Here is a 70,251-nt window from a genome sequence, read left to right on the forward strand (position 1 = left end):
AAGGTTTTGAACCAAGCAATCCAGTCTCTGTTAAGAGGTCAAGAACATACTTTCTTTGACAGATGGTGATTCCAGCAGAGGATCGAGCTACCTCAAGACCAAGAAAGTAACGTAGAGGACCCAAATCACGGAGTTTGAAAGAAGACTTCAAAGCTGTTTTCAGCAACTCCGTAGCTTTGTCACAGCTGCTTGCGATGATTATATCATCAACATACACTAGAACCGCCATGTAAACATCCCCAGAGTTCTTCAAGAACAGAGTGTGGTCACCAGAAGAAGTATGGAATCCCAACTCAAGCAGCGTTGCAGAAAACTTCAGAAACCATTGCCGAGAGGCTTGCTTCAAACCGTAGATTGATTTCTTAAGACGCAAGACTGCATTAGGAGGAAGAGATTCCCCCTGTCTTGTTGCGTATCCAGGTGGTAAAGTCATGTAAATCTCCTCCTCTAGATCCCCATTTAGAAATGCATTGGAGATATCCAGTTGAGAGAGTGACCATCCTTTGGCAGCAGCAACAGCGAGTAGCAGTTTGACAGTGGCTAACTTGGCAACAGGGGAGAAGGTTTCAACATAATCCAGACCTTCTTGCTGAGTATAACCTTTAGCCACAACGCGTGCTTTGTATCTTTCTATGGTGCCATCGGCGTTGAGCTTGATCTTGAAAACCCACTTACATCCCACGGCCTGTTTCCCTTCAGGTAAAGAACAAATTAACCAAGTCCCATTATCTTCAAGTGCCACAATCTCTATGTCCATTGCCTTACACCATTCCCTAAACTTGAGTGCCTGAGCGTAGGTAGTAGGTTCAGGAATGCTGTCAACAGCATTGATAAACATCAGGTAAGGGTCTGATAAGGCATCATAAGAGAGGACGTTGGAGACAGGATGCTCAGTAGAAGAGTTCACTGCGTAGCAATGATAATCTTTGAGATGGCTCGGTGGTTTAGTTGTTCTGCGTGTAGAAGTTGGAGCTGCAGGGACAGGGATTTCAGACGAAGATGCATCACCTGAGACTGTAGCTTCATGGTCATTAGAGGCTAAACCAACAGGAGGGAAGAATACTTCAGCGTCTCTAGTAATTGTGGGTTTATGAAGGGGAAAGATGTCCTCATAAAACACTACATTGCGAGAGATGAAGATAGTATTACTCTCCATATCAAGTAGTTTATATCCTTTATAACCGGAGGGGTAGCCAAGGAAGACGCAGGCTTTAGCTCGTTCTTGGAACTTATGGCGATGCTTAGGTGAAGTACTAGCATAGCACAAACATCCAAAGGTCTTCAAATGAGTGTACTCAGGTTCCTTTTGATGGAGAATCTCGAAAGGGGTCTTGTTGTCAAGAAGAGGTGAAGGCGTTCTGTTGATAAGGAAGACCGCCGTAAGAACACACTCACCCCAAAGAGAGAGAGGAACATGAGACTGAAAGAGAAGAGCCCTTGCAACATTCAAGATATGTTGATGTTTGCGCTCTACCACTGAGTTTTGCTCAGGTGTCTCAGGGCAGGAGTGATAGGAGATGATCCCTTTGCGTTTGTAGAGTTCATCGAACCGCAATTCTGGTGCGTTGTCTGAGCGCACAGACTTGACTTTTGTGTTGAATTGTGTTTCCACCATGGTAATGAAGGAAGGGAACACTTGAAGTACATCACTCTTGTGTTTGAGAAGATAGATCCATGTGACTCTAGAATGATCATCAACTATAGTTAGGAAATAGCGATGACCATCTTGAGTTTCTTCAGAGAATGGACCCCAAACATCGATGTGAAGACGTTCAAAAGGAGTTGTACACATGTTTTGTCGTAAAGGAAAGGATAACTTCTTCTGTTTAGCTCGTTGACAAATATCACAATGCACCAATCCTTTATTCTTTTGTTTAGAAATCCCAAGTACATCGGTAAGAGTATCTAAACGACTGAAAGAAGTGTGACCAAGTCTGCGGTGCCAAACAGCGGCATCAATAACAGAGTTTGTAACAAAAGAAGTAGAAACAGAGTCTTCACAAACTGAGTCTGCACAAACTGAATCTTCTCCATCCAAGATGTACAGGTTCGCAAGTCTTCTACCTCTTCCAATCATCAATCCCTTGGAAAGATCCTGGATCAGACAACACGCAGGATCAAAAATAATCCTAGAACCGAGATCTGTGGTCAAGGAACTGATACTGATAAGGTTCAAGCGGAAAGCAGGAATGAATAAAACATTCTGCAAGGTGATAGCTTTGTTGATAACAACAGAACCGACTCCTCCAACAGCAACTGTTTGACCAGTGGGGAGGTTCACATGACGCTTGATAGAGGTATCAAGCGTAACAAACAGAGATTTGTCATGTGAAACATGGTGAGTTGCACCAGAGTCGATTATCCAAGTTTTCTCAGTTGTCACACATTCAGAGACAGTAAGAAGACCAATGAAACTGAATGTGGAGGGTGAGAATGAAATACCAGAAGGACTAGCGACAGACTGACTAGTGGAAACCGAGGTGCTAGCAGCACTGTAGTTCACAGAAGATGCAGGCTGAAGCTGAGATGAGAAATAGGCTATGAAATCCTGAATCTGATCCTTGCTCAAGTTACCAACGAGGGAATCAAGACCTCCAGTGAACGGCTTGTCTGGAGCACTGACATTGGCTGCTACAGCAGGAGAAGAAGGTGGCTTGCCATGAATGGGTTTGCCTTTCTTCCAACCAACGGGATAACCGTGTAGTTTGTAGCAACGATCGATCACATGTCCTTCAACGCCACAGTGTGAACAAGTAGGTCGATTGTTCTTCTTCTGAAAAGCATTCAGAGAGCCTTGTGAGGCAGCAGACTGAGCTTCTGGAGAACTAGCAGTCTGAGTCTCAGTAGGAGCAGAAGGAGAACTGATGTGGTAAGCAGCAGGAATCACAGGAGAGTTGAACATTCGTTGACTGTCATCTTGGTCAAGAATGTTACAAATCTCAGCCAAGTCAGGAAGGGGCTTTTTCATGATTATCTGGCCACGGATGCTCGAGTACTTGTCGTTCAAGCCAGCAAGGAATTTGATGGTTCGAGAACGATCAACTTTTGCTTGAGCTTGACGTTGTCCAGCGCAGTTGAAACCGTCACAGCAAGCACAAGGATCAGGAACCTCAGAGCTGTCAAGATTATCCCAGAGAGTCTTCAAAGTCGTGTAATAGACAGAGAGATCCATCGAGCCCTGACGTAGATCCTGGATTTGTTGAACAAGCTGAAAGGTTCTGGGTAAGTTGGTTTTGTGAAAACGGTCATGGAGATCCTTCCAAATCTGAGCAGCATCATCAAACGAAAGGATACTACCATAGATTTGTTTGGAAACCGAGTTCAAAAGCCATGATTTAACCATACTGTTGCATCTAGACCAGATCCGAAACAGAGGGTTACCTTCAACCGGACGAGGGAGAGAGTTATCGATGAAAGAGATCTTATTCTTTGCATCCAGTGCTATCTTCATCGCGGAGCTCCATTGACCATAGTTCGATCCATCCAGCTGAACAGAGACGATCAACAGGCCTGGATGGTCGGCGTGATGGAGAAACAACGGAGAGTGAACGCTATCGGGGTTCATCAGTGCAGCGCGAGCAAACTGAGTCTCAGTAATCGGAGTTGTCGCCGGCGAAGAGCCAACGACCTGAGGATTCGAGCTGCCTGCACGAGTGAAACGACCGGTACGGCGGTTGCGACGAAGAGTGACCACCATCGGAGCAGAGAAAGCACCAAACAGAGAAAGGGAAGGTGAAAATAAGATCGATGGAAGCGGAAAAACGAGGAGAGAGCGATGTTGAGCTTGAGCTCAACGCTCTGATACCATATTAGTGAACAAAGGGGTGAACAGAAACCTCTCTGAGCGTAACAATGGCGAGAGAGACGAGAGAGAGAAAAGACAAAATAGGAATACTTTCTGTTTGATTTTATTGAACGTAGTCAAATGACTATATACAGTTGTAACTTCCTAACCGGAACAAACCGGGTATCAATGTACAATTACTAAACCGAATTTACAGAACCGACAATCAATTTATTACATATCAATAATTACGGTTACTGTAAAACCTCCGCTTCAACCTTCTCTGGTAATCGAGAAGAAGCAGTTTGTTTGATTAAAGACGAAGGAGATGGCTAACGTGCCCAGTGTGCGTCTTTTTCCTCATAAAGACGAGCCAAAATGACGGATATACCCTTAAATGGTCAGCGTGCAATTGGGAAAATGTTTGACCGGAGCGTAAGCTTTTTTATTCTTTATTTACTGAGGCGTGTGTGAGTGGCCAGCATTACATTTTTGACATTCGGTTTGTTTTCGTTATAGGAAAACTTATCTTAATTTATTTTTTTCCGTAAAAGGAGTAGAAATTTTATAATTCGAACAAGAAATTTTGACTCAATCATATAGTTTTCTTTAATACTATATTGGTCGTTACGTTTTCAACTGAAACAAGCAAACACAATGGTTTACGTTATGTCGTTATGTATGGAAGTAGCAGTTTAACCGCTCGAACCATTATCCAACCAATGTTTGTCGTTTACAGCAAAGTCTTAACAATTTTGTTTAAAGAATCATCTAAGACCCCTGAAAAATAAATAGAAAACTTGAAAAACAAGACTTTTTCTAAAAGCAAGTTATATTTTATGTTGGACTTGAGCTTCAACCAAAAACACTAATGAGCTTCATCTTGGGCCAAAAGCGAAGAAACAGAAGAAGAGGTGATCACTCTGATAATGCAATGTATGTATTCTGTATTCAGCCTCAGTTAATATATAACAAAATCACTAGTTTATCAAATGATGATTTACAACAACAATCGACTGTACTGCAGTAAATAACATATTTATAAAGCACCCGCTTTTTTCTCCTCTACTACTAGAAAAGCGTTGTAGTTTGTCTCATGAATGTCTCGTGATAAAACAACAAACATTCATGAACATTATTTGGTTGATTCCATTTCCCATCAGGGATCAAAACTGAAATGGTTAGATAACAAGACAAAAGGTTAACAAACAATGCTTAGCAAGCTGAAAAAGATGCAGAGTTTTTTTCTAAGAACCTGAGACAAACTTGAGAAGGGTCATCTACAAGCTTTTAGGAATCATGTATAACACACGATTAGAATCCAGATAAGAGTACCAAAATTACAAACATATATTGCAATTCCAGTCCACATTTCAATATCCATAGCCAGTACTGTCCATAGCCCTACAGCCGCCTGGACTAAAACTGAGAGTTATGGGAGGGAAAGCAAAGACGTGCAGACGTATATGGGCTAATGGGCTTACAAAAAGTAACCGCATATTTCGGACCAAAACAGAGATAATTTTTGAAAAAGGCAAAGAAAAAAAATATCAGAGCTTTTTACTACACTGTACTGAACACTGTTCATGGATCCCACGTGAAGAGACAGCTCAAATTCCAATCTCTCGTTACGACGCCGAATAAAGACAATTTCGGTTTTGTCCCTAATCCCATCTAACTGGGTCCCACGTTTTCCCCTACCAAAAAAATTCCAAAAGCAAAAGCAACAAAAAAAAAAATTAAAATAAAAAAATAAAAAATCGGACAAGATTCGAGCAAGGCAAGCAAAAAAGCAAGTGGGGGGTTCTTCATCTTTTGCTCACAATCACTTTCTTTCTCAATCTCCTTTTCCCTTCCCTTCCCACTTGCTCTCTCTCTCTAACAAGAACCCTAATAACAACATTCATCAATGTAACTTTGATTTTACTTTTACTCTCTCTCTCTCTCTGTTGTATCTGTAAAGTAAACTTGTTCTTGTGTTCACTGTATCAGTCCAAGAAGATGCCATCGAAGAAGAAACCAGATTCGATCCACCAAGAAGACGACGAAGACTGTCTCTTCGCCGTCGAATACGACGGCCCTCCTCTACCTTACGACATCCCACGCGCCGTCCCCATCAACATGGACAGAATCCCCGTCGCCGCCGTCGTCTCCCCCGTCTGCATCTCCGCCTCCATGTCCTTCCCCGTGATCCAGCCCATTCTCTCCAAGCAGGTCTCTCGAGAGAAAATGGTCTCTCCCACGTCCGTGATCGAACACGTCGTCTCCTCCGATTCCGCCGCCGTCTCCCCCACCGAGGAAGAAGAAGTCTCCGGCGAGCTTGAGGAGACGGCGAGGGGTCTAGCTTTCTGCGATAGCTTGGAGAAAGAGAGCTTAGACAACGAGTCGGTTCTGAGTATGGACTACCCTTCCTCTAGGGTTACTGGCGACTGCGTTAGCGAGACAGGTAATAAGAAGCAGCAGGTTGTTACTTTCTTAGGTATCGCTTCCGATGACGACGACCAAGAGGATGGTAATAATGATTGTAACCCCCAGAAGAGGACACGTGTACTCCCTGTTAAGAAACAGCCACAGACCAAAGGGAAGAAAGGTTCTTGCTATAGGTGTTTCAAAGGGAACAGGTTTACTGAAAAGGAAGTGTGTCTTGTCTGCGACGCAAAGTATTGCAGCAGCTGTGTGCTTCGTGCTATGGGCTCTATGCCCGAAGGGAGGAAGTGTGTGACTTGTATCGGTTGTCCTATTGATGAATCCAAGCGTGGGAGTTTAGGGAAGTGTTCCAGGATGCTTAAGAGGCTGCTTAATGATCTGGAGGTTAAGCAGATTATGAAGACTGAGAGGTTCTGTGAGGCTAATCAGTTGCCGGCTGAGTATGTGTATGTGAATGGGCAGCCTTTGTATCCTGAGGAGCTGGTTGCACTTCAGACTTGCGCTAATCCTCCCAAGAAGCTTAAACCTGGGGACTATTGGTATGATAAAGTGTCTGGACTTTGGGGAAAGGTGAGTTTTTAACATTAACTCTTCTTTTTTTTTAGTTTCTGGTTTGTTCTATTTTATATATGTTTTATTTTAACAGGAAGGAGAGAAGCCGTATCAGATCATTAGTCCACATCTTAACGTTGGAGGTCCTATTAGTGCAGAAGCTAGCAACGGAAACACTCAGGTTTTCATAAACGGAAGGGAGATTACGAAAGTGGAGCTACGGATGTTGCAGTTGGCTGGAGTTCAGTGTGCAGGTAACCCTCATTTTTGGGTGAACGAGGATGGATCTTACCAAGAGGAAGGACAGAAGAATACTAAAGGATACATATGGGGAAAGGTTTGTTGGTTACTGTCTGAAAATTTATATATATTCCATATTTTTAAAATGCTTTCTTTGGTAGAAGATTCCAAAACTTGTTGCTGCTTGCTTTTTTCAGGCTGGGACCAAGTTGCTCTGTGCTGTATTGTCACTTCCTGTTCCATCAAAATCTATTTCTAATGCTTCCGGAGACCAACTCCACAGTGCAAACAGCAGAAGCATTTTGGACCATCTTGAGCACAGGACTTTGCAGAAGATTCTTCTGGTTGGAAACAGCGGTTCTGGAACCAGCACAATATTCAAACAGGTAAATGAGCTTCTTCTTCTGATTGATTAAGCGTAACCTCCAAAGTTTATTAACGCGACTGAATTGTTTTCTCGTTCTTCAGGCGAAGATCCTTTATAAGGACATACCGTTCTTGGAGGATGAGCGTGAGAATATAAAGGTGATTATCCAGACCAATGTGTATGGTTACCTCGGTATGCTTCTCGAGGGCCGTGAGCGGTTTGAAGAAGAGGCTCTTAGTGTCATGTCTAGTCCTGCAAATGAAGAAGGTGCATATATTGTTTATGGACAAGAGCAATCATGTATTATTCGCATGTGACATCTTTATTTGATATCGGTTTACTTTACAGGGGATGCTAAATCCAACATCAAAACCTTGTACTCCATTGGCCCAAGGCTTAAAGCATTTTCTGATTGGCTATTAAAGACCATGGCTGCTGGAAACCTTGGTGTCATTTTCCCTGCAGCTTCTCGTGAGTACGCCCCACTGGTTGAAGAGTTATGGAGAGACGCAGCGATCCAAGCAACATACAAGCGAAGAAGTGAGCTTGGTCTCCTTCCCAGTGTCGCTAGTTACTTCTTGGAACGTGTATGTATATATATCCTCTCTTCACTATAGTTTGACTTCCATTGGATTGTCTTCTAAGGAAATGCTTTCTCGTTCTTCAGGCTGTTGACGTATTGACACCAGACTACGAGCCATCAGATTTGGATATACTATATGCAGAGGGAGTAACCTCGTCTAGTGGTCTAGCTTGTCTAGATTTCTCATTTCCACAGACTGCAGCTGAAGAGAATCTTGATCCTTCCGACCACCTTGATTCTTTGCTCAGGTTTGGTCTCCTTTTCATGTGTTTTCATTCACTCGGTTGCAGAATATGTGAAGACATTTTATGTTATCTCTCTCAGGTACCAGTTGATAAGAGTACCTTCACGAGGCCTAGGTGAAAACTGCAAATGGATAGACATGTTCGAAGACGTTGGGATGGTCGTGTTCGCCGTCTCAATGAGCGACTACGACCAGGTCTCGGAAGACGGAACAAACAAGATGTTACTCGCCAGGAAACTCTTCGAGAGCATCATCACTCACCCCATCTTTGAGCACATGGACTTCCTCTTGATACTCAACAAGTACGACCTTCTCGAAGAGAAAGTGGAGCGTGTTCCTCTGACGCGCTGCGAGTGGTTCCAAGACTTTAACCCTGTGGTCAGTCGCCACCGCTCCAACAACAACAACGGTAACCCGACTCTGGGTCAGCTCGCGTTCCATTACATGGCGGTTCAGTTCAAGCGGTTCTACTCTTCCTTGACTGGCAAAAAGCTGTTTGTTTCTTCCAGCAAGAGTTTGGACCCGAACAGCGTCGATGCGTCTCTCAAGTTAGCTATGGAGGTTCTGAAATGGAGTGAGGAGAGAGCGAACATTTGCATGAGTGAGTACTCTATGTACAGCACCGAGCCGAGTTCCTTCTCAAATTGAATGTTTGTCACATTATAAATAAGCAAAAAAGTCTCTCTTAGTGTAGATGTGTATAGATTTTAACAAGCATAAAAATTTACAGACAAATCTCTGTGTAAAAACAGTTTTACTGTTACAATGTGAGTGATTGGTGTTGGTCGAAAATGTATCGAACCTGCTCTTCAGCGCTCAACAAGACGTTCTTCACAACCCAACCTTGTTCTTGCATTTGTTTATACAGTTCGGTGAAATCATCTTGTGCGGCTACATTGCTCTCTCCCGCGAGCAAAGACCAATCTTGTAGCTCAGATGCATCCCTTCTCTCGAATCTATTGGTTACAAAGGCTTTACGTATGTAACATGTCTGAAACAAAAACCACCAGAATGTTTTTTTATCAGTGGACGAACTAATGATGAAACTCAATAAGCTGATGAATCCTTTACCTGTAACAAACTTGTGATAACGTCTGCACTGTTGGCTCCTTCACGCAGACAGATAACGATCCCAGGCTAGATATTTTACCAAGTAGTTAAAGATCAAACCAGAGAGAGAACCATGAGAGAGATATGTTATAAAAAAAAAACTCACTCTTGGTGTTCTTATTCTGAAGCCTTGAGAGGAAAGCTCCAAAGTTATGAAGTAAACGTCATCACTGCAGAGTGATTGCATCGCCATCATTGATAGCTTAGGAATCTGAGCCTTTGGATCTAAGCATCCAATTCTGATTGGCCAAACCCTTTTTCTAGCTACAAACAACATATGAAAACAATTCAGCTTTTACTAACCCTCCATATTGAGAAGAGGGTTCTGTTTTCTTTTTTTTTTTTTCACCTCTGCTCCCTAAAAGATCAACTCCTTCCTCTTTGCTCACTTCAGCAGGGGAAGGTACTTGACGAGTTTGAATCCATCTTTCCAGAATGATTTCAAGCCTATTCTGATAAAGAAGATGAAAGACAAAAAGCTCGTAACTGTTTGGCTCTCTCATCATCACCGAGATAACAAAAAGGCTACTACTACCTTGGTTAACGTTTGGAGATTGATATGCTTGAGACCTTGATAAATGCCAAGGAGATCAATTGTGGAGAAAATCGGATACAGAACAAAAGGTAGACTTGCCTGCAGCCTTAGCACATAACAACAAGCAAAGTCAGGAGGAGATACCTAAAACAATCTCACGAACGAAACAACTCATCTAAACCTTTGGTTGTTTTGGAATAGCATGTTTAGAAGAACCGCCAGTAAGAGACCAAGGTTATCAAAACACACTGTTTGAATCTGAAAATTTCACTAACAAAAAGTCAGATGTGAGAAACAAACGACATAGAAACTTGTTTAGGTTTCTGAAAAAAAGAAAAACCTGTGCCTTTGCAGAGACTTCACCGAGGTTATCCGCTACAGCAAAGCTACGATGCACAGCTGACTGCACACGTGGGAAGCATTATGTTAGAACACCAAAACATATTAAAAAAACTCAAAAGAGGGAAAGTGAACTTACACCGGTTGCTAAGTAGCAAGAGAGGCTAATTTGTTTAGCAATGTTGGCGATGGAAGCAAGCAAAAGGAAGTAGTGTGGGAATACTGGAGTCATTAACTCAACTCCAATGCTCAAGCTGAAGAGTAGAGACGTCGAGAACCTAACTCTCTTGAGATTAGTGTCAAAAGCAGAAGCAAGAGTTGCAGTGTAAATACATCTACTTAAACGTCCAAGCCCATCTTTGAGAATCCAATTAAAAGCAGCAGATGAGGCAAGTGACCGAGATTGACCAATCCCTATGGCTCTAAACATAGCCTTTTAAAAAAAAAACAATGAAAACATTAAAACTCATGTCTGTTCATTCAATTCCAATTGAAAATTCATGAGATGTTCGTTCACTCACCTGAGTGGCAAGAACCTGAAGAGCAGAGCTGAAAACTCTGTGCAAGAACTTCCATTTCACATAACTAATGTAACTATCACTGACTTGTTTCGGTATAAAGAAGTCTTTCGCAGCGGAAGAAGAAAGTTTAATGAGTTTCAAGAACCCAACGCGTGAAAACGACGTCGTATCATATACGAGCTCCAGTGAGTCGTCGTCTCCTTTGAGGAAGTACCTAGAGACTCTGCCTGAGCTTTTGATTAAAATGGGAAGACGAAGAGTTGGCACGACCTCTTGTTTCGAAGCTCCTTCTTGGTGGACATCAATGGAGGTTCTGAGAGACGACTTGTGGGAAGATAATTTTCTGGGGAGAGTGAAGATTGGGTACTGGGTTGAGGTTGATTTAGAAGGGTTGAGAAAAAGACGAGAGCTTGGGTTCGGTTTCAGGGATGAATGCATCGGTGATGGGGTTTAGTTAGGGTTTAACAGCAAGGGCAGGGTGGGAGGAGCTTGATGATGATGGTAAATAGGCGCGTGAGGTTAACTCGTTTGTCTTGTGCGGTTTTGAACCCCACCAATTAGAGATTTTTTTTTTTTTGGCTTTTGATTCGATAATGGGTTCTGAACCAATTGGCACCTTTTTTTTTTTTAACTGAACCAATTGGCACATTTCTAAATTAATTTGAGAGTAATTTGTTTTTCTCCCAATAAATTTTTAAATATTTGTGCATCAATACGGCAAAGCAAATTAACCAAAAAAATAATAAAATTTATCCAACTTTAACTAGAAAAGCAAAAGAAATAAAAAAAATCAGGTTCGATTCGGTAACTTTTTTTTTAAACATTCGAATTAATCAAAAGCAAACTGTATTTTTTTCCAATACGACAAATTTGTTTACTTCCGAATTACAAAAAAGAAAAATCGACCCGAATTAACCGATATAACTTACTCCGCAGACCTGAGATACTTAAGCCGGTTATTTGTTTAGGAAAAAAAAAAGAAAAATTTAAAACCTACGGTTACTGGCTCCTGAAGGAAGGACTGTTGTTTACTGGCTCGTGTACTTTCTTTCTTGTTAAGATAATCAAAGAGCTGACAAAAAAAACCTAAGGTTTCTGCTTGTAAGAACAGAACCAAAAACATAACAAGACAAGATGGCAAAGAAGCTAGAGAGGAGAGAGAGAGAACAAAAGGGCTTTTTTGTTTCTAGAGAGAGATTCAAGGTCTTAAGTTTAGACTCTTAACCAATCATATGAGAATTTTTGATATCCGGATATGTAAATACAAAGACTTGATGAGAGGTTAGTGTCAGAGCTAATGCTTTTAATCTAAACGTGAAAAATCTTTGGACCAAACACTGTTTCTCCCTTTCCAGATTACAAGAATTGTTCCCCTCCCTATCTCACAACTGATAATAAACACATCAAAACGCAACCCAAAAAAGAAAAACACTATATAGCAGCAGCAAATCTCAACCTCACATCTCTCACTTCCATTTCCATAAGCATGCTCTATGACGCAGCCTCTTCTCCGAGTCATATTCAAAAAGTTTTAGGCTTTTTCCCCATCACGTCTCTGACTCTTCTGCTTCTTCATCTTCAACTACAGTCGGGAGCGTTCCCTCTCTGCTGAAACTAGGGTTTAAGAACTTTGCCACAAAAGCCCACAACTTATAAACATCTTCAAAGTTCGTCAAAAAGCTCAGAGATGCCGTCACAACCTCAAATCTCACATACCCTCCTCCTCCTCTCTTACCACCACCTTCTCTCTGCAGATGCAAAGAGCCCTCCTCCTTCATCCTACCTCCTCCTCCCCCACGTTGATGATGGTTTCTCGGCACATCCATCATCCGTATGTGACTCAATATCCCAATACCAAGACACACACCTTCTCTCTCAGCAAGTTTCAGCACAACCTCTGGACTCACAAACCCTTTGCTCTTGTCCTTCACGTTGAAAGCAACCGCCGCTCCTCTCTCGTACTTTATCTTCGGCCCATATATCTGCACAAGACTCCCTGTTTCAGGCACCTTGAGCTGCAGCAAAGAGATCACGAGCCAGTTTATCAGAAACCTGAGCCTAGTTGTGGTTTTACTAAGACCTAACATATTCACATGATCGATATGGCTGCAAACAATCTCAGGCTCCCTTCTCTCCCAATCATCCTCGTTCTGATTCTCACCATCATCACCACTTTCTTCGTTATACAAAGCTTCACCTTGGTCCAGACTATGACTGACACGGTCAACATTAAAAGACACCCTCGTCCCTCTGCTCGGCTGTTCATCTTCAACACCCATAAGCCTCCCTCCTCTTCTTCCAAGTAACCTAAACTCCCCTTCCGTCTCTCGTCTAATAGCATTCTCTTTCATATCAGAGCAGATCTTGGAGCTTGTCCCAAACCCACACTGCTCTTCTTCTTCTTCTTCTTCCTCTTCCTGTATCTCTTGCGTCAGGAGACTACTATTGGAGCTCCTCAGGTGGCTCCGTGACGGCGTTGTCTCCTGAGCAGCCGACATAACCGCAGCATCAAACGAGAGGACATCTTTACCATCATACATAGGACTGCTGTAATAACAACTCTTCGCCGCAGCAGCAGGTCTAGGCGACTGGCGTTTGCTTGTGAACCAGAACGGTGGCAAAGGGGAGGCGATTTTATTATGGTGGTTCATGGGGTCAGAGCCAAGCGGACTATGCCCCAAATCTATCCAAAACGAGTTGTCTGACGACTCGTCTTCACTGAACGCTGGACTTTTCATCAACCCTCCAACCGAAACGCTTTCGTTCTCTTCGAATATTGTGCTGCTAGTAGTCCCATCTCCATCATCCAACAGCTCTGTCTCAAACACATCTCTCACCTGAGCTGAAGTGTATGCACCGGAGAAAGCCGGTTTACGAGAAGCTTCCATAGTTGCAGCTGGTTTATTATAACCATCTTCAAGACCAACCAAACCGTCCAAACCATCTATAGAATCACTGAGATAGAGAGGATACTGAGGTGTGATCTTCACTATCCCTGATCCTGTTTTACCAGACTGGCTCTGGAGGTTACCCATCACCGACTTCTTGATCAACAAACAACCAAACCCTGTGGGATCATGACCAAACACTTTATAGAAAGAAGTGATTATAAACTCCGGTCGGAACAAGGACAAACCAAGCGAGTCCATATCTTTGGGTCCCAAAGAGCCAGCATCAAGCAGGACATGCCAGTTGTTCTGCTGAGCCAAAGCCATCCACTGGTAAGAGTACTTAGAGCCAGTGACTCTAGACTGAGCTGGAAACACAAACAGCCCAACAGCAGAGTCTTTCTTCTTCCTCTTCTTATGAGACAAACGCTTCTTTAAATCAGTGGAACATAGCTTCAACGTCGGCCATTTAAACCACGCGTTGTAAGCTTTAGCTCCTTTCTCTCTAGCCGTCTGTGCCATCCAGTTCACAGACTGGCTCTCGTGATCAAACATCGTCAGAAGCCGCTTGTTGGTTTGAAAAGGGTAGGACTCAGCGAGGAGTTTGAAAGCTGAGCCTCTACTAACGGTGAAGACAAGACCGTACTCACTCTCGGGGATGTTGAGGTAATCCATTATCCTCGTCTTGAGATCATGCTCAACGGTCCCACTCTCGGCACCACCGTAGAGCGCGTGGTTGCTTAAATTAGCAGTGATCTCGGATAGACTAAACGTACAGGAGTCCCAGTAATGAAGCGTCTGGAGATACGAAAACAGACCGAACCCGCAGTAGTCAAGACATACCTTGGAGTCGGATTCCGACAAGTGGGAATACTCGTCAGATCTCAACTGGTCGACTTTCTCTGAGGTCTCGTACTTGGGGTACATTGTCAGGAACTTGGTGAAGGCTTCGAGGAGCTGAGGGATGTCGTCTTCTGATTGGAAGTCACGCTCGGCGGCTAAGGAAGTGGCGCGTAGGAACTCACGCTGCGCGTGGAGACGAGCTAAGGATCTGGACCGGCTCAAGTTCTCGTCTTCCTGAGTCTCTCCTCCTCCTACGTCGATGATGTCTTGGGATTTGTGGAGGGAGCCGTTCTCGGATGCGTCTTCGAGAGCTTCTCTGAGCTTGTCTTCGTAGAGCTTTCGAAGCGTGGAGGCTTTGTCGTTTTCGTCATGTCTCCTCCTGCTCTTGCTCTTGTCTAAGATGAGAGCAGCGCAGTGGTGGATTTGCTTCCACAGAGGGAAATGCATAATCTTTTTTTGTGGTGATTTTAGCAGCAAAAGGAGGGAAGACCCATAAGAAGAAGAAACAGATCAAGAAGGTGTGTGTGGGTGTGCCTCTAAAGACGGAAACTTTCAGTAAACCCAGAAGATAAAGATTAAAAATTTAAAAGATTTTGGGGTTTAATCAAACGAATTTCACGGAGAAATGAACAGAAATTCAAATAAAAATGGAATCCAAGAAACCCTAGAAACAGAACAGAACAGAAGAGAACGAGGAAGAAGAAGAAGATCTTTTTTTTTTTGTCTTTTTTTTTTTGTTTGTGTGTTTGGAAGATTAGATAATAAATGCAAAGCTGAGTCCTTTCACCACCAATCTCTCGTTTCATTTACTACTTCTCTCTCTCTCTCTCTATCTACTGAGTGGGCTTTCTCTCTCTAGCCTTTCTTTTTTTTTTTTTACAGGTCCGGTCAAAAAGGCATTGACTTTTATTTTACACAAAAGCAGAGAGAGAATAGTGGTGGCTCCTCCTCCTCCTGCGTTTAGGGTTTTCAATTTCTGTAATCATCATTTGCCCTCTTTTAATTTAAGAATCTTCTAAGCTCATTTTTAATGCATTTATGACAGACTGTAATCTTTATATACAACTATTTATTTATTACTGAATTGTTTATTTAGATAAGATAAATAAAACAAGATTTGTATTTTTCTGTTATTAAAAATTTGTTTTTGTCGTATATTGTGCCCTCAATAACGTATGAATTAGTCAACTCTGGCAGTAACGAAAATGTGATTCGCTTAAATATAAAGAAATAAAATTACTGTCCACATTTTAGAATTATTCGATCTGTTGATGATATATTTGAAACTCTTTTAAACCTTGAGTTATTTTGTGGCCAGGCCAGTTTAAGAAAGTAAAAAAGTGCTTTGACTAGATATATGTTTGAGGGTGTTGGGTGAACAGACAATATATATATATGCGTATTAAATATGTTAGGTTGAGAACTGTGGGGAGATTCTTGCTCTCTTTAGACTCCACATTTAAGGAAAAGATTTGCCAGAATATTTATTCAAATAGATCAAAAAGAATTCTAGATGACATATTATAGCTTACAAGTATGACGATTATCTTTTACTTAGGAACAAATTGACAATAAAACACTTGATCAACAATTTCCATATACTTTGTTTTATGTTTTGTTTTACTTCCAAAACTAATACTTTTTCTTGATCAAGATAAAAACTAATACTTTTTCTAGCAAGGATTAAATCACATTTTTTATTTTCTTGAAAATAATACATCACCTAATACTTTTTATATAATGTTTTCTGTTTTGTTTTAGGGGTAGGAAAAAAATAAAAATTCAACCCTGATCCAATGAAAATGAATATAAACCGAATATGATATAATCGAATGAATTTTGTTCTAGGGTATTTTGGATTATAGATGTTATAATCTTATACCGAACATGAATCTGAATGAATATCCAAAAAATCAAAGTTCCAAAAAAAACTCATACCAAACCTGAACTTAATCACAAATAAGTACATAAAATACTCTAAAATATTATTGCATGTCTAAAATAAGTATCTATTATATAAACAATTAACTCAATATCATAATTCAATATATATTTTGGTATTTGATCAAAAATAAATAAAATTTTATATTTTGACAATCTTATTTAAAATTCAATTATTAATAAGCTTTCTTCTGAAATTTAAGCATTGTTATTTTCTTTTGAAATTTAAATAATGTTCCTACTTACATACAGAGCAAAAAAAAAATGTTCCTACTTTTATAGAGCTTTTGATAGTTTTAACTTGTTTATATTTTTTCTTTTTAATGACTACTTCTGAATTATTCCACTAAGCTTTTGTTGGTGAAAATTATTTAAAATTGCTTATTTTGTGAATGAGAGTGTGCATTTTTGAATCACACACAAACATCTGGATAACTGAAATTTGATGTAGATTAAAACAGAACCTGAACCAAACTCAATTGGAATTCGAATGCCATGCCTATTTTGTTTTGTTTAAAAAATATAATTTTAACATGGATTAATTCATATTTCTTGTACGATATTCTGTTTCAAAAGTAACTAATTGGTGAAATTTGGAAAATTTACATATAGATATGGGTATCAGATCTTCGGATCGAGTTCGAGAATGTTTTTTTGGATCAATTTTTTGAATTTAGGTCTATAACTAAAATATCCATAAAATATATGTAATTTAAGGTATAAAACCGATCAAAATCAGTTTGAATATCTAAAACCCAAAATACTTAAATTTCATAAAAAATTAGTTAAAATCTGTCATATTTCTCTAAAATTTTCAAAATAACAAAGTATACTATTCATAAATAAAATTAAATCTTTTATACTTTAAATTTGATATTTAAATTTTCATACTACTTGGAAATGTTACAAAAATAACTATGAAAATTACAAACAAAAAGACATTACAGTAAAAGTTATAAATAAATATATCCCCTAGACTATATTTGAGAAGTGATTTTGCCACATGTTCTCTCTACAATCAGTTTCACAAAAAAAAAATATGACATGGCTACTAAAATTGATGACATAGCTTCCGAAAAATATGACATGGATTATTTCATTTAATATTGATTTATATTTTTGGTAAACTTTTTAAAATATGGTAATAACTCATACCTTACATTTAGTATTGATATTTATTTTTGATAAACTTCTTTAAATATGATAATATCACATACACCATCTATAAAATAAATATATTCATAAATAACATTAAAATTTCGAAAATATATTTTATTTTATTTTCTATAATTATACATTTTGTATTACTAAATTTGCTACAATTTTTTTTAAAAATTGATTTCTAATCGTAAAATCATTAGATTCTTATATATCTACAGATTCTATAAATATTGTTAGTTCAAATTTTTAATAATTATACAATATATTTTTAAATAAAAAATCATTTTATCTTAATTTAATATTTAAATAAATAAAATCTATATTTAAATATCGGTAAAAATAATAAAATCTATAATATTTAATAAACTTTCTACAATCAGTTTCACAAAAAAAATATGAAATGGCTACTAAAATTGATGACATGGTTTCCGAAAAATATGACATGAATTATTTCATTTAATGTTGATTTATATTTTTGGTAAACTTTTTAGAATATGGTAATAACTCAGACCTTACATTTAATATTGATATTTATTTCTGGTAAACTTCTTTAAATATGGTAATATCACATACATCATCTATAAAATAAAGAGTTATTCTTGGGTTCACTCCCTAGGGTGAACCTAAAGGTTCATCAACCAATAGAAAATTGTCATTTTAGATTTAGTATCTTTTAATTAAGGAAACAAATAACTTGTCAAATTATATTATCTTTTCAAAATAAAATTTAAAAATAAATAAAAATAGTATATAAAAACGAATTAAAAAAAATAATGTTGTCAGCTAAACCCTAAACTCTAATACTAAACCCTAAACTCTAATCCTAAACCCTAAACCCTTGGGTAAACCCTAAACCCTTGGAAAAATACTAAACATGTTGTCAACAAAACATTAAACCCTAAATTCTAATCCTAACCCTAAACCCTTGGGTAAACCCTAAACCCTTGGGTAAACTCTAACCCTTGGAAAAACAATAAACATTTGGATAAATTCTAAACTATAAATCTTAAACACTAAACTCTAAATCTTATAAATAAATATTTTTTAAAAATAATATTTTTTAGAACTATTGTTATTTTATTTATTTAATCTTTTTATTTATTTTAAAAGCATAACATAATTTGGCAAATTATTTTGTTTCCTTAATTAAAAGATACTAGATTTAAAATGACAACTTCCTAAAATTCTAAAATAAATATATTCATATATAACATTAAAATTTCGAAATTATATTATATTTTATTTTCTATAATTATACAATTTGTATTACTAAATCTTTAAAAATTGCTACAATTTAAAAAAAAAAGATTTCTAATCGTAAAATCATTAGATTCTTATATATCTACAGATTCTATAAATATTGTTAGTTCAAATTTTTGATAATTATACAATATATTTTTAAATAAAAGATCATTTTATCTTAATTTAATATTTAAATAAATAAAATACATATTTAAATATGTGTAAAAATAATAAAATCTATAATATTTAATAAACCTTATTTCAAATATAAATTAAATTTTGAAAACAATTTTACTGCACATGGTGCAGGAAAACACCTAGTAGAAAATAAAACACATAAAATCATAATCTGAGATGTCATGGTTCATGTGACAAAAAAAATGTCAGGTTTTAAGGTCTATAGGTTTTTGTTGGATCGATATTTTTTGGATCCAATAATCTATTCAGATCGATTCTTTTCGGTTGCAATTTCTTTATTTTCGATTTCGGATAAAAAGACCAGGCCATCACCGAATCTTTCTTCCAATAGTGGCAGATACTTGTGAAATTTCAACATTTTAAACACACAAATTCCGAGTTACCTCAACAACTGATAAAATGCTAAAGAGTCTTGTAATGATTTTTTCTCGATCCATTAGAACAAAAGAAGTTAAATTGTCAAAGAGGTTGAACAAGCAACCAGAAAAAACCTAAAAAAGAGTCAGAGTGACATAACAGAGAGAGAAACCAAAGAGGTTAAGTTGTGAAGGAACAACACAACAAAAAAAGACAGGACATAGGGGGGAGATGTGAGCGAGAGAATGAGAGATAGTTTTGTTTCTCTGAAACTTCTTTTCTAAAGGCCACTTTGGCTCCTTCGACGCTGCCTTAGTCTTGCACCAATACTATCTGGATTAGGTTCCAAAGCCGCTTTCCTCTTGCTTCGAGTAATCACACCGCTGCCAATGCTCTCTGAATTAGGTTCGGGAGATGTTCTCTTCTTACTCCTCACCGAGTTACCTATGGTCTTTGGCTCCTCGCTAAGAACCTCAATATCGACCGGAAAGAAGTCCAAACTTGATATTTGTCCTGTCTTTTCATGAGCTTTTGGAACCCATGGAGTCTGATCAGGCAAGCAGAAGCTCAGTGACCTTTTAGCTGAATTCTGATTCTCGTCTGTTGTGTTTCCACCTTCCTCTTTCTTCAAGGAATCACCATTTTGACTTCCCATAATCTGAAGCTGTGGTACCTCATTAGGGAGATCATCATCATCAGCGTTAGGAAGTTGTTTAACTTCTTGGAAGGAAAGCGATCTCTTTGCAGAAGCTTGATTCGGGGTGACATCATCAGTTTGTGCACGTTTGGTTTGAATCAGATAATGTGCTACAGACTTGTAGCCGAGTTTAGCTATCTGGAAACAGTTCCAAGAAAGAAACCTTCAGCTCTTTGATTTTATTCAAAAGTAAACAAACAAAAAAACAAAAGATAAAAGCAAATGAATGATCAAAAGAATACCGCACCCTTCTATAAATTGGACCAGTTGGAACCCATCCTTTATGATTCCGGCACAAACTGCAGTTGCAAATCCCGCGGCAAACAGGGCAAACCCATTCTGGATTCTCAAGAGCTTCCAGAACATGTTCCCCATATCTATTAACCAACAAAATAATACACATTCAATACCAACAGAAAAACCCCATTGCTAGTGATCTTACACAAATGTGTTTTGAGAAGAAAAAAGGAGAGTACCCACCTCATGAACAAGCAATCACCACAGAATTGTCCTTGGACCATGTCGCATACACTGCACTGTGTCCGATGACCGAGCGTTTTCTGCCTGTAAACACACATTTACATTTACACCACTAAAGCATTAAGTAATTCCGTTACGCATATTTTCCTTATGGGTTTGGTTTATTTTTTTTCATCCTGGATTCACATTGCTGTGTAAAGAGTGACTAAAACACACGCACAGACAAGTATCAACATCGTTTCACGGAGTTGTTAGTTGTCGTTTCTAAAAGCATTTAAGAGTAGAGAGAAGAGTAAAAAAAAACCTGCACTGGTGACAAGTTTTACCCTTGAAGGGATCATAAATCCGTTTCCCATCCTTGGCATAGCCATCAACAAAGCAAGTCCAGCTTCGTTCTGTGTTCCCAAGCAGCTTCTCATGCTCCTCTGTGTACACCTCCACCCTTGGGCCTTCACAAATCAACAGTCTCTCTCCCTTTGATTTTTTAGCTTTCACATTGTCTCTCTCGTTGTAGGTAACAGGAGTTGAGTTCTCCAACCTGACAAAATAACAACAAGACCAAGAAAATCAAAAACCCTAATTTCAACAGAGAAACCCAAAACCCTAATTTCAACACACCAATCATAAACCCTAATTTTGACTGAGAAATCATAAACCCTAATTTGGACAGACCAATCATAAACCCTAATTTTGATTGAGGAATCGTAAGCCCTAATCTTTCAATCAGAGAGGGAGACGACGAGGAAGAGATTATACCGGGAAGATCGCCGAGAAGGAGCGGTGGGAGGAGTCGATTTCGGAGCCGGGTTAGAGTTACCGAACGGTCTTTTACCGGGTCGGGTCTCGGATTGGAGTTTTCTCGCGAGATTCATGATGCCGAGATTCTGCATCCGCTGAAGATTCTCTCTGATCCTCTCTTCTCGGCATTGTTCGTAGAGAGAGGCCTTAGTGTTCCCATTATTAGGGTTTGATTTGGGCATTGAAGCTTCCATTGCTGTTCTCATGGCGAGCATGGTTGATGGTTATGGTTCCACTGCTTTTTCAGATTGCACTGATCTCTCTCGTCTCTCGCTGCTCTGAAGAAGTTATATTGTTTTTTTTTTTTTTTTAAAAGATGAGACTGCAACGGTCGGATTTTTTATTTGAAAATGTGCATGAGTTTGGCCGTTTGGGGAAATGTGTTGGAGTGTTTCCTTTCCTACTCTGATTTGATGGGGACTTCAATTTTTTTTAAATAAAATTTGCTACTTTGTAATGCAATACAGCTGGGATAATAGTGGATAATTATTTTATAAAACATAATTATTCTTTTTTCTCAAAAAAAAAACATAATTATTCAACTGTCAAAAAAATGAAAAACATTACCATACCTACTTTCTGCAGATCACAGAAAAAGGAACGATTTCAAAATTTTAGATAATGTCCAAATGAATAATAAAGTTTCAAGTTTTGAGTAAGGTTTTGCAAAAACAAAAATGAGTCTCACCTTCTTGACCAGATAAACACCTAATCTCTTCTTTTTAAGCAACATTTTCTGATTTTTGACAAAATTTCACATATATGATACAAAATAAAACATGATTGTATTTATAAGGTTACTTCAATTTTTGATACAAAGTCTCTTTAAGTTTAACTCATTTTTGTTACAGTTTAGATATACGAATTAAACATAAATTTTATTTTGGTTGTAAAAAGTAATAATAAAATAATTTTAGCAGTAGTTACTTATTGGAAATTGATATTATAATTTATTGTCTATCAGACTTGAACTACTTGGTTGGTTAGTTTCTCAAGCGTTCAGCGAATCAAAGGCCGGGTCGTTATTTTCTCACAGGCAAAAGGAAAAACTAGTCCACATTGATGAACCACCACTAGAAAAATCTTGAATCACAGTCTCACAAGTTTACTTTCAATCCCAAACCTTTCTTTATTATATAAATCTGAAAACACACACCTAAGTTTCTTTAAATCGAGAGATATGTCCACTAGAGCTTCTAGTTCAAGAAGAGAAATGGACCTGTCTGTCTTCTTCTTTTTCTCCTTCCTCTTAACTCTCACTGCTTTTGTGGAAGCCGCTGGCCGTGGGGTTAACAACGATAATAACAAAAATGGAGGATTAGGAGCTTCGTTTATATTTGGAGATTCTCTAGTGGATGCAGGAAACAATAACTATCTACCGACCTTGTCTAGGGCCAATATGAAGCCTAATGGTATCGATTTCAAAGCTTCGGGAGGAAACCCAACCGGTCGGTTTACTAATGGCCGGACCATTGGTGACATCGTTGGTACGTTCATGATATCTATATTCTTTAACGCATATATAGCAAATGGTATGTGGTATACATCATTAGTGTAGATTTGATGTTCATTCAACGTACACACTTACACGTTTATATTAGTCTACACATGTTAATTTTTTATATGAACGGTTTTGATTTTTGAACACGTGTGTATGAACGGTTTGGTTTATGATATTTCAGGGGAAGAACTCGGATCAGCAAACTATGCTATTCCATTCTTAGCACCAAACGCTACCGGAAAAGCTTTACTGGCCGGTGTAAACTACGCGTCTGGAGGAGGAGGAATCATGAATGCAACCGGAAGAATCTTTGTAAGTGTTAATCAATATGGTTTGATAATGTCTTACATTAATTTAAAAGTTCTAGTTTGTGTTTATTGGTGTAAATGTAATAAATATCTGGTAGGTGAACAGGTTAGGCATGGATGTACAAGTAGATTTCTTCAACACCACACGTAAACAATTCGATGAACTACTTGGAAAAGAGAAAGCAAAAGAGTATATAAGCAAGAAATCAATATTCTCCATCACTATCGGAGCCAACGACTTCCTCAACAACTATCTATTCCCTCTTCTCTCCATTGGAACACGGCTCACTCAAACTCCTGATAATTTTATCGACGACATGATCGACCATCTTCGCGACCAACTAACCGTAAGTAACAAAAATGATCTCATCGACCGGTCCGAAGATGTTATAAGCTTACATATAGTTAAATATGGTTTTTTTTTATGGTTATGGTTGCAATGCAGAGGTTGTACCAATTGGATGCGAGAAAGTTTGTGATCGGGAACGTTGGACCTATCGGATGCATACCGTACCAGAAAACGATTAATCAACTAAACGAAAATGAGTGTGTGGACCTTGCTAATAAGCTAGCAAATCAATACAATGTTCGACTTCAGAGTTTATTAGAGGACCTAAACAAGAAGCTTCCTGGAGCAATGTTCGTGCATGCCAATGTCTACGATCTCGTCATGGAACTCATTACTAATTACGAAAAATATGGTAATATTTCCTTTTTCTTCTTCTAAACTTTACATAGACTTGTGCTTTCGGGTATTCTTATAGGAACATATCGATTCAGGGGTGTACCATGGAGAATGTAGACCTATTTAGAATTCAAAAGTGTTTTGGTTTGGTTTCTATCGTTTCCATGTCGGTTCATGTTCCAATTTCCAGGTTCGGTATTCATATATCCAATAATCCAAAACCCAAAAATATATCTTAAATCTTAAGAAAACTAAAGTACCGAAAATATAGAAAATATATTACTAGTATCCGATTGATTTCGAGTAAAAACTAGATATGAACCGACATACAAGAGTCTGCATGATTCAATAAGGTAAAATAATCAATAATCAAACCTGAAATAAACCTTTTCTTGTATATTGCGGTTTGAGTTTACGGGTCTAGCTAAACTGTTTATGCCGAAATTCACACATGCACACGTTTTGAGCCTTGAGCTATTGTGTAGGGTTCAAAACGGCGACAAAAGCTTGTTGCGGTAATGGAGGACAGTTTGCGGGAATAATACCTTGCGGACCGACATCGAGTATGTGCGAGGAAAGGGACAAGTATGTGTTTTGGGATCCTTATCATCCTAGTGAAGCAGCAAATGTAATCATCGCTAAGCAATTCTTGTATGGTGATATTAACGTCATCTCTCCTGTTAATCTTAGCAAGCTTAGGGATATATGATTTGATTGTTTGGAGATTCTACACTTCATTTCTTGCATTTACGTTTCTTATAAGCAAAGTTAAAACCGATGTTTGTATGTATATGTGTTGTGGCTTTTAAGTTTAGTGACAAGATGTGATAAATTTTTTAAAAAATCTCATGCTCTTTTTTGCACATTAACTCCTTACGTTTACGAGTTTGATACATTGTCACACAAAGTTACTGATGAAGGTATCCGATACCCAATATAGTTTACAATGATTTCCCCCTTCTTTCATGTTCACTTCTCCGTATCGCTGACCTTGACAGTTTCTTCGATCTCTTCTAATCCCGAAGCTACGCCCTGCGATCTCTAGAGCTCCAAGGAGAAGCATAGGTTACAGACCACAGCAAACAGAGACGTATTGGCCACATTGGTGTTCTGTTATATTTGTTATGGTGATCATCTAACAGGAATTGTCTCTGGCTGTATAAAGGCTCTGTGTGTTACCAATCAATATAACCATCCTTATGGCTTTGTTAAAGTGGTGGAAGCTGAAGGTGCTATCCAAATTGATGTGACGGCTGCGAATTTTCAAGACACGATCACATAATTCTTGAGGTCATTAACTTCTTTTGTTGGAGAGTTGCTGATACACCCAACGCTGGTTTTCTTCAGGTACTATATTATCAATAACTGTTACGTTCTGGTCGTTCACTGAGTTCAAGAAAATGGTATACTGACTGTTAGTGTTCAACGTTCATGGAGTGAGTTCGTTGACCTACCTATGGAATGAATAAAACCTTAAGAGTTCATAGTTATTTAGAACACACAATCTAGTTTGTTGGTTGATTGTAGGGAAAACGGTCATTTCATACCCAATGCCTAATATATCATGATATGTTCGATTCATACTGGACTTATATGGCCGTACATAATATATTTGAACTTTAAAAAATTTCAAATAACATAACTGATGTTAATTTTTGGCAAATCATACACTAGTCGCCACATTAATTGCTATATCATTTAATTTTGGTGACGTGGGGATATGTCAGCTAATTTTGCTAACGAGAATGCCAAATGTACAATTTTTTTGAAAAACTAAATATTCATTTTGTAAAAAGAACTTTAACAAAAATGTAAAATTTTATAATTTTTATTATTTAGTAAAATTAATAAAAATTAATCAATTAAATTTTAATTTAATATAAGAGATATATTCGTATATATTTCATATCACAATACCATCCTTAAAGGAGGTATATATGTGTTGTAATTATTCAAATTCAGTGCTAGGAGATATATGTCTTGTTAGTCTTTATTAATCATGGCTATGTTATTTACAATAAAGCTTAATAAAACTGCAACACTAGCACTGAATTTGAATAATTACAACACATATATACCTCCTTTAAAGATGGTATTGTGATATGATCGAAACATTTACGGATATATCTCTTATATAAAATTAAAATTTAATTAATTAATTTTGTTAATTTTACTAAATAATAAAAATTCATAAAATTTAACATTTTCTAAAAATTTATTTTTATAAAATGATTGTTTAGTTTTTTCGGAAAAAAATTATACACATGACATTTTCGTCAGCGAAATTAGATGACATGACATCTAATATGGTCACTAAAGGAGGTCTTGGGAATTTAACTATCAGAGCAAAGGAGGCTCATGAGCAGTTATGTGAAAAAGCAGAAAATAACTTTGCTGAATCCATGTGAGGATGCAGCTAAAGATGAAGCTGAGGCATATGAAAAGTGGCTACATGTTGCGAGTTTAGAAGAAGATTTCCTAAAACAGCGTTCCAAACTACACTGGCTGGAGGTTGGGACCAGAGTAATAAAACTTTTTACAATGCTATAAGGACGCGACAAGCTCAGAATCTGATTCGTGAGATTAGATGTGGGGATGGTAGAACTGTCACCAATCACCAGGACATCAAGAGTGAGGCAGAGAGGTTCTTCTCTGATTTGATGAATTTATGCCCAAGTGAGTATAAAGGAGCAACGGTGGAGGAGTTACGAGATATTCTGGAGTTCAGATGCAGTATTGATGATTGTAATATGCTTGAGGCTGAGGTAACAGGGGAAGAGATTCAGAAGGTCCTGTTTGCTATGCAAAGTTATAAATCTCCTGGTCCGGATGGGTTTCCATGTGAGTTCTTCAAGGCAACTTGGTCGATTCTGGGTCATGATTTTGTTGTGGCGGTTCAGTCAGTTTTTAAATATGGTTTTCTTCCTAAAGGAGTGAACTCTACAATCTTGGCTCTGATTCCTAAGAAGATGGATTCCATGGAGATGAAGGACTACAGGCCGATTGCATGCTGCAATGTTCTTTACAAGGTAGTCTCTAAAATCCTAGCAAATAGATTGAAGCAGTTGCTGCCGAGAATAGTAAGTGAGAATCGGTCAGCGTTTATCAAGGGCCGTTTGCTCATGGAGAATGTTCTTTTGGCTTCAGAGATGGTGAAGGATTATCACAAGCCATCAATCTTCCCAAGATGTGTCATGAAGGTTGATATCTCCAAGGCCTTAGACTCAGTTCAGTGGGAATTTGTTCTGAAAGGGTTGGAAGTTTTGGGATTCCCGGTTAAGTTCATCCATTGGATTCGACTGTGCATTACAAGTCCATCCTTATCGGTTCAGGTGAATGGTGATCTTGCAGGATATTTACAGAGTGCTAGAGGCTTGAGGCAAGGATGTTCTCTCTCTCGTTACCTCTTTGTGCTCTGCATGAACATTCTTTCCAAGAAGATTGATAAAGCTGTCATGGAGAAGAAGTTCAAGTATCATCCCTGCTGTCAATCTCTCTCTCTCACTCATCTGTGTTTCGCAGATGATCTGATGGTGTTTGTAGAGGGGTCGAAAGCATCTATTGAGGGCGCTCTGGCAGTATTTGATGACTTTGCAGTTTGGTCGGGTCTAAAAATCAGCATTGAGAAGTCCACCATTTATATGGCAGGTGTTTATGATGTAAAGAGAAGAAGAATTTTGCAGGATTTCCCGTTAGCTGAAGGTACATTACCTGTGAGATATCTTGGCTTACCTCTAATGACTCAAGCGATGAAGAAGCATGACTATCAGCCTTTGGTGGCGAAAATGAGAAATAGAATCAGTACATAGACCAGTAGGTTCTTATCTTATGCAGGTAGGCTGCAATTAATTAAAGCAGTCTTAATGAGCTTTGTTAATTTCTGGTATGCTGCTTTCCGGCTCCCCAGTCAGTGCATTAAAGAAGTTGAGCAGATCTGCTCGGCGTTTCTATGGTCCGGTCCCAATCTAAAGGCCACAGGCGCCAAAGTTGCTTGGAAGGAAGTATGTAAAGAAAGAGATGAGGGAGGGCTAGGTATAAGAGCTTTAAAGGATGTAAATAAAGTGTGTGGTCTGAAGCTAATCTGGAGGCTGTTGACGGGGGACTCGTTATGGAGCAAATGGATTAAGTCAAATCTGTTAAAGAAAAGAAGCTTTTGGGAAGTGAAACAGAACACACAGTGTGGATCCTGGATGTAGAGAAAACTTCTCAAACTAAGAGATGTGGCTAAGAGGTTTTATCGGAAGGAGGTGGGAAATGGTCGTCACACTTCCTTTTGGTTTGATTGTTGGTCTGAGAAGGGTGTTCTTTTTGACTTACTGGGTGAAAGAGGGTTCATTGATATGGGGGTTCGAAGAGAAGCAACTGTGGAGGAAGCTATCACTGGTCGGAGGAGAAGGAGACATCGTTCCCTGGTTTTAAATAATATTGAAGAGGAGTTGGTAAGCCTAGAAGGAAACATTGGTGGTGACCGGAGTGATATCAGTCAGTGGAGGAGAGAGTCTGGATTTAAACAAGATTTCTCAACTTGTGAGACTTGGAAGATGATAAGAGAAGCGCGTGAGAAATGTGATTGGGGAAAATGTATCTGGTTTCCACAAGCTACTCCCAAATATGCTTTCATTATGTGGTTGGCGCAATTGGACAGGTTGGCTACAATGGATAGGATTGCCCGATGGAGTCAAGGTGTTGACACTACATGTGTGTTGTGTAAGAGAGGTCAGGAAAACGGAGACCATCTGTTCTTTGATTGTCTTTACTCTCAGCAGATATGGAAGTGTCTTGCCAAAGGTATCATGGGCAATTCGTTCACGTACTCCTGGTCAAATATTATGCATTTCATCATGATTGGAAGTTTAGACAAGAGGAAGAGCTTCTGTCTTCGATATGCTTTCCAGGAAGCTGTGTATGCTATATGGCGTGTTAGAAACAGAGTGAAACATGGGGAACGGTTACCTCCAATGATGGTTATAAAGAAGTTAGCTGACAAGGAAGTGAGGAATAAGTTGAGTTTACTGAGATCAAAGGGAGTAAAAGGGATGCAAGATACTTTACAAATTTGGTTTTCCACTCAATTGTAAATTGCAAATTTTGGGGGGTTAGTTTCAAAGTCTAAAAATCGTTTATAGGAAGGGTTAAGGTATAAGGACACATTCTTGATGTACAAAGGCTTTTTTGATGAATAAGAATTTAACATTCATTCAAAAAAAAATAATATGGTCACTGTTGTATGATTTCACCAAAAAATAAATATCAAATATGTTATTTGAAATCACCAAAAATAAACATCAATATGTTATTTGAAATTTTCAAAAGTTCATATATGTTTTTGCACGACAATATAAATCAGATATGAATTGAACATATCGTCATATGTTTGGGTATGAAATAACCGTTTCCCGTTGATTGTATGATGGTAGAGGAATGTTTCTAAAATCTGTGAATCGATAGATTAGATAAGTGCATATGTTTTCTTATAAATATTAAGTATCTAGTGAAGTGTTGGGAGTTTGATGCAAGCCACATTGTTTGGGTGTTTTCATCTTGCCTATAGAAATTACTCGACGGTATTGGTTATGGTGATCATCTGTTTATATCAGATATTTTTTCTAGCTAAAGAAGTCTCTTTGTGTTTTAGATAAACAGATACATGCAAGTCCTTTTACAAGAAGCTTATAGTTGTTGCTAAATATTTTCTGCACACTGTAGATATTACACTTACCTCTTTCATAATGCTACAACAAAACTGTTCTTATGAACATTAATACTTGCTTAGTTTTCATACATATAGACAATAATAAGATGTATTCCCATATGGCTTAATTATTCTTGTGGAAGCTGATTTCGGTGACAGTCTCAGGTTTGATTCATGCATACGTATCTGCGATCTTCAAGAAACAAGCACAAAGTTCTCGAGGCTTGGAGTTCATTGGCATATGATCAGCATCTTTGATCTTTACTACTTCTTTTGGTGGAAAGTTCCTGACTATCCAGTGCTGGTATTCCTTAGGTATTATATTATCTTCTTCGCATATAATATAAATACGTGGAATCGATCCATACCCTTTCTCAGTGAAACTTCGTGTCCCTGCCAGATTATTAGTAACTAATGGGTTTACCCTCACCAACATTTGCGCCAATTCAAGATCCTAAACCACGAAAGATTGGCCAAGATTAGTAGCAATCTTTATTTGAGCCTAGAAAAGAGAGGTTTGATTAGGATTGGAGTCTTACTTCAACTGGAGACAGTTGGTCAAATTTCTCGGCCAAGAACTTTGGTCCGAAAAGAATAGTCTGTAGAGGACGCTCACATGTCCCGTAGCTTCGAATCACCGTAGCTTAGTAAAAAACATTTTATGCTGAGACATTTTTATGTACCTTTTCGACAACGTAAGCAGGCGGGTTTTTGGTGTCGGGCATCGACGATGTCAAGAAGACAATAGCAGCGGTCTTACAAGGAAAGATGTCAGCAGCGTGAGCAGCCGGTATACGTCCCACGCTATGAGCGACTAGGACCACCTTTTCTTCAGAGGCAAGCGAGCCCATCATCTCTAGCAATGGCTTGGAATAATCCTCCAACGTCTGAATCTCTACCACTCTGGTCGTGTTGGCACCCGATGCAGACAGATCGATAGCAGAGACACAGTGTCCCGCAGCTTCTAGAAGTGTTTTCACCTTGTACCAACTCCACGCGCCGTGGCATCCCGCATGGACAAGCACAAAGTGTTTCTTACTCTGCTTCTCCATTTGCCTTTTCTTTTCAGCTTTTTTGGTTAAATACTCATACTAGTCCTAGAGAATGGTAAACCAAAACTATGCTGACTGTTAGTTTTAGGTCGTTGTCTTAGAATCGTACACCAACTTGCATTGACTTTTAGTTTTAAGTCTGTACTGTTTATGGAATTAGTTGGTTGACCTCTTCATTGGATTTAATCTTTTTTTTAAACAACTTAATTTCATTAAAATCCTTAACTTGCTTGGTTATAATGATTTAGAGGGAATTATCCATCCTCTTTGATTAAAAAAGTCTTAAAAAGTTACATATGAATTGTTATTCATGGGCTTTTTGACTGTTGATTTTATCAACTATCGATTTAGCACACTAGGACACATATACACTGAGTGGGGTGTTGTGGTTTTGATTTTCTTGGCTAGATTGCAAAGGATTTCTGATGGATTCACCCGGGCCTTTAATTTGTGTTTATAAAGATTAGTTTATCAGTTTGACCAAAAAAAAAGATTAGTTTATTAGTGGGTTCACCTAGTTTGTTACTATCTCTATCCATGCTTCTATCATCCTCTTTAACAGAGGAGTGATTCTCACCATCATATCTCCGTTCTGTGAAAGAAAACGATTTCTAGAACTTGTTAGTTTCGACATCAGCTTCCTCATTGATGAGAGCTGGTTTTAACATCACTATATGTGACCATCTCTCTGTTTTCTTACTCTGTCGTGTAGGCTACATTGACACATTCAAGTTCCGTCTCGAATCTGCTGTCATCTTCGTACGTAGAATTATGTATTTATTTTACATTGTTGTAATTTATGCTTTCATTTCACTGAATATAATCTTAAAGCACAAAATTATCTCTTAGCGAAAAACAATGTAAGAACTCATTTAACATATTTGATCTCCCATCACTTATTTGATCATTATATGTTGTATACATAACCATTTCTAAACCGCAGATTTCTTTTATGCATATCTATCTACGATCTCGAAGAGAAGAGCACAGAGTTCTTGAGGCTTGGAGAACATTCTCATATGATCCGCATCTTTGATATCCATTACTTCTTTTATCGGAAAGTTCTTGATCATCCAACGCTGGTAATCATCATGTATCACATTATCCTCTCCACATATGATATAAATACGCGTCACAGATCCGAACCCTTCCTCAGTGAAGCTTCTTGTCCCTGCCAGGTTGTCCGTAACTGATGGGTTCACCCTCAGCAGCATTTTCGGCAATTCAAGATCCTAAACAAAAAGGTTACTATCAAACTCTTTGTTTTTTGCTTTAAAAGATAGGGTTTTGACTAGGCTTAGGAGACTTACTTGGACTGGCGAAAGTTGGTACAAATGCTTGGCCAAGAACTTTGGTCCAAAGAGAGCAAACCTTAACGGATGATCAGGACCCCCATAGCTCCCCAACACGGTATCCAACCAATCTTGCTGTGAAATGCTCGCCATAAGCTACAGATTTAAGAAAATCACTTGTAGGATGAGATAGTACCGTGAAATAGAATCATCACTGTATCATAATATGTACATCTTTGAAAACATAAGCAGGTGGGTTTGTTATGTCGGGCATGAAGGATGTCACAAAGACAATAGCAGCGATCTTATGAGGGCAATGTCAGCTGCAAATATTCCTCCCATGCTATGAGCAACAAGGACCACCTTATCTTCTTCATCAGGCGAGCTCACAACATCAAGCAACGGTTTGCAGTAATCCTCTAGTGCTTGAATCTCTTCTAATCTGGTTGTGTCTATGCCGGATGCAGCTAGATTTACTGCGGTTACAATGTGACCTGCAGCTTCTAGAATTGGTTTCACCTTGTACCAGCTCCATGCGCCGTGGCATAGGCCATGGACAAGCACAAACCGCTTCTGGTTCTTGTTCTCCATTTGCCTTTTCTTTTATTTCATCATTCTTTGCTCTAAGATAAATAGTCATTTATGGTCAAATAATGTATGGGGTTGAATGCTTTTGGCAAAAGATAACTTTTGACATTATTGCAGCCACACGTTTCTTCGTGTTTGGCATTTTTTCTTAAAGGTTGAACAGAACTGCCAAGTGTTACATTTTCACAGATTCATGAATTCAATTGGAGAAACTAGTCACATGAATTTTCCTATACACTCATTGAATAAAATAAAGAAAGAACAGAGTTCTTATGTACATTCGTTATCGTTACTAATTTGTAGCGATGATCCCAAGAGTCAAGACCAGCTGGATACTATTCTTAATTCTTCAAAATGCATATAACATTCCTTAGGTCTTTGTTTAGGGTTCACCCATAACCCCGCAGCTGCCGTGCAATCTCTGAGAACATGAAGAATCGTTTCATCTGCGTTTCTGCACAATTGACACACTCCATTATCACTCAAGTGTTTGCGTTTACGTTCCATATTCGTCATGATTACTTGCCGAGACACCAGCCATAAGAATACTCTGAACTCGTTCCGGCGCACCAACACTCCATATCCTCTTGTATAGAGCTTCCATGTTTGGTCGTGGGACAACATCTTTAGTCAAAAAAGCGTATGCGGACTTCACAGAGAAAGTTCCATCTTTGCTCTCACTCCATGACATTCTATCTCGAGCCCCAGTGATATCAGCTACCACCATTGAAGCCAATCTCAATTGCATCTGTAATGGCATATAAGGCTCAAGAATTTGAGTTAACCAACCAGCTCCACTTTGCCATAAGTCCCGAACTTTTGCGTCTAGCATCTCCACCGGAATATCTACCATACTCGATTCGAAATGGGCTCATTTAACAGCCATTTATCTTTCCAGAAGCTGACCTTACGTCCATCACCCAAGACCCAACTTGCCCCTTGTAACCAAGTATCGAAGTATATGTTTTAAACTTTTCAAATAATATATAGAAGATAGTCCAAAAATATTTTGTATGATACTTTTATATGACAACAGAATTTCATCACAAACAAATTAAATTTTGGTGGTATTCATAACTTATAAAATAAACTCCGAAATTTGAAAAGGTTACATTATTATTCATTTGCAACAAACCCCTATCTGTATCAAATCCAATACTTTTTCATGAAAGATTATTTAGAGAAATTTGTCTGCGATTTCCATGAAGTGATCACAGAGTTGCTGAGGCTTGGAGAACATTGGCATGTGATCTGTCTTGTCCATCTCCATCACTATATTCACTGGAAAGTTATCAATCAGCCATCTTTGGAATGCTTCAGGTATGCCTTTGTCCTCTTTGCACACTATGTAAGCTCGAGGAACATTACCATACCCTTCATGTGAGAAGTTTTTCATCTTCGATAAGTCGCTCACAAATAAAGATCCAGGTCTCTTTAAAAGCAATCCTAATTCAAGATCCTAAATCAAGATTACATTCACCACCAGAGTGAAAAGTAAGTTAAACTCAACAAATTTATCCGTTCAGTAGTTGGACTACTTCAGAAAAAAAACCGACTTACATGTGCTTATGCCATTGCCATCGATCCACTATCTTTTACAACTTCTATATAGTTTTATTTTGAGGTAAATGTAGAACTTTTAATGAAAAGATAATCTTTTAATAGTCTACAGATTTTTTCTAAAAAGATCCAAATTTTTGAGTCTAAAGGGGGAAAATCTCACATGGATCATTTTTGAATTTCAAATAATATATTTTGTTTTCTTCTGGTGCAATAACTGCAAGACCACAAAAGTCACAGAAGATATGTTTGAATACTTGAATATTTACCTTTTTATTAATTAATTTTAATATTGACCCCATCACCAAAATCATTGTAGTTTGATTTTCCATTTTTATTGACAGAGATAATAAATTCAAAACATATACAGTTTCATGTGATATGACGATTTACTCAATTACCTCAACTGGAGAAAGCTGATACAGACCGAGCTTCATGAACTCAGAGCTGAAGAACATACTCAGCCCGGAATTTTCTGATCCGTATGGTTTGAACTCGGTGCCCATCCATGCTTCTTGTGCCATGTTGCTTCCAAACTTTTACGTCATTACATTACAGAAAGTCAAACTCAGATATATTTATCAGTTTAATATACAGCTGCAAACATTTTAATAGATTTAAAATAAAGCAAAATCCATGAACATTCATTGGAAGTTTGTGTGTTTGAGACGTTTGCCAATGTTTTGAGACGTTTGCCAATGTTTGATTCTTGGACTGATCATGACTAAATTTTCCTACAGTTCAAACTTCAACCCAAGAAGACCTATTTAAAATAATTTTATAAAGCATCGATTGCTAAAGAAAGAAACGTTTGCGATCAGCATGAACCTTTTTCTTGATGCTTCCTTGAAAAAAAAAAACTAGTTTCTTGATATGCGATCATCATTTAAAATGTAAGAACAATACCTTCTCCAAGACGAAGGATGGTGAGTGTTTAGTATCGGGCATGAAAGCACTCAAGAATACAGAGACAGATATCTTGTCCGGAAACTTATCCATAGCGATAGCTAAACTCAAGCCTCCAAAGCTATGACCAACGAGCACAACTCTCTCATCATTTGGTAACGATTTTAAGAGATTCAGTAACGGCTCAGAATATTGTTCACATGTGGAGATGTCAGTGATCGACCTTGTGTCTATACCGGAGGCAGATAAGTTTAAGGCGGTTACTTGGTGGCCCGCCGCCTCGAGCAGCGGCTTAACCTTGTACCAGCACCATGCACCGTGGCACGAACCATGTACTAGCACAAAGTGTTGTTTTTTCTTATTTTCACTCATTCTTCCGACTTTTGATATAGTCTTAATCTCCTCACACCCACAAATATAAATAGAAAGATCTTATAGGTAGTTTTCTCAGAAAAAGGGATTTCATAGGTATTTGTTTCGGAAGAATATTAAATAAAGATCGTGGTGATTGCTACTCATGATAATGTTCATTTAACTTTTAGTTTATCCCACGTTGACAAAAAAAAAAAACTTTTAGTTTATCCCCACCAATAACTTTTAACAAAAGAATATAATAGATATACATTTTATCGATCCAAAATAAAGCGTTTTGTTGTTAGTACTGCAATACGTTATATATTCAGGTACGTAATTGTTTTCTTCTATATATACTTATATAGGTACTCTTTTTCTTCGAGTATAATTTCGACAAAATAAAAGGTAGACCTAACAATTATATATTATTTAACCTTACCACATATAAATCTCCTAGTCTATATTTGAGAAGTGATTTGCCATATGTCTTCTTTACAATCGTTTTCACAAAAAAAATTGTGACGTGGCTATTAAGATTGATGACATGTCATATAGTTAAATATGACTTGGACAATTACATTTAATGATGATATATATTTTTGAAAATCTTTTTAGAATATGGCAATAACTCATATATTACATTTAATATTGATTTATATTTTTGGTAAACTTTGTAGAATATGGTAATAACTCATAAATCATCACTAAAATAAAAATATTCAAATATGAAATTTTTAATTTCGAATATTATATAATTTTAATTTTATAATTATAAAAATTTTATTATATAAAATTTTCTAAATTTTCTGAATTAAAAAAAAATCGTAATATCAATAGTTTCTTTTAGATATCTACAAATATATAATATTATTTAGTTTTAATTTTTGATAACTATACAATTTTATATGATTTTAGTAATTTTATACAAGTTTATTTAATACATTTAACCAAATGAAATAAATATTTTTTTATCTAAGATTATAACTTTATATATATACATATATATTCTTAACTGTAATTTAAAATAAAAATGTTTTCTCTTAATTTTATGCTTAATTGATGATATTTATATTAATTATTGGTCAAGATAATAAAATATATAATATTAATAAATTACATTTTAAAATATAAAATTTAACTTTAAAAAAATTCATCACTACATCTCATGAAAACACCTAGATTAATAATTGTGACATTGCTACTAAAATTGATGACATGTCTTACAGATTAATATGACATGTACAATTATATTTAATGTTAATTTATATTTTTGGTAAACTTTTTCGAATATGGTAATAACTCACATATTACATTTATTGTCGATTTATATTTTTGAACTTTTTAAAAATATGGTAATAACTCATAAATCATCATTAAAATAAATATATTCAATTATGGCATTTCAAATTTTGAAATATCATTTAAATTAAAAATATTTCAAAGATATATACATATTTTTAGAAAATTATAAAAATTAAATCATAAAATAAAATTGAATTGTAAAATCATTAGTTTCTTATATATATCTACAGATTTTATAAATATTATTTAAATTTAATTTTTGACAATTATGATTTTACATATTTATTTAATATATTTTAATTAAAATAAATAGATAGAAAATTTTACCTAAGATTATAATTTTAAATATATACATGTACATTCTTAGATATAATTTAAAATAAATAAAATTGTTTTTATCTTAATTTTGATGATCAGTTAAATCAAATTTATATTAAAATATTGATAAAAAAAATTATAATATTAATAAAAATTAAATATAATTTATATTTATCTATTAAAAAATATTTTAAAATTCTTTTACTGCACATGCTGCAGGAAAACACCTAGTAAATATATATAGTACAAGAGATATTGGAGAGAGGATATACAAAAAAAAATATATATATATATATATATTAGGAGGCTTTGACATCTTGCTTTTATTTATTCCATGCATCTCCAACCTTATACTATATTTGCTTTTATATTCTATAATACAGTAAAATCTATTCCAACTCATCTCTATTTTTTCCCCTAAAATAGAGATTTGCTATTTTTTCTCCTAAATAGCATTCCTCTATAAAAGAGGCATACTTTTTTATTTGCAAAATGGTCTTTTAACTTTTTATGATTATAATTAAAAAACATGTTTATGGACAAATATAATACTTTTTACATATAATATCACAGTTTTTGTTTACATAATATTTTTAAATTTTTACAATTATAAATAATCATAGATAAAAACACAATAAATTTATTCAAAATTTTTAAAAAATAAAAAAATTAACAAATGATATTTAATGTTTTATATTCAACTAAAACTAAAACTAAAATTTAACTATTAAAAATTTTACATAGCTTTAACATATTAATAAAAATATTTAAGCTCAACCTAAATATTATTCAATACTTATTTAGCATTTCAAAATGCATTAACGAATCATTTATGTTAAAATATAGTAATATTGATGGTTAGATAATGTCTATTTTATTTTATTTTATTATATATGATAGATTTTTGTAATAAATGTTTATTTTAAATAATATTATAATTTTATGAAAAATAAAAAATTACAATGATTGGATGAATTTTTAACATGTATAAGTAGAAGGTATTAGTTGTAAAATAATAAAAGAATCTTTTAAGAATATTTTTTTTAAGGAAAAAATAGAGGAATACATTAGAGAAGAACCCATCTCTATTATAGCGTTATTCTATTATAGAGAAAAAAATAGAGAAATATACTGGAGATGGTCTAAGGAACTAATGCTCAAAGAAATTTTGTCAACGTGGTAGATAGCAACATATATATATACACTAAAGTTGAAAATGTTGATAAAATTGATTAGAATAATTGCTGTGCCAAACTTAAAAATCAGAAATATTTTTTAAAAATCAGAAAATATTCGATTACTATTATTTTCGTTGACCCAGTTTCTTCTGTTTAGATGTACACTCTTCATATTCTTAAGGAACTTTTCTTTTGACACCATTCTTAACGAACTAAACATGCATAAGATGGTGAAAGAACTTTTGTGCCAGCCCACTCCGAGTCTACAAAACTTTCAGGATCCAATGATTTTATGCACAGTTTAAAAATAATTCTAACAATGATCTCTTTTTGCGCAACTTTAACAATAGTCAAACTGTCAAATTGTTCCTAATTGTTATTTTTATATCCTATATTGCATTACAACTTTTTTGTTGCTAAACTTGCATTACATATTTCATTAGAAGCTTTATTTTGTTCCTAATATGTTAAATTCTCAATTATACATACGTGCTAGCAATGTCTTATCGGCCTAAAACCGACTTGTTATACATCTAATATACTATGATCGAATCGAGCTGTAAACCGTAGGATTTATTGAGCTGTCATTATCCCCCAGCTAATAAGGATACTTAATTATTAATATCACCTAACTACTCCTTAGTTCTATACTAATTGTCATTCAAGGTTTTTACATAAAAAACAATTCTTCTGTTTGTCATTCTATTTTTTTTCTTGTTTCAAAATTAGTGTCATTTTATATTTTCAATGCAAATTTTCATACATAATCTCTTTCTTACTCTTTTAATTGACCAATAGATGTCTATTTAAATCATTTTCATTTAAATAATTATATATTTGATGAGTATATAGTATATTTTATTACTTTCTTAATCTGCATGACACACTTTATTTGATTTTTTTAAATTAATAAATTAAAAATAAAGGTGAAAATAGAAAATTTAATATGTACATTGAAAATTTTAAATATTAAACATAATGAAAGAAATTTTAAAAGTTAAAAATTGACTCTTAATATGAACGGATAAATTAATAAATATATTCAGTTGTCAATCTTCATCTAATATCACTACAAGAAAACACAGGGATGATGACTGTAATTTTCGTCGTTAAATTGTCGTTAATCACCTATTTAGACGAGTTAACGACGATTCCTCGTTAGTAGTTCATCGTAATGTGTCAATTGTCATAACATCGTTATAAAAATTACGACGAAATATACTAGTCGTTAAATTTTCATAACCGATTTCGTTGTAAAGAAGACGTAATGTTACGTACACAAAGATAGACGTAAACTGGTCGTAAAATATCGTCATTACTTTGTCGTAATTATAGTCATAAAAATCAGGTTAAAAGGTAGTAAACATTACGACAAATTTACTTCGACTGTCAAAATGAATTCATCGTAAGACTTATGACTAGTTTACATCTGATGTCGGTGTAAATTAGTCGTAATGTTACGGTCAATTAACATCATATCTAATTATTTATGAAAAAATATTTTAGTTCTAAAATTAAAAGTTCATAAAATAATAAACTTTAGAAAATTATTTAATTTCAAAAATTTAAAATAAAAATCTAATATATAAAATAGTATAATATCCAAAATGCAAACCGAAAAAGAAAACCTAAATGTTAAGAAACGTGACTTTAGTTGTTATAAGTTGTTATATAGTATTTTCTTTGCATTGAAAAAGTTGTTATATGCATGCAATGTATTTATATCCAAACATAAAGTCGGGTGGGGACTTGATTTTGATAGGTGACTGGACGATACATATAGACATGTGATTAATGTCTAGCCGACCATACTTTTGTTAGTAAGGTAGGATCGACAAATCGACATTTAGATTCGGTTTTGCAACTATATTTCTTATTCAATACTTAGGCTGGAGCATTTTATCTGAAAGATTTGGGGATTCAGTAGAAATCAACCTGAATGACCAGATGACCCGAATGCCCAAACAACTTATTCAATGCAAAGAAAATAATGTACGTTTTTAGTATGTCTACTCTTTCTAGCTAGTACTACCATTTATTTACTTTCAGCCAAGTAGCAACTCGACTGTAGGGAGCTTTTTGTTGTTGTTTCATTAGATTTAAATAATGGTAGATGACTGTATGTTTAGAATTTGGGAAATCCGTTTCATTTGATTTTAGTTTTTGCTTAATTTTGGTCATCTTGTGCTCTAAACATCAAGATACTCCCTATAATCACTCTATCCAACGTAGCTCATATAATAATATATCGTGTAAGCAACGTATATGACTAGAGTCCGTTTGATGCAGAAAAACATTTCGATTGTTAAACACACCAATCAATATCATTTTGATATCAATGTAGAATCATCGTCCAACCAAATTCAGTATGGATTTCATCATTGATTTCTCTTGTAATTGTAATTGTGAAATTATATTTCCGGCCGGGTTAAATTGTTTCTCAAGAGCTTGTTTTGTCTTTCTTGATGTGATGCATCATGCCAACTATTATATTTATTGTCTTTGATAGACAATATTGAATAAAATTACTTTTAGACGAAAAATAACGAAACTAAGTAACTAAGGCTCACGGTTCGGGTAGCCAAACAAGAGGTGTTGAATCGATATATAACATATATAGTAGAAGGAGAGCTCCTCACACCTCGTGCAAACTTGTGCGCCATAGTCTTTTGTGCTCTTGGGATATGTCTGATCCGGAAGTTAGGAAAGAAAGTATAACTACGTCTGAACTCTTCCATATGTGCAGAGAAATTTGGCCATTCTTTAGGTGTTGATACCATCTTCACCATGTGAGAACAATCCATCGCAAAAACTACATCAGAGAATTAGAGAGTCTTCAAACATTCAATTGCCCAAATCAAAGTCTTTCCTAACTTATATCTTCATTCACTCCTCGTGCAAGGAGGAAAGACTACGTCGAAGATTCATCGTTCCCATCATAACTTCTATCGAATCTACCGTTCGACAGAACCATCCTTGACCGGTATAAATATCTTCTTTTTTCCATGCTCCATCAATAAAACATATTTTGGTATGCTCTGAAGATTGCCAAGCAGGATTATGTTGTAAATTCCCATTTTGTACGGTTACCAACGACTGTGTTTCTTCCCAGAGCATTCCTTTGCGTTTTCATTTTTGTACGAATAAATCTTAGCATTTCGATTCTTCCAAATATATCATAATATCTTTGGGGAATAATTAAAGTTTCCATTTTTTGCAAGTCTCCAGGAGATAATCCATATTATTAAAATCCGATGAGGATGAGAAGATTCCAGGAGGTGATGGTATCCTGAATAAAACACATGTTTGAAGTGTTGGTGGACATTCGAAAAGTATTTGATTAGTAGATTCCTCATCTGCCCCACAAATACTGCACCGTAGATCATAATCGATCCCACGAGTCTTTAGATTTTTCGAGACTGGTAACGTGCCTGATAATATTTTCTATACAAAATGTCTCAAGTTTGAAGAACACTTCAGTTAAACAATTGATTTTTAGATATTAATTCTGTTTTTAAAGATTAATATTTTAGAATATAACTAACATATTTATTTTAAAATTAAATAAAATTAAAATGTAAAAATATGAATGATAAAACTTTATTAATGAAATCAAAACAATAAACAAACGAATGTAGTATTAATTTTTCCGATATGTGTAAAGTTTTAAAACATCATTATTTTATATAGATGATGAATATTAGTTAACTATAAATTTATTTAAACTTATATAATCTATTATATATTAATTTATTTAATTTTACATTTTAATTATATTTTATAAATATATTTTTAATATTTTGGCTAAAGCATAATATATTCCAAAAATGTATTTTCTTATTTATTGGTTAACCGCAAGTCATTACCACCATGATTTGAAACACATTTTTACAATGTTTTATTCCAATTTTATTCTAAAATGATAGAACACAAAAATAGAATTAGGTCTTACTCTAAATATTATTCCATTTTTAACAGAATATACTAAAATTATTCCATTTTGTTTAATTAATAATTATTACCATTATTTTCTATTTATAATTAGTCTCAATTATACTATGTTTATATAAAATATATTTTATTTATATTAAATATTCGTTATTAAAAATACAATAAATCATAAAAATATAAGATATCATATTTTAGCTCATTAATGAAAATTATAGTATCTTTCTCACGAATGCTCTACTAATGCATTTCAATTATGTATACTGATTTTTTTTTATCCATGAAAACTTTTAAATTAAGTAAGAAAATTTTAAAATCAGATATCTTCATTGTGTGGACAATGTTTCATGATCATGATGGTTTCTTAAATGATTTACCAGATTATTAAATTATTTATTTTATGTTATATTATTTAATATTTTTATGTGTAGTTTAGTAATTTATTATTTTATGAATTTTTAATATAAAATTATTAAATAATCTCTTATGGAATAATATTTTTTCATGCTATTGTATTATTTTATAACATTTTATTTAAATATAAAATAAAAACATTCAAAATTTAAATGATCATTCTATTAAAAAAATTCAACTTCGAAACGGAGTAATGAATAGAATTGCTCCATAAGTAGAGTAATTCTATCTATTACTCCATTTCAGAGTTGAAAATAGAGTAGAATTATAGTATATTTTGCTTTAAAATTATGTTGCATTAGAAAATATGGTAGGATTGGAATTGCCCTAATGACAACCTCAAATATATAAGAAAAAGAAAAGGAAAAACCAAAGCAACAAGCGAATGAATTTATTTAAATCAAATGGGACGTTTGGCTTTTCCACAATATAGAGCGTTAAGAGGCGGTTCGGCTTCAGTGTAGAGAGATCTCTCGTTGTTCCAGACACGAACATAGAGTTCTTGTCCTAAATATCTCCTTGACCATATTTGTGACCTTACATTCCACATTCCTTTATTGTCTAGTGATGCCAATACGCTCGTCCACGACATTGGATATACCTGTACACATATTCAGAAGATTAAGAAGTGTTGTTTCAAGCTCGAAACAGCAAACACAAACTGAGTCAGGTATCATAATATAGGAGTAGACATTTCTTGTAAACTTAATCTCGATTTAATTTGCTTAACAACAATCAAATTATTCATAATAATTGTTTGGTGGTGACAGTGATATGAGTAATACAAACCTCTAGACAACACATTCTAGTGTTATGTTCTTTTCAAATGACCACCAACTTTTGTGTATAAAATAAAACATATTGTTTTTTTTTTCAGGCAACGACTGTTTTTAGGCCTTGAAACAACATCAAAATCGACTAACATATTCCTCAACAATAAAAGAGGTTTATCTAGATGAGATTGTTTTGAGCCTTAAACCGGCCTTAAACCCAATTTCAATGTTTGTTTTTATATTTTACCTGAAAAGTATGCCTTGAAACAGCATCAACGTAATTGTAACGTTTCCTCATGCCCATGTTCCATGTGCCTGTCCCGTATCTGATTATATGTCAAAACTTGATCAATGAATCAAAGAAATATTTGAAATATTGATATGATCGATCTTCAAATAGCGCTATACCGATAGAGATAGAGTTAAGAGAAACATGGATTAGTAGTTTACCCAACAACATAGGCATTCGTGCCATCAATGTGCCAAGACTGGATAGATCTCTCGTTGTTCTGGAACACGAACTCAACATACTCATGAAGAGCAAAGTCTAAAACCGAGGTTCCGAGAATAGATGGTCCTGGTGTAGGAATTTTTTTAATAGTCTTGAAATCGAACACTCCAGGAATATTGTACCAATCGGCTAATTTCAGTGGAGTTGTTGGGTTAACGTACGACACACGGTTCACTGTGTACCGGAGTTTCCCATTGATCTTTGTTCTCCCGTTGGCCAGAACCAAAGTTTGACTTATAGGTATGGTACCATAGTGAAACGCTCCCTGTGGGTTAGGCCTTGCTGCATTCGCCGTTAAATTTAACCTAAAGTCACGTTTCAAATTAGGGTGTTGACACACAAGAACCAAACCAAACGTGGACCAGATTTATAAACCAAAGTTGAACCGATTTAGCCATATTTTCTAAAACTTAACAGATCGATAAAACCAAACGAAACCAAATATGAATCCCTAATACGAAATCTAAAACTAACAAATAGCCAAGAGCTGATATTGGTTTGAGTTAGTGATATTTTAGTATTAATATACCTCATAGTTCTTGCTTGTTTCATGGACCAGTGGATATGGTAAGTAGGACCTATGGGGAGGGGGTGAGATGGTCTGGTTTTTGAGCCTTGGTAATGGAGGACAGCTGTGGTGGTCAGTACCGGTTTGGTAAACCGGGTAGAAGCCACTATGAAGTAGTCCTTCACCGGAGCCTTCAACGTGACCAGAACGGTCAAGGACTGACCAACGTGTACGTCAAGCGACTCATAGACCTCTTCCAGAGTGTGAGAGCCTTCTACTTCGACGAGAGTCATCATATGTCCTTGTATCCTAAAGTTAATCGATGTCGATATTCCAACATTAGAGATCCGAAACCTGTAAAATTTTCCTGTAGTAAAGCGAGAAGCATGAGATAAATAGAGAACCAAAGAGTCAAGTCTTGAATTTAAAGGGAAAAAGGATCTCGGGTAATAATGAGAATTTACCATGTTCACCGGTAAAGGCTAAACCTTTAGAAGCACCATTTATCAGAAGACCATCCGGAAGAGGAAGAGCGCGACCAGAGTCGAGCCTCTTTCGTAGCGCCTGTCAAAAAACAATAGCAAAAGGCATAGTATCCTCATCGCTAGTTAAATCCTAAATAATGACTTGGTTACTTGGGAATTAAATTAACTCGTATGTTAAAGATCTTTTGTACCTTATGGCCCATCTTGTACCAATCACTGATGAGGAGAGTGAAGTCACCATCAGGTTTATGGTAAGGAACAAAGATGACTGATCTCTGGTTAATATTGAGTGCACCAAAAGCACCACTTGCTCTGTGCATCGACGTAGAAGCAAAGTATGTATAAGTTCCGATTTGGTCCTTAAGCTGGAAATGGTAAGTCCAATTCGAGTTCGGTTGGATTGGGCAGCTTGTGCCCAAAACTCCGTCTTGCCATGACATCCTCCTCTGTTTTATTCCGTTCCTACACATTTTTTTGAAGTGTCAACTCTTAAAAAAAAATAACCATATTGAAGAAACTGAGTGACAGAAGTCTAGAGTAAACCCTCGTAAGAAAATTGTGTTTAATCATTCATTAATTTTGCAAAGTGAATTATACTGATTAGTTTTAGAAGCCGGTATACTACATATTGGGAATAGGTAATTCATATCATTCCTCATTCCTCTAGTTTGACACCATTTATAAGAATATTTGTTTTCTAAACGTTCATTCTCATTCTTTTTAATTTGAAGAATCATTGAACAAAACTATTCCTACCAAATCTGGCAAGAAAAAAGTAAGGGTATTCCTATTGCAGTATTTTGTTCTTCTTCATTCTTTTCCCCTTTGTTTCAATTATTTTTTACTTTCCCAAAACTACATGAACTCTGCATACCAGGTGATGAGTAAAGGTTCATCGATCTTGTTTATTAGATTAACAAGGATATTATCGTTTGTTACACCTTCAATTGGAGGACCAGGGAACTGGCCATTGATAAGAATAACCTAAAGAAAAGGCACACATTTTTTAAGTAAACATTATATTATAACAATATATATGTCATTATTAATTTTTAAGAAAATAGCAGAAAGAGACATAAAATGTGTATAACCTGTTGTGGAACACCTAAAGGAGATCTTGTTCCATAAGTAACAGTCCACGTAAAGAAACGATAAGGGTCCTCTGCGTTTATCACACAAACAGAGCCGAAGCAATACGCCAATAAGAACACTAGTATCAGCAGATTTCCCTGCTTCATTTTCTGAACAATAATGTGTGCTTTGAGATCAAGAGAGGGTGAAGACTGTTATTGAGATCTCCCCAAGAGTTAATCTTAAATACAAGTGACTAATTGAGTAATGGAGTCAAGGGAAGTGAGGAAGTAAGTTCATATCGACAGTGGACGTGGATCCCCATGCATACATATGTTAGACAAAGGTGACACTGCACTTTTGCGCCGTACTTCATGCAATTGGATTTTCTTATTTTACCAAAATATTTTCAATGGATTTTTATTTGGAGTTATGAAAATGTAACCGACAAAGTAAGAGAATACTCTCTGTCTTTTTCATTTTTTTGGGCAAGGGTTTTACGATTTTGTAGTACAAAATATATGGCTTGTCTAAAAAGAAATTACTTTCGATTTTAGAGTTAGGGAGGTTAGCAGGAATTGATACTTTAGGTGGAATTGGTTGATTTAAAAATCAATGGATTTGTTAAATTTAATTTGTGAAGAGTTTAAAAGAGTTTTTCATATTTATAACGTTTATGAAACTATTTTACTTTAATGATTTTAGGAATTTTGAGGACATATGCAAATATTTTGAAATTTTTGTTTATGAGTTAAATTCTAAATATTTCAAGTGCAGAAAAGACTAAATTTTGATAGAATTATAAAATCATTAAAAATCAAAATTTTAAAATAACAGAAGATTTTATATGACATCAAACCAATAACACTTGATTTTAGTAAAATTGTTAGAATCTAGAAACTAATAACAATATATAATTTGAAAATATTAACAATCACTACAAACACTACAAGTTTTAAACATAAAGAACCATTATATTAAATGTGTTATAAATCTTATATTAGAAGTATGATGAAATCTAAGATAGTGCATAACAGACACATAAACCAATTTGTTTTCAAGATAGTTTAATTTTGTTTTGGAAAAATTAAGGAAACATTGGTTAAACTACCATATTTTAATATCAGTTTTTATGTTTACTATAACTACATTTACCTTTAGTTTTAAAGAAAAGCAAATAGACACTTGAATTCCAATGGCTAACTAATCTATACTAGGGTTTAGATTTGGGAGTGAAGTTTTGGAGGATAGAGTTTAGGATTTAAAAAAAAATAAAAAAAAACTTAATATTTAAAATAAAAATTTTGAAAATAGTTTCAAAAATAATTTTCAAATTTCAAAATAAAATTTCGAAAAATTGAAAACAAAATTGAATTTAAAAACATATAATTCCAAAACTATAATTTTTGTAATCAATTATTTATATTTATATATAAAGTAAAGGTAGAGAAGAGTCTTGTTTCTTTAGTGAAACTTTACACTTTAAGTTATTGTGAAAATGTTTTTAATAAAGGTAAATATGAATGGTCGTTAGAACAGAATTCTCCAAATATTAAGTGAATAAATTCTTGTCTCCCAAAATTAAGTGAAAAATCCTCATTGTGTATCTCTGATATCACATTCGCAGTATTGAAAAGTTTGGATAAAAAGTTAAAAGTTATAAGTTATGGTGCACATTCTATACTGTGAGGATGATTGTTTGTTGTTTGTGAATTGGTTTTTAGTTTTTGTTTTTCCAAAAATTATTTTTCATCTAATCAAGATGTTCAAAGAATAGATTCCTTAGGAAAACTAGTTTTTGTAAATAACTGTCTTTTTAACATAAAAACCAAAAGCCAAGTTTTCATAGTTTTTCTACTACATTTACGTGGTTTTCAATGTTTATCTTAAAAAAAATTATATTATATTTATGTATTAATATAAGAAATTAAATAAAATGATAATTACTATAATGTGTTTGTATTTGAAAAAACAAAAGGTCAACTTTTTCTAGTATTTTGCCTAAAACGTGTTTTACATTTACTATTATTAAAAGTAAAAAAAATATTAATCCAACAAAAACTATTAAAATAAATATACATATAAATAATGTTTATAATCCGGAAATATATATTTAAGACATTTTCTAGCTAATTTTTTGAAATACAAAATGATCCAGATAAAATTTGAAAATTATCAATAATATAAATTTATTTCTTTGAAGTTAGTCATTACAAATATATATTGTTAATAACTTTTTATTTATATTTTTTTTGTATAATAGTATTTTATATTTTGCTTTTCAGAATAAATATTTTACTATTAATAATATTTTTTCTTTTCTTATTTTAAAATCAAAAACCAAAAACTAAAAATTAAAATCTAAAAACCAAAAACCAAAATTCAAAAATTAGAAACTAAAATCTAAAAACCAAATAAACAATCATCACATGTATAATAATTTATATATTGTCCTTTACACACACATGGACAAGTTATTTTTCTTTTTACAATTTGTTTTTTTTCCTTTCTACTCTTAGTTGCTTTTACATTTTTGTTAAAGAAAACTATTAAAATTTGAATTTTACCTATTAAAATCATAGACTTTTTTCTACATGCTTGAAACTTTCAAACTAAACATATATTTTTGTAGATTTTATATGACATTATATAAATTCGATCTTAAACCGATATTATTTTACACATGTATATCGTATATTTAGATTTTCTTCTCAAATGAGATACAATTTTGTTTTGTTTTATTCTATTTAGAAACTTAGAATAGAGAAGTAATATTTTTTTTTTGATCAAATGAGAAGTAATGTACAATCTCTTTCTCTCTATATATACGCGAAATAAAATACTGTGGATGTAGGCATAACATATTTACACACTTCGAAACGAGAAATGTCTAATGTATGACTAGGGGTGTCAAAATGGGTCATGACCCATGGGTTGACCCAACCCAAATTGATCCATTAACTCAAATGAATTATTTATTTTTGATCCAATGGGTTGATGGGTTAACAAGTTAATGGATTAACAGGTTAATGGGTTAATAAGTTAATGGGTTAACAAGTTAAATATGTATATTGGGTTGGATCAACTCTGACCCATTTGGTTTTTAATTAAAAAAAAAGGTCAAAATCACAAAAACACAATTTCCCGCCAAAACCGAAAATGCAATTTCCCACCAAAATCGTAAAAAAAAAAATTCCCGCCAAAACCGGAAAAACGCAATTTCCCGGTAAATTCGGAAAACGTAATTTCCCGCCAAAACCGGAAAAACGTAATTTCCAGCCAAAGCCGGAAAACGCAAATTTCCGCAAAAATTAGAAAAAAAAATTTTCACCGGAAACGCATTTTTCCGTCAAAACCGGAAAAACACAATTTCCGGTCAAAACCGGAAAACGCAATTTCCCGTCAAAACCGGAAAAACGCAATTTCCCGCCAAAACCGGAAAACGCAATTTCTCGTCTAAACCGGCAAATGCAATTTCCCGTCAAAACCGGAAAAACACAATTTCCAAAACCGGAAAAACGCAATTTCCCGCCAAAATCGGAAAAACGCAATTTCCCGTCAAAACCGGAAAAACGCAATTTCCCGTCAAAACCGGAAAAACGCAATTTCCCGCCAAAACCGGAAAACGCAACTTCCCGCCAAAACCGGAAAACACAATTTCCGTCAAAATCGGAAAACACAATTTCTTGTCAAAATCGGAAAAACGCAATTTCCCGCCAAAACCGGAAAACGCAATTTCTCGTCTAAACCGGCAAATGCAATTTCCCGCCAAAACCGGAAAAACACAATTTCCAAAACCAGAAAATGCAATTTCCCGCCAAAATCGGAAAACGCAATTTCCCGTCAAAACCGGAAAAACGCAATTTCCCGCCAAAACCGGAGAAACGCAACTTCCCGCCAAAACCGGAAAACACAATTTCCCGTAAAAATCGGCAAAACGCAATTTTCCTATCAAAACCGAAAAAACGTAATTTCCCGCCAAAACCGGAAAACGCAATTTCCCGCCAAAACCGGAAAACGCAATTTCCCGCGAAGACCCAAAAATGCAATTTCTTGCAAAACCGGGAAAACGTAATTTTCTGCAAAAACCGGAAAAATGCAATTTCCCGCCAAAACCGGAAAAATGCAATTTCCCGCCAAAACCGGAAAACCTAATTTTTTGCCAAAATCGGAAAAACGTAATTTTCTGCCGAAACCTGAAAAACGCAATTTTCCGCAAAAACCGGAAAAATAAAATTTTAATTTGATTAACTTGGTCTTAAACTTAACTTATGTCTCAATTCGATCTATTTGGTCTTAACTTAAAAATGGTTCATTATAAAGATGTTGGGTTCATGGGTCAACCATTAATCCATCTGATCCATTTAATTTAATGGGTCATGGATCAACTCAACCCATTTAATAAATAGGTTGGATTGACCCATGACCCATTAATAGTTAATCTATTTGGGTTATGGGTTGGATTGACCCATTTGACCCATTTTGACACCCTTTTATGACAAATGTTCACAGTTTCCAATATATGGTTACTTTATCAAAAAAAAATTATAATGGTTATACCACAAATTAATCCAAACTTTATATATTTTCAAATATGAAAAACAAAAATAGATTGAAGAAAGTAACACTAACAATATATTGAAATAAAACAGTTTAAATATAATAAAGACTAGCATATAATTACTGGAAGTTATTTTTTAAGTATAAAATAAAATCAGTAGTTGTTATATGAACAGTACTTGCATATACGGAGCAAACACGTGCAATAAGCATGATCTATGTTGCAAGTGCAAATAGATTTCACGATTTAACAAAAATTTGAAAGGTTTTTGAATCAAAATATTGTTTTTCTTTATAAAACAAAACTGTATTTTGGGTTTGGGCCGGATCTAGATATAAAATCGAAACTCAAACCCAAACCCGACCAAAAAAATAATGATATTTGAATTGGTTTCAGATCCAGCAAAAAAGTCAATTGGGTTTTACATTAGATATTAGGTCGGTTCGCTTTAACCCGATAATCGAACATAAACCAAATATACATAACTATAGTTATGTATACGGTATACATACTATGCGTGTTATGGATTAGAATAGTTTTGGATTATATTCATTATTGATTATTTTAGTGTTAACTTTTGAATGCTATTTTAAAAATTCTGATATGTACTGAATACTTTTTATTCAGTTCAAATATTAAATTTCTATGTTTAGACTTTTAATTATGTTACTTCAGTATAATCTTGAATGATCAAGAAAAAATCTAAACCCAAATGACATATAGTTATTTTATAGATTCTAGAACATGATACAAAATAGATTCGAAATTGATGTGTTATATCTGAACATAACCCGTATTTATAAATTTACTAGGATAAAATTTAAAACACGTTGTAAAATAAAATAAAAATTTGGAAAATCCGATCCGAATAAGAACGTGAAGACTTGTTATGGCCATTGCAGTAAAATAGAAGCTATTGTCACCGCCACAAGCCGCTTCTCATTTAATGTACAGTTGGCTCGTGGAATTTGAGATAACAAGTTTCATATATACTTCACCAAATTTATAGTAATTAAAATTCATCCACTGATATGACCTTTAACTTGCTAACTGCTAAGTTGCCACTTATTTAACATGGTTGGAAAAACGAAATCTGGTGATTTAGGAATTAACAAGACACGATGTATTAGTTGCTTAAGTTTAAAGTATTTGCGTCTCCATAAGTGCGCGAGACACTAATTAGCATTAGTCATAGATGATGAAGTACGTCAAACCGTGTAGTAACTTGTGGACATGGTGAGGCATCCCTAAAAGTAGATCACATAGGGAATCGAAAGTTATAATCACACATGAATGCGTCACCAATAAGCTCGGTTTCTCCATGTTGCTCTTCAATTTAAAAATATTACAGGTTTTTTAAAATTGATATACACATCTCAATAAGATTATTAATAAAGTAGGAATCCAAATTCGATCCCAATAAAGCTTCATCGGGCTGTTAAACTCTATAGGCTACCTTTTGTTCTAATAGTTTCCTTCATTTTCTCTCAAAAAGTCTAAATATATTGTATTTCTTAGTATGTAACTATATATTACTAAATTTCAGTAATATATTTGATTTTGAAAACTTAGAAATTATCAAACTATAATATAATTTTATTCTAGCTAAATCCTTATTACATACATAACTTTTGATTTTGATAAAATATACGACGATTTTGTAATTCATAATTGTATTAAGGAACATATTAATAACTTTGTTAATGTTTGAAGCACAAATTTATTTTTAGATATAAAATAAGCTATATAAAAATTTAGGAATCAATATGTTAAACAAAAATTTAACAGTAAATAAAATTATGAATAGTATTTTCTCAAATCTGATGCATTTCTATTTAATCTGGAAGACATTTTTTTTCTTTCTTATACTCTGGGTTAACTTGGGGAGGGACAAGTTGGATGTTCAAAGTCTGGATCGTTTCTTGGTTATAGAAAGATTTTTGGCAATTTTACGGATGCGGTTTGTAAAGCTATTGACGAACTTTAAAGATTGGTCAAGTGAAGCGTATGATAACACTCGTGAGAAGATTTTAAGGATGAAGAACAGGTGCATATGGTACAGAGATGAAATTTTTTTAAAAAGCACAGTTCGCATTTTTCTCTTTTAACCTAGAAGTGGATGTGTAAAAGTCTTAATCAAAATTAGTAGATTATATCGCATCTTTCCTTAACCCCTTCCACGAAAATAACAATCTGAGACAGGAAAAGAAAAAAAAAACACAAGCCCAGAGGAAAAGATTGGGAAAAACAGGTTTATATCAGAGCCAGGTTTCGATCCTGGGACCTGTGGGTTATGGGCCCACCACGCTTCCGCTGCGCCACTCTGATTTTTTGATTGGAGAGAGAACTCATTAATGTGATAATTTAACGCAATATAGTTGTTGAGTTACCATTTAGTAGAAGCTATCCGAGAGATGTAATTTCTTTTTTGCTAAGTAGAGATGTAATTTCTGTAACACATGAAACGCATTTCTGTGATTTACATGCCGCTCACCTAGCTGAACTAAGATTGTATGGTCAAAAATAAGAAAAACCTCTCTTTACTCCAGTGTCTTTGAGTTTCATGTTAGTATGCTCATTTGCCTGCATTTGTTGGCTGCAGAAATACAGGATTGGTCATTGATTAAAAAAGTGATGCATATTCAGCTTTAGAATGTTGAATCTGTCGATGCTAACATTAATCAATGAATAATGCCATTTATTAAATTTAAAAAAAAAAGCAACTTAGACCCTCAAGAGTAACTATCCATCAAATGAAAATGTCTTATTTTCTTGGTTTTAATCAATAACTAGCTTCCTTGCTGTCAGATTTCCTCCACTTAACCGGCGGCTCAAGCTCTTCCTCATCCTCTTCTTCATGGAGATTCTCTTGTCCCATTGGCTGCATCAGAAACTGTCCTTCATTTTGCTCTTGGCCTTCCTGTAATGGAGGCTGAAGCATAAGCTGTGTCTGAAGCTGATCATGACTGATGTGATGCTCTGTCTCGTGACCCATTTGATAAGCATCACCAAAGCTTCCTAAAGCAAGAGATGGTCCAGACAACGACCCACCAGCCGTGTGATCGTTCACATCCATCTGGTTATACCCTGTGGCTGTAACCGACCCATTGTTGTCTATCCCGTAACCATTGAACATCTCTTGTTGGTGATCTCCTCTCTCCAAAATCATTGCAGCCATTCTCTGTGCATCAGTACCCATGAGTTGCATCTGCTCATCTTGCGGTTGATGTTGGTGCTGAGGCATGTTTGGTTCGCGTATGATCAACGGCTCTCCTTGAGGGACCACTCCATGTGGCATTCCTTCCATAGCCATCATGAAATTGGGAGGAGGATTGTTGGCTAGAGGAGGAAGATAAGGCTGTTGCGGATTCACAGCATCGGGTCCAATATAACCAGCAAGCTCTTCTTTAGCAGTGACAAGATCTTGTTGGATTTTCTTGAGACATTGTTGTAAGAAGGAGATGAGACCAACGCATCCATAGATAGGGTCACGGATACGGGCCTCGGCTTCATAGTAGAGGGAATTAACAGCGTCTTCTCGGTTTGGTGGTGGGAGATCGTTGAGGATCTTGGTCACATTGCTTGCTCCAAAGACTTTGTGAACATATATAAACTTTTGAGGCTGAGTTGGTGGAAAATAGGGCGCAAAAACACATTCTTGAGTGCACTTTCTTCTCAAGAGCTTGCATGCTGCACAAGGTGTTGAAGCCATTCTCTCTCAAGATAAACACTGGCTGGAAATGAAACATAATCATTATTGTCACAACAAGGAAAACGGTATGGTAAACTATCGTACTTATACGAATCTTGTTCCGCAAGAAACAAAGAACATGATTTTAGCGTAGGACGCAAGAAATAAGAGTTTTACGCCAATTGCTATGCTTCAATCATCATATAAATTGAACAATGAACAGAATAGATCATATCAACTTTCAGCAAAAAAAATATACCATAACTATGGAAATTTAATTATTTATGTATAGCAATTTCCAGCCAAATCAATTTCATTACATGATACAAACGAGAAAAAATAAGAATTAATTAAATCAGATTGAAATAAAGAAATTGTACCACGATCGTTCGAGATCACTGATTCCTTTCTCTTTGAGTCTTCGATGATGTTACCTGAAATTAATAACTATTTAGAAAAAAAATTGAAATAAGGAAAACCTAAAGTAAAATAAAGAGTTACTGGATTTTTGGAGTGAGAGATTGAAGGAGAAGATAAATAAAAGACAGAGATTTGCCCAGTACAGTGCCTGAGGAACCGTGAGGATCGATAGAAACTGAGGAACAAATGACGGAGACAATGTTTCTGAGAAAATTTTAAGAAACCTTAAAGAGAAACAAGAAGAGAGAGAGAGAGATGGATGCATCGTGTCATAACTGTTTACTCACGTGTGGTTAAATTTTGAATCTCAACCGTTCATGCAAAATAAATTAGTTCTGGTAAAATCTGCATAATTAGTAGATGACTGATTCAAATTTAATAGAAAATGATTGATTTTATCATATCTTAACTGATTAGTTATTCTTAAAATAGACTTGATTTCACTTTTAACAAAATTTAAAATAGATTCTTTAGTATACTACATTAACTGTTTAAATTCATTATGAAAATAGCATTTCAAATGTGTGGAGTTAGAAAAGCATTAGACATTTTCTTTTTAACGTCTCTATATATACTAGCTGCATTAAATTGAAGTTGCTAAAAAAGAAAAGTTGCTACAACATGAACGTTTAACTTCTTTTATTTTGGCATCACAAGAACGTTTAACTGAGTGAAAAAGTAGACTGGGATTTGAATTTAGATTGAGAGGATTACAAACAGATAAAATATTTAGAAAGTAAAAACAAGAATCTTCACTAGTATGTTACATTATAAAACTGTTTTCACACAGTAATAAAACGTATAATTTTAGTGTTATTATTTTATATATTTAATTTATCTATATTAGTCTGATAGTTAAATTGTAATTAACAATAGTACACATTTTCACAGTATTTGCTTTTGTAGTATACATATATAATGATTTCATTAAATATTAATTAAGAAATTTAATCAGTGTTCTATAACATGGTTAACACACCTGCCTAAACGTTGCTGAGAGCTCCACGAACCAATTTCTCAGTCCAATTAAATCATGCATGTGCATTCAAATATTTAGAAAATATACTTTGACCTATTTTAACTCATACTAGATTAGGACCCGCCCTAAAAGGCGGAAATTGATTTGTCAAATTTCAATTAATAATATATGGTATATATAATATGTGTATATAATATTATATATATTTTGTGTAACATTTATATATATATATACATATTAGACATATATATAATATTTTATTAAATATATATAGAATTTAATAGTGTTATAATTTGTGTTGTACTTGTTATTAGTTTGTATTTAATCTTTTTTCATTTTTAGTATAATAATTTGCCTTGTCACACCTTGTCACACCTTTTACCTTTTAATTTATACACATAGTTATGCCTTTTTCAAAAAAAAAACTTATACACATAGTTATGCCTTTTTCAAAAAAAAAACATATAAAAAAAATCATGTTCTTGCATAACTGTGTATGTTGTGATATGATGTAGGTGAAGAGTAAATATATGGAAGTAAAGTTAGTGATACGAAACATGAGCCTATGTTGGTCTATGCCACAATTATTTGGTTTTTGGAAGATCAATGAGCATAAGCATACACGGTCTTTGTATGCTTACGTTGTAAATGAGTCGGATATTTTTTCTCTTATGTCTGGAATGATATGGAACTCGTTGATTTAAGAGTGATTCAGTTTTATATGATCTAATTATATTAAGAGATTAACCAAAAATATTATAAAAGTGTTACTGGTTAGGTTTAACTAATTTATGTTGGTTAAGATTTGGTTTAATTTAAGTTGGTAGATTGCATTGTATAGGAGGTATGATATATTCTAGCAACAACTATGAAAGAGTCCAAAATTTAAATGAGAATTTCAAATAGTAGATAATCCCTAAATTAATAGATTAGATTTTAACTTTTTATGGATTTAAAATAGTCTGTCCCACGCTAGTTTGATCTAATTCACCTAAAGTAAATATATATAGAAAATTGTGAACTGGTTTATTTTAATGACATCAGTGAGCAGGCCAGAAAACAATAGTCTGGGTTTAGCAAAAAAAATCTTAACAAACTCTTCTATTAATTCTGTATGGTTCATGATAAGTGATGTTTTAGGAAAACTGTATTTTAATTTATATAATTGTTTCAATTTTTAATAAAAATTAGGGAAAATTTGGAAAATACCTTCATATGAGTTTATATTTTAAAAATTACACTACCTTATATTATTTTTGAAAATTGCACTTATTTATAGTTAAATTGACCAAAATACTCAATTTAAATGTTTACATGTATTCTAATATTTAATTTTAAAATGTTTAATAAATAAATCCAACAACTATCAGGGTTTATATTTTTATTTTCTAAATAATAATCTTAATATCTATATAAAAACTTATCTAAAATTTTATTCCACGCGACAATGTATCATCATCTCGGAATTCTCCAAATACTATAGAAATGTTTTTAAAAAAAATGGAGAAAACTTATTAGCCTCTCAGGAGAATGTAACCAAATTTGAAACTTTAAGAAAAGAAATCAATTATCATAATTTGAAAAGCAACAAAAGCTTGACTAACTCCATTGTTGCTTCCCAAAGTATTTCATCACTATTCAACTTATTCTTGTTCTTAAGATCTTTTCAGAAACAAAAACCAATCGATCAACAATACAAACTTCTTTAGCAAATACTAATGATCCCTTGAAGATTTTTTTGTCTTGATATAAGATCAGACACTCATGAAAACATCAATCCCCTATATATAAAAAACAAACGGCATTGATGTATCTCTTTTCTTTTGTTTCAATTTATTAGTTACTCTGACTTTGTACTTTTTTTTTTGAAAAATGTAACTTTGTACTTTGATTAGCATGATTAGAAGGAAAATAATATGCTTATGAGCTCTGTGCATATAGGCACATAAGAATTCGTGGAGTTGTTTATGACATGTTTTCATAGTTTTGAAGTGTGTGATTTGCTTGTTTTTAGTGATGGATGATGAACCTGTAAAACAATTTAATCTATTTCGTGAAAAACTAAACCCCAAGAACATTATGTATTTATCTCAAACATAAATTTTCACACACATAAATAATAACAATAATTTTTATTTACATTTTAGGTATTTAATGTATAAGAAAGATTAAAATCAGGAAAAATATGTCTTATAATATACAAGAAAGTGTAGTTTCAAAAAGGAAAAAGAGAAATGTATTTTTCAAAATTTAAATGATAAACAGTGTATATTTCAAATTATCCCTAGAAATTAACTATCTTTCCTTGCTTTTTTTATCATTTGTATTCGTTATCTATATATAAAATACAGTTTACTTTTTCTTGGATCTACATCACTAAGTCATTTCCTAAGAGAGTGATACATGTCGAATTCTTAAAAATTAATGAGCTTCGTTTCTAATTTTTCTATTTGGACTCGACATTTGCTACAAGTGTTATTTTTACCGTGCCTGTCTTGAAATCAAATGAAACGAAGTTGTATTTTGTTTAGATAGATAACTAATGAACTTTTAGTTCAGAAAATAATTTTTAGTACATGTAATTTCTTTTAAAAAATATCACTTACTATGATATCATTTCTGTTCATTATATTGTTATATTATTAAAACAAAAATTATATTTTCATTAAAATGATAGCTAAGATATTATATATTTTCACAAGAAAATAAACTAAAAATACTATAATATGGGTAAAGCACTCTTCGTCTGACTCGTTTCCCGCTACCACTTGCAAAAGCAGATTTTGCTGCTTTTGCGGTTGGTAGCGGTTGAAAGCATTTCAAAATAATCATATAAATTTCTACAAATCGCTTCAAATCGTTCTGAACCTCTTAAAATCAAAAATTGGTTTCAGCTAACGTTTACGGTTGCAGACGGTTAGGTGGATAAATAAATATAAATTTAATTTTTTAAAAATATTTCAAAATTCTAAATTAAAATGAGAATATTGTAAATAAAAAAGAATACATATTTTATATATTAATTTAAATTTACAAAAAATATCATAATTTGTTTTATAAAAAGTTTAAACTAGCTATTCGTTAGAATTTAAAAGAAATTCATATACATACATATATAAAGATATACACATATATACAAGAAACAAAATATATTTTAAAAGTTTTAATATAAATATTCAAAGAAAAATTATTAAAATTATAACTTTCAATTAATTAAAAATTAAATAAATAAACATAATATTATCATTAATAATATTATACTAATAATTATTATATTTTATCACAATAATATATTTTTTATATTTTTATAATGTTATAATATATTTATATTTGTAATTTATTATTATTAAATTGTGCAATAATCTATAATCAACCAGTCACAAATATTTCACATGCGCAACAATTTTCAAACATTGTAACAGTCATACAAAACGCTAAATAACATTTGAAACCGCAACCACCCACAACCAATGTATTTGAACCAGTCAGACCTAAATGCCGTTGAGCTTTAGGACATCTCTATCCTCACTCTATAATTTATTCCATTTATAGAGTAAATTGAGTGAGAAATGGAATAGTGAACAAAAAATAAAAACATTACTCTATATTGGAGTAATCCTTTTATTTTTTTGTTCACTACTTCATTTTCCACTCCATTTACTCTATAAATGGAGTAAATTATGAAGTGGGGATGGAGATGCTCTTAATATGCCAAAAATACAGAGTTTGACTCGTTTATATGCCGCAGATGGGGTGGCAAAATTTTTGAAGTTAATTTATAGATGGTTACATTTTAAAACAAAACAAAAACACAAAATAAGGATCAGTAAACTTAGTTCTTAGCTTTTGTAATGTGAAAACTTCTGTAAGAATATTCCCTCCCTTCTTTACTTTCCTTTTTAATTTATCTTTGTCCCAAGATTCTCAAGCTTCAACACGACAGAACACGAAAAGCTAAGCCTTCAAGCAATCGCATCGCGAGTTTCTGGCCTTCGAAGATCACGAATTGATGATAATGATGTCCTAAAAGGCTAAAACTGTGAAGAGTATATTAGATCTTGTTGATCAACTTGTAAGAGTCAGTGTGTGACTTCTAGGATCACCGGTATGTGAAATTCCCATGACTCAACGCTTGAGTATCGTCCAATAAACGGGCATAAAGAATTGAAGAAATCTCACCACGTGAAATTGCATTCACATTGTCAATAAGATATTCCAAAACCAAACTCATATAAAGCAGAAAGAACAAAACGAGAAACGTTAGTGGCATCAAAATTTTATAAACCGACGGGTTTGGACTAGTGGCGTTTGAGGAATAACTCCAATACGGCGAATTCGTAGTTCGATTCCTGCGTTAAATCGAAAAAATATGTAGAGTGCCGTGGGTTTCGTGGGACTAATCAGTTGATCGTCAGATCCCCACGATTATAAAAAAAAAAACTATATATCACTAATTTTCAAAATCAAGCCTCATCGCCATGAAAATTTGAGAAGAGAACGACTAATGTGACTCATTACTGATATATTTGGTTGGAGACAAATGGAAAATCTAAAAAAAAAATAGAAGCAAAGAGATAAATTCACTAATTTTCTTTCCAGATTCTCTCAATGTGACCAAGATTGAGAGAAAAAAGATTATAAAATAAATGTTCATTATGTAAACGAGAAGAAGAGTTCGTTTAAATACAATTGTAAATAACTTTATACACTAAACCCACTGCTTAACTATAATAAACCATCTAAAATTCTAAAATAATTGTATATCTATCTATCTTATTAAAATTTAATCTTCTATGAAACAAATTTTACCTTTATGTGCGATTTTTAAATCTCATGATATAACCATGTGAGAAATTATTTTGTATCACCTAAAAATAAAAGTATTAAACTTATTATCTATGTTATTCTTTTGAAAAAAAAATTATAACTTAAAATGAATTGTAGTAATGAAAAATACACTACTATTAAAAATGTTGATTTTTAAAAAAAAGTTTATAGAGTGATTCTGTTATTTACTAAACTAATTTGAAAATAGTAAGAAACCAGAAGCTATATTTTTCTCATATAAATCAGACATAGACAGACGGATATGTTTCTCGAAAAATCGGCTTGTCTGATCTAGTTTAAATGGACAGCTGACAAAAACTGATTTGATATTCTTTGTTATTGAAATATTTTAAATTATGAATTTTATGATTTTTAAAGTCATTTAAGAGTTTTTGTTTAATATAACTTAGTTAAACCGTTGTTAAAACTCATCTAAACAATAAGATTTTAGTTTTAATATATTTAATTAAGAAATTCTATCAAAACACCCTAAAATAACTAATAAAATTACACAATTCAAAATTAAAATATTTTGGTAACAATAAATTTTAAATCTACTCTATTAAAATAAAGACATTTTTTATCTACTATGTATAAGTCTATGTAGGACCATTTATTTAGTAGCCTAGCAAACTAAGCTAAATACATATTTAAAATATTAAAATTAAACATTGTGTCCTATTTTTATGGATATTGTTAACAATTGAATAATAATCCTATAATAAGTATATGACATTCTTAACGCATTATTAATCATGATATTCTATTATTAAATAATTGTATAATAAATTTATACTATTTACATAACAGTTACAAAACAATTATATAATAGATTTATACCGTACATAATCATATTATCCCATTGTTAAACTCTACCGCGTATAAAAAATCCGGTTGTTGTGTATAAAAATGAGAACAAACTTTTTAATAACTAATTTATTATTTGTACAAACTTCTATAATAAATTTAGTTTTGTGTCACTTAGTTGATCATTCCACCATGTGACACCTCTTTTTATTTGTTTATCCCGGAAAGTTATATCCATGCATGTATGTTAATCCTATTTCTCTCTATACAATATAATGTAAAGTGTAGACAATCACTAGACGCTACCATAACTTGCAAAATATGACATGTTCAAAACCGCATATGACCATCTACTTCATAAATGTCAAATGGGTAAGTCTATTTTATTTTAACATTTACAACACAAACGCAACTAACCAAACATTATCTAAATAGCTTAATCAAAGACAATATTTCATTTTATTAATTTTGAAAGTGAAAAAAATATAACCTGCGTTTTAACGCGGGTAGAATTCTAGTCTTATATATTAAAACATAAGTCATGACTTCTTTCATGTGTAATTTTTAATTTGGACCATCTTTTAATTTTTATTAAATGTATTTTATTAAGATTAATAATATATAGAATCATTTAACTACTTTAATCATAATAGATTTTGATATATTTTCATTTTAAATATAAATATATATATTTTAAAAATTCTAACAAATCTTTTTAAAAGATTTTAACAAGACTTTAATTTTCAAACATTATATGTAAATATTTTCACTAATTCCAAAATTAGTTATGAAATATTATTATACATTAATATATTTTATAAAATTAAAAATCTAATTTTTATCTTATTTATCTATTGTATAATCATAATCAATCATTGCAAGAGAAAACTATTATATCAAGCTAAATATGATAAATTATATTAAACTTTAAAAAATTTAAATTTTATTTTCTTAAGTATTTATGTTCAAAATATAATATGTTGGTAAAACAGGTTAACATTAGCAAACTATATAATACATGTATAAAAATTAATATGTATTTCATTAAATCTAATAATATAAGATATTTTTAATCATCAAATCTTTCATTAAATATAAATATTTATTTTAACAAATCTGTTGAAAAATATTTTGACAATATCTTAATTTTCAAAAAGTTTATGTAAATATTTCAACTAATTTCGTAATTAGCAATGAACTGTTATTATATATTAATATATATTCAGTTATCATTTATAAAATAAAATAAAAATAAAAATAAAATAATAAATAAAATAATCTTATTTTGTCTATTTTATAATATAATTCATGTTAAAAATTATTATATTGTATTAAATATGATAAAGTTATATTAAGTTGATAAATTTATAAATTTTATTTTCATAAATATAAATATCTATGCTAAAAATTTAACATGATGACATAACAAGTTAACATTCGAAAATATATAATACATGTATTAAAACTTATATATCTTAAATTTTTGTATATATAATAATGTATTATTTAAAATAAATAAAGTTAAAATATATTGTTAATAGGAAATTCAGTTTTGAAGATTGGCGGGTCAAAATGAATATAAATTAATACAGAATAATTTTGAATATGTTGTATAATGCATATATTAATTTGTTTTATAAATAAATGCAAATACAATAAGATAAATATATAATAAGAAGCGAAAAATACATGTGACAATTTTAACCAATTGATTAATTATAACATATAAACTATAAAATTATTGTATTTAAAATAGTTATATAAAATTTTTGATATATGATTAATGTTAAAAATGTATACCATTAAAAGTATAAAATAAGTATATATTTAAATAAAACTGTAACCAAACATCTGCGCGATTACATAGATAAAAATCTAGTTATTTTATTAAATAACAAAATAGTATAGACTCACAATAGGTTGAACCGTCTGGACACATCTGATATGAGTGGTTTTGCATAATCTCAGTTATTTTTCAAGTGTTCCAAATTACTGCGAGTGGTTGGGTGGACTTTATTTCACTTATTCAGTTTTATTATTTTTAAATTATCAAATCGTACCAATTATGATTTAATTTTAGTTTTAAATTTTAAAGGCTAAATCAAAACTCTATTAGTTTTTGCCAATCATGATATAGTTTTATTCCTAAACCTACAACAAAAAGACTAAAGTGGTGTTATTCAATCATGTATTTTAATAGATTTTAAATTTAAACACAATCCATTGTTATTCATATGATGATTTTAAATTCTATTTTGAAATCTAATGTTATTCATTGAATGATTAAATCCAGCTTTTAAAATTTAGTGTTATTCAACTTCCAAAGATTTTAAAATTATTTTTATTTAAATTGATTTCAAATCATTCTCTATAGATTTTCATGAACAAATGAATAAATTCAAAATCTAAGGTCTACTGCAGAGATTTTAGAATCCATTAATTAAAATTTTAAAATTTGATAAATTATAAAACATTAATAATTGATTTGAAATCAGTGATTGAATAACACCCCCTAAAGATTTTTTTTCTTACGTAAATTAGGCAAAAATTTAACATTTTTATTATATAGGCTGTACCATATGTAAATGAAAAAAAATCATGTATATATCAAATAAATCAGATAATTATTACTGTTTTAGATATTAACTTGTACTACAACTTAAAAAGTTTATACATAATTTTATGTACTTTTGAATAATTTTATAAAACATTGATTTTTAAATAACATAAATGTCATTTATACATTACATTATATAATAGTAAACTTTTGATAATTTATATTTTCTTAATAATATAACATATATTAATTGATATAAAATAACTATTTTATATATACATCACATAGGTGTTATGTTAAAATATTTAGAGCAAACAATTTGCAGTTACGGTCAATATAGCTACAACAAAAAATTTTGCAAAAAGGTTTACATCAATAAATTTATCACTATAGCCAATCACTTACATCACAAATCCAACAACCAAATTTCTACAATTAAAGTTTAACCAATCATTACAGCCAATGTCATATATAATATATATCTTTCATTTTCATTCCAATGTGAAAATTTTATTTTTAGCTAAAAACTCTAAAGCTTTTAAAAATCCAAATACTCATTTTCACATTCAAATTTTTATTAACCTATTAAACTTATACAATATAAAATACTAAAGCAGAATAAAAGTAGAGAGAGTAGCAAACGATTAGAAAAAAAGAGATGACACTTAACTTAGACCATCTATAACCGAATTTTATTTTCTCTTTTATTTTTTTCTTTAAATTAAAATAATTTTATTATAGTAATTTTTGCTCCAATATATGTATCTACAATATAATAATTCTATTATAAAGATATATCATTGAAGAAAAAGATAGAATTACTCTATTCAGTAGCGTCCTGATCTTGATCGATCAGCTTTTAAGAAGCCTAAAACACACAGCTTTTTTCGCAAGCAAGAAGACAAAACTGAGTATCAATAATAGAAAACATAATACACGTTACAACCACATAGCCAACCGGTTTACAATCGCAAACCAAGGGTGCGTCCGAAAAACCGAAAATTTCAAGTACGATAACTGAACTGGATGCTGCTTCTCGGCCTGTCTATCTAAAGTTAGAGCCACACAAGTTCACTTATTATTCCAAATGAAAATAAATTTAAAATATATATTATCAAAACTCAAATTACGATATATATTATCAACGCGTAATTAAACACAACTTTTAGACACAATATTACACTTGAAGATCAAATGTGTTTCAATCTTGAAATGATAAAAGTCACGATTTCTGGGCTTCAGGTCCTAAAATCCCGTTGACGACTGAAGTTGCGACAAGAACTCCCACGAACTCAGCAGCCACGACTGCTCCCGCCTGAGTCAATCCGTTATAACTAACGGCCGTCTCGATTTCTTTCTCCGCCGTCTCTACTCCCTTCTCCGCCGCCTCCAATCCATTCTCAGCCGCCTCTACGCCTTTCTCCGCCGTCTCGAAGCCTTCCTTCACGATCTCCACCGCTTCTTCTTCCGCCTTCTTCAGCTTCTTTCTGATCCCGAATAACGGAATAGTCTCCGCCATTGATGCAGGCTGCAGTCCCGTCACCACCGTGGCTGCCGTCAGGGAAAACAGCAAGTTCCTGCGAGAGGCGCCGGTTAGCGAGAAGGACGGAGGCGCGGGTTTGGTAGGATGCGCCGCGCGTGGGCTAACATGTGCATATCTTGCACAACGACCCTGGAGAGCACTGCCGCTGAGTAAAGAAAGCGAAGCCATTTTTTAAGATGATGCAAGAACAATCCTAAGCCAAGCAAGTCTGATGTGAAAGAGAAAATTGGAAAAGATTATATAATAAGATAAACAAAAAAATCATTGACAAATTGACATGCCACGTCATCTCCGTCGAGATTCTTTCAGAAATGACCAAATCCAAATGGCTAGCAAAAAGTAAAGATAAAATTGGTCAGATTTTTATTTATAAATGAACAAATTTTTGTGGGTAAATATACATTCTCTTATTTTTATAGTGAATTGGTTTTAAACTCAAAAATATGATGAAATTAAAATTCTGAATAGGAAAAACAGTTCAAACGTTACATATCAAGCAGATCAAACAGAACAAATGAAGATCAAACGAATTATACAGGAGAGATGCAGATCAGACGGATCATGCAAGGCAGATCAAATAGATAAAAAAATTATTATAGTTTTGAATGATAAAACAGTTCAAATAAAACAAATTAAATGTTTAAATAATAAAAATTACAATATATATATCAAACACACATAATATAGAAATATAACACACAAACAACAATAAACTTGCGCTAAAAGCATGTTATGCAATTTTGAAACTAAATATGAAAACAGTAAAATTTAGTGAAAAAATAAATAAATTATATTATTATATTTTGCATTGTATAAATTTAATTAAAAGTACAATATATAAATAGAATAATTTAAATAAATGTAAAATTATATGACCAAAATAAAAAGATAAATGTATAGTCAATGATAGTTTTTATATTGTTAAAATTGTAAGTAAAATAAAATGAATATATCGTATTAACATCTTACTGTTCTAAAACCATGTTTCTATCATTGAAATGAAAATATGAAAACATTAGAATTTAACAAAATACATATCTCTTCCATTAGTATACATATTTACAATGTATTACTATATATGCATAATACTTATTATCAGTAAACACACACACACACACACACACACACACACATATATATATATATATAATTTAAATAAATGTAAAAATTATTTATAAAAAATAAAAATAAAATAAGTAGACAATAATAGTTTTATATTTTTAAGTTGTAAATAAAATAAAATAATTTATAAAACAAGATAAATTCTAAAGTTAAATGTTTGTAATTTGTAAGAAAATATATTTATTGGCCAAAAATGAAGAAAGCAGATCAACACCAGCAAAAGTTAGCGGGTGAAGTCTGCATGTAAATGTCCCGCTTTTTTCCACAAAAAAAAACAAAAATATTGAACTACATGGATATCTTTCACCAAATGCTTTTTAAAAATAGAAAGACGTGAATGGTGACTTCGGGGAAGGAGAACTGCACCTACGGGTGAACTGCATTTCTCCCACTACACCATTCGAACACTGATGTGACAAGTTTGTGTCTATGGAGAAATATATCATGGTGTGGGATTTAGGGTATTAGCTTAGTTAGGGCAAAAGTTTAGTGTATGGGTGCAATTTCTCTTATTTTTTATCTATTGTATTAAAAGTGAAGTCATGATTTATTTCATTTGTTATATTTAAAGTACAACATCTCCTAAAAAGTCATTAATTAAAATATACTTATCATTTAATTTTACATTATATTTATGTAACTACTTTAATCATAATATATTTTGATATTTTTTCATTTTAGAAATATATATATATATATATATATATATATATATATATAATATATATATATATATATTAAAAACATTTCCAACAATTGTTTTTGAAAAAAAATTTAACAAGATCCCAGTGCTTAAATTTGATGTAAAATTTTAAACTAATTTCGTAATTAATACTAAAATATTTTATACATTAAAATATTCTAATTCATCATTTATAACGAAAATAATAACTCTATCACATTTTTATTTATTTTATAATCATAATCTTTCAAATTAAAATAATTATGTACTGAACTAAATATGATAAAATTATATTAAATTGATATACTAGTATTTTTAGTTTCATAAATATAAATACTTATGTTAAAATAATATAGTAGGTTAGTAAATGGGTTTACATAATAAATTATATAATACATGTCAACAAATTAACATATCTTAAACTTACATATATAACAATATATTATCTAAAATGAATAAACATAAAAATTGCTAAAAGGTAATCCACACTTTGAAGTGGAGGTAATAATTTTAACATAAATTAAATACAAATTAATTTTTAAATATTTTGTACCATGTACATTTGTTTCCATGTTAATAGTAAAATGCAAATTTAATATGATAAGTATATAAAAAATGATAAATATATGTGACGGTTGAAACAACTGATTAATTACGACATGTAAACTATAAAATTATTGTATTTAAATAATTATATAATTAACGTCAATATATAGAATTAATGATATAAAACTATATATATATATATATGAAATAAAACATATGCACGGTTCATACTCTAGTTTGTAAGTTATAACTGAATAATTTTTGGGTATAAATGTAAATTTATTTTTGTTAATCACTAATTTTATTGACAAAAACAATCAATTACTATTTGAGTATTTTCAAAGACCAAACTTGATGAAAAAAAAATCTAGAAAGGGTTATCCCGAAAGGGAAAAACCAATTCAGTAGTCTTTAGACCCACAATTGATATATTAAAAATGTTTTGTTGAAAAGTAAGATGTCCACCAAATATAAAACAATACTTATGGCTGTTAGTATATATCAGAATGTACAGCAGGAATATGCAAGCGAGAGAGCTACAAGAGAGATACTCTAGATGTGGAGGTTCAGAAGAATCAATAAACCATATGTTTTTAATGTCCTCTAACGCGCCAGATTCTTTCAGAAATACCTTCAAATCCAGCTATTTTTCCGTCTGAGTCCCTTTTACACAAATATGGATCTTTTATTTTGAAGAGTCCACCCAAAAATGGATGACCATCAATTTACTTAGATTCTATGGTACATTTGGAAAGAAAGAAATAACAAAGTTTTTAGTAATCTAGACGTGGATCCAAGGGATACACTCAAATTGGCGGAAACAGAATCAACACTTTGGACTGAGAAACAAGTTTTGAACACACAGAGAACGGTACAACAAATAGAAGGGCGTTGGTGTTTTACAGATGGTTTGTGGAAAGATAATGAGGTTTTCTCAGGAGAAGGTTGATATAGTAATCTAGAAGGATTTGATAGTTTGATGGTAGCAAGAAATGTCAGAGTTCTTCGTTCAGAAGTGGAGGCACTGATTTGGCAATGGAATTTACGAGGAATTTGCGTCAGTTTTAGATCACGTTTGCAACAGATTGTTCTCAATTGGTGAATATGGTTTTGAAACTAGAAGAATGGCTCTCTTTTGCAAGTTATTTGGAATATATCACGATCCTGCGAGAAGTTTTTCTCAACTCAGAGATCATTCATATATTACGAACAAAGTATTTGAGGATGAAAAATCTAGTACGAAGTGTCAAGATACAACCATCTTTTATCGTTCATTTGGATGTAGAATTATCGCTATAGTTTACATAATCAATATAAATATGTTTTAAGCTGATGACAAAAACAAATTTAGGAAAATATATAAACGGAGTGTCTTTTCATCTTCACTCTCGAGCAGTAATTTATAACCTTCGTTTACCATCTCAAGAACAGGTATGCATGGAGTTTTTTTTTCTTTTTTTATACATAGAGTTCCACAGTCGTATATATATTTTTGTCAGGCCCGTTTCTTGGCATGCACCAAAGGTACATCAGCACTGGATCCACAATTTTTTTACAATTTTTTTGTTAGGAGGTGTTATTCATTGATTGATTTGAATGAAATTTAAATCTCAAAACTATCTACTGTTATTCACTAATTGATTCTAATTCCCTTTTAAAAATCTAATTTTATTGATTCTTGTATTTAATTTTATTGATTCTAATTCTCAGAACTATCTAGTGTTAAAAAAAAAAAAAAAAAAAAAAAACTATCTAGTGTTATTAGATTTTATATTTATATTATTATTATTAATAGAGTTTAAATCTATTACTATTCAAAATAAGATTTTAAGTGATAAGTTAAAAATCGACTGTTATTCATATATAGATTGAATTTTCTCATCAAAAGAGTTGTAAAAATGTTGATTTTTATACTACTTTTGTGGTAAATTTTTGCAATCAGAACCTTAAATATTAAATAAATTAAAAAATATTAAAAACTAATTCTTACGTATACCCGTTTAGTTTCCGATCTTTTGGTAACTCGCTAGATCCGGAGTAATCGCCCGACTAGCGCCAGCGTAGTTCTGAACACACTATTAGTATGTTTTAAATAGTTAATTCATAGTTTGATATAATGAAATAATATTATATGCAATTGCAGTTTGTATGATTTTCATCAGAATATAAATCTATAGCTATAAAACAAACAATATCATCTATATATATCCTGAGTTTCTTCAAATTATCTGAAATTTGGTTATAACCCTAATTTTATTAAGTAATATATTTTATATAATATAAAGATTCCAACATATCAATGTTTGGATCTCTTATATATATGTCTTGAAATTAATCTTATATTATTGATTAACTGTGTACACAAATAAATTATACCTAATAAGTAATATTGGTTAAAATCCCAAAATAATTTATATTATATATCCAAGTAATATAATAGAATCTTTTCATACTTAAATATTAGATATATATCACAACTCATATATGGTAATATTTCACAAAAAAACTCATATCTGATAATTTCTCTTTTTAATTTCATAGTTATAAGATACATATGTTAAGATGACTAGTACAATGTAATAAAATTTAATTTTATTCTTATATTATTAATCAATCAAAAGTTCTCTATAGTTTTTAATCTACAAATCGACTTTTTTTTTTTGTCAGCATCTACAAATCGACTTAAAAAAATAGAAAGTACGAAACAAAATTTATCTGAGCCAATAGTCTTGTTGAATGAGCCATGTGACCAGATCTCTAGAA

The 70,251-nt window shown here is 33.0% G+C and overlaps 10 protein-coding genes, 1 non-coding gene and 1 pseudogene across 14 annotated transcripts; 2 read left to right on the forward strand and 10 right to left on the reverse strand.

The window, feature by feature from the left end:
* The first annotated feature begins 5,543 nt into the window (after window positions 1-5,543).
* On the forward strand, window positions 5,544-8,989 carry LOC108851369 (extra-large guanine nucleotide-binding protein 1). The gene is made up of 8 exons (XM_018624788.2): window positions 5,544-5,695; window positions 5,777-6,781; window positions 6,858-7,100; window positions 7,201-7,389; window positions 7,472-7,637; window positions 7,719-7,957; window positions 8,038-8,201; window positions 8,278-8,989. The coding sequence occupies exons 2-8, from the start codon at window positions 5,786-5,788 to the stop codon at window positions 8,843-8,845; spliced, it is 2,565 nt and encodes an 854-aa protein (XP_018480290.2). The 5' UTR covers window positions 5,544-5,695; window positions 5,777-5,785; the 3' UTR covers window positions 8,846-8,989.
* On the reverse strand, window positions 8,840-11,212 carry LOC108851375 (protein root UVB sensitive 4). The gene is made up of 9 exons (XM_018624796.2): window positions 10,703-11,212; window positions 10,321-10,614; window positions 10,183-10,245; window positions 10,024-10,100; window positions 9,843-9,948; window positions 9,657-9,759; window positions 9,414-9,571; window positions 9,269-9,334; window positions 8,840-9,188 (listed from the first exon to the last, which is right to left on the reverse strand). The coding sequence occupies exons 1-9, from the start codon at window positions 11,138-11,140 to the stop codon at window positions 8,958-8,960; spliced, it is 1,536 nt and encodes a 511-aa protein (XP_018480298.2). The 5' UTR covers window positions 11,141-11,212; the 3' UTR covers window positions 8,840-8,957.
* Window positions 11,213-11,990: 778 nt separating this feature from the next.
* LOC108851367 (uncharacterized) lies at window positions 11,991-15,297 on the reverse strand. The gene has a single exon (XM_018624786.2). The coding sequence runs from the start codon at window positions 14,878-14,880 to the stop codon at window positions 12,250-12,252; it is 2,631 nt and encodes an 876-aa protein (XP_018480288.2). The 5' UTR covers window positions 14,881-15,297; the 3' UTR covers window positions 11,991-12,249.
* Window positions 15,298-19,375: 4,078 nt separating this feature from the next.
* On the reverse strand, window positions 19,376-21,632 carry LOC108854166 (uncharacterized). The gene is made up of 5 exons (XM_018627676.2): window positions 21,266-21,632; window positions 20,814-21,047; window positions 20,510-20,593; window positions 20,277-20,406; window positions 19,376-20,167 (listed from the first exon to the last, which is right to left on the reverse strand). Exons 1-5 carry the CDS (start codon window positions 21,520-21,522, stop codon window positions 19,613-19,615), a joined length of 1,260 nt encoding a protein of 419 aa, XP_018483178.1. The 5' UTR covers window positions 21,523-21,632; the 3' UTR covers window positions 19,376-19,612.
* Window positions 21,633-22,463: 831 nt separating this feature from the next.
* On the forward strand, window positions 22,464-24,648 carry LOC108851967 (GDSL esterase/lipase At2g23540). Of its 2 annotated transcripts, none has more exons than XM_018625447.2 (5): window positions 22,464-22,794; window positions 22,990-23,120; window positions 23,215-23,463; window positions 23,562-23,817; window positions 24,269-24,648. In XM_018625447.2, the coding sequence occupies exons 1-5, from the start codon at window positions 22,488-22,490 to the stop codon at window positions 24,508-24,510; spliced, it is 1,185 nt and encodes a 394-aa protein (XP_018480949.1). In that variant the 5' UTR covers window positions 22,464-22,487; the 3' UTR covers window positions 24,511-24,648. The 2 variants fall into 2 exon arrangements, with proteins under 2 accessions (XP_018480949.1, XP_018480950.1); XM_018625448.2 differs by having other exon boundaries at window positions 22,465-22,794; window positions 24,287-24,648.
* Window positions 24,649-29,654: 5,006 nt separating this feature from the next.
* LOC108852622 (putative methylesterase 19) lies at window positions 29,655-30,563 on the reverse strand. The gene is given in 2 exon segments (XM_018626121.2): window positions 29,655-29,947; window positions 30,033-30,563. Coding segments are annotated over 2 exon segments (795 nt in total). The 5' UTR covers window positions 30,546-30,563; the 3' UTR covers window positions 29,655-29,665.
* Window positions 30,564-31,495: 932 nt separating this feature from the next.
* On the reverse strand, window positions 31,496-32,554 carry LOC108852815 (methylesterase 4-like; annotated as a pseudogene).
* A 909-nt stretch (window positions 32,555-33,463) lies between these two features.
* Window positions 33,464-35,402, reverse strand: LOC108851380 (methylesterase 1-like). Its single transcript, XM_057007396.1, has 3 exons — window positions 34,892-35,402; window positions 34,387-34,521; window positions 33,464-33,884 (listed from the first exon to the last, which is right to left on the reverse strand). The coding sequence occupies exons 1-3, from the start codon at window positions 35,261-35,263 to the stop codon at window positions 33,603-33,605; spliced, it is 789 nt and encodes a 262-aa protein (XP_056863376.1). The 5' UTR covers window positions 35,264-35,402; the 3' UTR covers window positions 33,464-33,602.
* Window positions 35,403-42,687: 7,285 nt separating this feature from the next.
* Window positions 42,688-45,929, reverse strand: LOC108851374 (L-ascorbate oxidase homolog). The gene is made up of 8 exons (XM_018624795.2): window positions 45,774-45,929; window positions 45,557-45,666; window positions 44,874-45,144; window positions 44,662-44,761; window positions 44,219-44,564; window positions 43,629-43,994; window positions 43,426-43,504; window positions 42,688-43,006 (listed from the first exon to the last, which is right to left on the reverse strand). Exons 1-8 carry the CDS (start codon window positions 45,918-45,920, stop codon window positions 42,806-42,808), a joined length of 1,620 nt encoding a protein of 539 aa, XP_018480297.2. The 5' UTR covers window positions 45,921-45,929; the 3' UTR covers window positions 42,688-42,805.
* A 6,641-nt stretch (window positions 45,930-52,570) lies between these two features.
* On the reverse strand, window positions 52,571-52,642 carry TRNAM-CAU (transfer RNA methionine (anticodon CAU)). The gene has a single exon. It is a non-coding gene; the product is annotated as a tRNA-Met (tRNA).
* A 333-nt stretch (window positions 52,643-52,975) lies between these two features.
* Window positions 52,976-54,661, reverse strand: LOC108851379 (LOB domain-containing protein 10). 3 transcript variants are annotated; one of them, XM_018624799.2, is made up of 3 exons: window positions 54,569-54,661; window positions 54,386-54,439; window positions 52,976-54,048 (listed from the first exon to the last, which is right to left on the reverse strand). In XM_018624799.2, exon 3 carries the CDS (start codon window positions 54,024-54,026, stop codon window positions 53,097-53,099), a length of 930 nt encoding a protein of 309 aa, XP_018480301.2. In that variant the 5' UTR covers window positions 54,027-54,048; window positions 54,386-54,439; window positions 54,569-54,661; the 3' UTR covers window positions 52,976-53,096. The 3 variants fall into 3 exon arrangements, with proteins under 3 accessions (XP_018480301.2, XP_056865998.1, XP_056865997.1); XM_057010018.1 differs by having other exon boundaries at window positions 52,976-54,044; window positions 54,569-54,650; XM_057010017.1 differs by having other exon boundaries at window positions 54,507-54,618.
* Window positions 54,662-64,706: 10,045 nt separating this feature from the next.
* On the reverse strand, window positions 64,707-65,366 carry LOC108851381 (uncharacterized). The gene has a single exon (XM_018624802.2). It carries the CDS (start codon window positions 65,304-65,306, stop codon window positions 64,818-64,820), a length of 489 nt encoding a protein of 162 aa, XP_018480304.2. The 5' UTR covers window positions 65,307-65,366; the 3' UTR covers window positions 64,707-64,817.
* Window positions 65,367-70,251: the final 4,885 nt, after the last annotated feature.

This window comes from Raphanus sativus, chromosome 4 (assembly GCF_000801105.2).
Source record: "Raphanus sativus cultivar WK10039 chromosome 4, ASM80110v3, whole genome shotgun sequence".
Lineage (NCBI taxonomy): Eukaryota > Viridiplantae > Streptophyta > Magnoliopsida > Brassicales > Brassicaceae > Raphanus > Raphanus sativus.

Excerpts from the sequence above, each read along its gene's own strand:
- LOC108851369 (XM_018624788.2), top strand. The coding sequence starts at position 5,786 with ATGCCATCGAAGAAGAAACCAGATTCGATCCACCAAGAAGACGACGAA. Across the intron at positions 6,782-6,857 it reads TGTCTGGACTTTGGGGAAAG|GAAGGAGAGAAGCCGTATCA; the intron begins GTGAGTTTTTAA and ends TTATTTTAACAG. Across the intron at positions 7,638-7,718 it reads TAGTCCTGCAAATGAAGAAG|GGGATGCTAAATCCAACATC; the intron begins GTGCATATATTG and ends TTTACTTTACAG.
- LOC108851375 (XM_018624796.2), bottom strand. The coding sequence starts at position 11,140 with ATGCATTCATCCCTGAAACCGAACCCAAGCTCTCGTCTTTTTCTCAAC. Across the intron at positions 10,101-10,182 it reads AAGTCTCTGCAAAGGCACAG|ATTCAAACAGTGTGTTTTGA; the intron begins GTTTTTCTTTTT and ends TGAAATTTTCAG. Across the intron at positions 9,572-9,656 it reads TGATCTTTTAGGGAGCAGAG|CTAGAAAAAGGGTTTGGCCA; the intron begins GTGAAAAAAAAA and ends TGTTGTTTGTAG.
- LOC108851367 (XM_018624786.2), bottom strand. The coding sequence starts at position 14,880 with ATGCATTTCCCTCTGTGGAAGCAAATCCACCACTGCGCTGCTCTCATC.
- LOC108854166 (XM_018627676.2), bottom strand. The coding sequence starts at position 21,522 with ATGCTCGCCATGAGAACAGCAATGGAAGCTTCAATGCCCAAATCAAAC. Across the intron at positions 20,594-20,813 it reads AAAACTTGTCACCAGTGCAG|GCAGAAAACGCTCGGTCATC; the intron begins GTTTTTTTTTAC and ends GTGTGTTTACAG. Across the intron at positions 20,407-20,509 it reads GGTGATTGCTTGTTCATGAG|ATATGGGGAACATGTTCTGG; the intron begins GTGGGTACTCTC and ends GTTGGTTAATAG.
- LOC108851967 (XM_018625447.2), top strand. The coding sequence starts at position 22,488 with ATGTCCACTAGAGCTTCTAGTTCAAGAAGAGAAATGGACCTGTCTGTC. Across the intron at positions 22,795-22,989 it reads GACCATTGGTGACATCGTTG|GGGAAGAACTCGGATCAGCA; the intron begins GTACGTTCATGA and ends ATGATATTTCAG. Across the intron at positions 23,464-23,561 it reads ATCTTCGCGACCAACTAACC|AGGTTGTACCAATTGGATGC; the intron begins GTAAGTAACAAA and ends GTTGCAATGCAG.
- LOC108851380 (XM_057007396.1), bottom strand. The coding sequence starts at position 35,263 with ATGAGTGAAAATAAGAAAAAACAACACTTTGTGCTAGTACATGGTTCG. Across the intron at positions 34,522-34,891 it reads CATCCTTCGTCTTGGAGAAG|TTTGGAAGCAACATGGCACA; the intron begins GTATTGTTCTTA and ends ATGACGTAAAAG. Across the intron at positions 33,885-34,386 it reads ATCAGCTTTCTCCAGTTGAG|GATCTTGAATTAGGATTGCT; the intron begins GTAATTGAGTAA and ends ATCTTGATTTAG.
- LOC108851374 (XM_018624795.2), bottom strand. The coding sequence starts at position 45,920 with ATGAAGCAGGGAAATCTGCTGATACTAGTGTTCTTATTGGCGTATTGC. Across the intron at positions 45,145-45,556 it reads GAACCTTTACTCATCACCTG|GAACGGAATAAAACAGAGGA; the intron begins GTATGCAGAGTT and ends AAAAATGTGTAG. Across the intron at positions 44,762-44,873 it reads GGTACAAGATGGGCCATAAG|GCGCTACGAAAGAGGCTCGA; the intron begins GTACAAAAGATC and ends GTTTTTTGACAG.
- LOC108851379 (XM_018624799.2), bottom strand. The coding sequence starts at position 54,026 with ATGGCTTCAACACCTTGTGCAGCATGCAAGCTCTTGAGAAGAAAGTGC.
- LOC108851381 (XM_018624802.2), bottom strand. The coding sequence starts at position 65,306 with ATGGCTTCGCTTTCTTTACTCAGCGGCAGTGCTCTCCAGGGTCGTTGT.